General features: G+C 36.8%; 4 protein-coding genes and 1 long non-coding RNA gene across 5 annotated transcripts; 3 read left to right on the top strand and 2 right to left on the bottom strand.

Moving 5' to 3' along the window:
* Positions 1–8963: 8963 nt before the first annotated feature.
* Positions 8964–13688, bottom strand: LOC139197048 (uncharacterized). Its single transcript, XR_011582028.1, has 2 exons — positions 11331–13688; positions 8964–9626 (listed from the first exon to the last, which is right to left on the bottom strand). It is a non-coding gene; the product is annotated as an uncharacterized lncRNA (long non-coding RNA).
* A 6166-nt stretch (positions 13689–19854) lies between these two features.
* Positions 19855–20613, bottom strand: LOC103417680 (late embryogenesis abundant protein At1g64065-like). Its single transcript, XM_008355839.4, has one exon. It carries the CDS (start codon positions 20519–20521, stop codon positions 19970–19972), a length of 552 nt encoding a protein of 183 aa, XP_008354061.1. The 5' UTR covers positions 20522–20613; the 3' UTR covers positions 19855–19969.
* Positions 20614–32145: 11532 nt separating this feature from the next.
* On the top strand, positions 32146–32721 carry LOC114825534 (late embryogenesis abundant protein At1g64065-like). Its single transcript, XM_029104270.2, has one exon. The coding sequence runs from the start codon at positions 32146–32148 to the stop codon at positions 32719–32721; it is 576 nt and encodes a 191-aa protein (XP_028960103.2).
* A 2963-nt stretch (positions 32722–35684) lies between these two features.
* On the top strand, positions 35685–36320 carry LOC103417701 (late embryogenesis abundant protein At1g64065-like). The gene has a single exon (XM_008355860.1). The coding sequence runs from the start codon at positions 35685–35687 to the stop codon at positions 36318–36320; it is 636 nt and encodes a 211-aa protein (XP_008354082.1).
* Positions 36321–62055: 25735 nt separating this feature from the next.
* On the top strand, positions 62056–63323 carry LOC139196864 (uncharacterized). The gene is made up of 2 exons (XM_070823211.1): positions 62056–62582; positions 63167–63323. The coding sequence occupies exons 1-2, from the start codon at positions 62056–62058 to the stop codon at positions 63321–63323; spliced, it is 684 nt and encodes a 227-aa protein (XP_070679312.1).
* Positions 63324–72089: the final 8766 nt, after the last annotated feature.

Genomic DNA, 72089 nt, shown 5'->3' on the forward strand with positions numbered 1-72089 from the left:
CCACAAAATCTTATATTATACTTAATAAAAGTATGAATAAACAATTAAGTATTAGTGAATCTATTGTTTTGATGAGATACTCATTCTACGAAACTAGTTTCAATGATCCAACCGTCAAACATGTTTATATATACTTCGAGATTGCATACGCCAAAAAGTGAAAAAAACAAACATTCAGAGATCAAGTAACGGGACAAAAGTTTTCGACGGTTATAAACGAAAAATCACGATTTAACGGTCATTTTAACTCCGATTTTGATGATTTTTTACAACTACACTCCTTGACCCTATATGAATACAATGATTGAATTCGATCTTCAATTTAAAATATTTACACCAGTGGATACCACAAAATCTTATGTTATACTTAATAAAAGTATGAATAAACTCTTAAGTATTAGTGAATCTATTGTTTTGATGGGATACTCATTCTACGAAACTAGTTTCAATGATCCAACCGTCAAACATGTTTGTATATATTTCGAGATCGCATACGCCAAAAATTGCAAAAAACAAACATTTAGAGAGCAAGTAACGGGACAAAACTTTTCGACAGTTATAAACGAAAAATCACGATTTAACGGTTAATTTAACTCCGATTTTGATGATTTTTTACAACTACACTCCTTGACCTTATATGAATACAATGATTGAATTCGATCTTCAATTTAAAATATTTACACTAGTGGATACCACAAAATCTTATGTTTATACTTAATAAAAGTATGGTATAGTACTATTGTTTTATTTTTTTTCATAATTATTTTGGTAAACTTCTCATAATTTGAATGATTTTTAATGTTTGGTTTTTCTATGCTTAGTTTATGCAGAAGAGAGTTATGACGTGGAAAACCTTACTGAAAACATCATCAACATAACTCTTGAAGGCAATAGATCAAGCCAAAGTTCCAATGCAATTTCATGATGATCGATGTAAATCGAGGATTTTGTAAATTCAGGTTTAAACTTTTGAGAAAGATTTCACAACCTTGAAAACAAAAACTGTTTCATTTTGCATATCCTTGCACATTTAAAATTTGTAATAGATTAGTAGTGTATGTATTATTTTTTTATTAGGCTCTTATTTTCGAGTGTAGATGTAGTACTTAAACGACAAATGTATTTTAATGTTTTGAAGTAATATTTATGTGGCAATGTGTGGCATGTGCAAATTTAAGAAAAAAAATATATTTTTCTTAACGGGTCATAACGGGTCATAACGGGTCGGGTCACTTTACCCGTTGGGTAAAGTGACACGACCTGTTAAGGACCCGTTAAGATAACGGGTGTGACACGACACGACCCGTTAAGATAATAGGTGTTACACGAAAATGACACGAACACGACTGACACGACCCGTTTGCCAGGCCTAAGATTAACTGTTTCCAAATGTATTGCGAGTTAATTTGATTCAAAAGATGCCAACTCGTAACCTTTTTATAGTTAATTGAACCAAATATCCTTACAAGTTTATTGGTTTATTGCTATTATAATTTGGCTCGTGGTTTTTAATTTTCTTGACAACATTGCTCATGCACTGCTTTGAAATCGATGGTGATTTTCTCCTGTTGTGCGAGTAATGATGGCATAGAAAAGTTATACTAATATATATACCTGCATATATGCATTTTATTTCCTGACATTACACTAATTAAATTCATGTATTTGTTGACTAATTTAATTTCTCTGAAATATGCATGCAGAAGGATAAAGGTTTTGTTTCACAACTTTTGTTCTCGTAGTCTGAAGTGTGTAACGGTTTTAAGATTGGTAAGTAGGGAAAATCTGTCTTCTAAAAGGATGCATTTTTTAGACTGGGTATATTTACCTTGCATTTCGCATAAGATACTTATTATTGGCACTGAATGTTATGTTAAACGTTACGTGCTACTGTTGGTATAACTGCATTTACAGTCAAGGCCTTTTATTCATGTCTGTTGTTCGATCACTGAATGTTGTCATTTCCTCATGAACCGGTATAAAGATAGTGTGGCAATGCGGATGTGATCCTTCGGGTATGCTAAATACGATCCATGTATAATTGTACTTTTGATTGGTTTCGTTTCGACCGACCGAAGGTAAGGGATCAAAAGGCACGATTGAGATCCTTGGTATGTATTATGTAACATTATAATTTCTACTGTTCAGGTTCTCATTGCTTTACAAATCATTGTGATTTAAGAACACAACCTTTCTTGTTTTAAACAAATGAATAGACATGACTATCCAAAGGTCATTGTGATATATGATATGTCATTGCGAAGTGAGTTTTCCCCAACGCATGATTATTCATAAAGAAATCAATTTGATATTCTGTTGTGACAATAAAAGTGACGTTTTAAGTCAAAACATTTGGTCGTTGGAAAGGAAAATACTAGACACTAAAACGTGGGATATTTGAAAAAAATATGCATTAGACGTGATGATCGATGGTTATTAAGTAAGCATATGAAAGGTCATGCATGTTAGTCATAAAAAGGAAAGGATGAAAGCTAAGAAGTGTTTTTCCCATAATGGCTAGTGAGGCATGAAGGCCTAAGAAGATAGATATAAAAGGTCTATCTTAGTTGTTTCCTACTACTTAAAGTAAAAAACGTGATCGATTTAACGATGACGTTAAAAATTAACCACAATTATCGAAGAATTATGGGGGTAACTTATCTATTTTTGAGATATCAGATTTACTTAAGAAGGGACATATAATTTTTTGCTAATTGAATGAGACAATCAAAAGGTCATCTCTTTTATTGAGTAATTGTTTAAGGTATGGCAAGGTTGGAGACTTTCGTACAAATACCTTAACTGTGGGTGAGTTTACTCAAGTGTTAGCAAATTACTTATCAAGTCCAAACGCATGTTTGAAGGAATTACGTTGGAAAACAATTATTCTCAAATGAAATATAATTTCATAAATGGAATTGCGCACCATAAGAGATAGTCATCAACCTAGTGGATGCAATTATTAAAGGTTTGACTAGAGAGTAAGTTGTATCATCGAGGGGAAGGGTTAAAAGCTTACATCTTAAGAATCGTCATAATGGAAACCCAACCTAGCTAATTGGAGATCCCAAGATCTAGGTTCAAAGGGACAACCAATGTCACGCCCCAATCCCGACATACATCCAGGATCGACACGTGACGTCGCCAAATACCCTTATCTAAAACATATCCCCGCCTCCTGAATATGGCAAATCACAACTCGAGAATCGAATCGCATAGTAATTTTTCGTATACTTTATGACTGCATCTAACCTCCTTTTTAGACTGCTTACATAACTTAAATAGGGATCAAGCCATTCGTAGTTCGTCAGTTCAATAAACTCCTATTACTACTGCAAGACATTCCTACATACATTTAATCGGAATAACTATTAAAAATGGTATGCTTTCCTTGTACAGCTTGTCTAGGCATATGAGAAATGTGTGTGTGAGTGTGTGTGTGTATATATATATATATTTATATATATATATATAGTGAACCAACTTGATTTTTGTTTCAGTATAGGCATGCGCATAGATATTTATGTTTAATGGCACATCATTCTACCATTTAAGCAAACAAGGTGTAGTACTTAATCGAATAGTAATCTTACCAAATTGGGTTAGTCCACTATTGATATCTATACCAGACATTGCTAACCAATACACTTCAAATATAATTGTAATCAACTACTATAAGCATACCCCTTTCGAATTGTGTACCAAAATACAAAGCCAATAGTACATATAAAAGCAACAATATAACTATAATCTAATGATAACTAGCTGGACTAGTTATAGCAAATAGAATGGTTCGTTAGAACTAGCCCAATTGGAGTATATAATGAAATTGAGTGAGGAAGATACGTATGATTTGATACATAGGCAGATAAAACTAGCTGCATCCATTTTCTCTATATAAGTAGTTATGTATTTAGCATATAATTGTTTGAAAACGACCACCTCACATAGAATCCAGTACATTTATAAGTTCACTAAATTTGATAACATTTATTTGCACTAAATAATCAAATAAGCATGCCAAACAGACCACAAGGACCTGACCTGCCATGTTAAATTGGTCTTGAACTCAGAACTAGTTATACTCAATTAGAGAATAGGTATAATGTTTGATATCAAGGAAGTAGTTCTCAGACCATAGAATAACATGCAATCCCTAAACTATAACATTCGAATAATTATTCGTAACTAGTACACCAGCCAAACCATATCGATGATTCTTAATAATTAACATGGAAAACCAAACTGTTTATTCAAGTGCCTGAAAATAAAAATAAAATATAAATTCTTAGCAGTCTTAGGCTCTTCATCCGCTGAAAGAATGAAATAATGAACCACCATTAAATCAATGACCAAAACCAAGAGTGATATACTTCTCTAGTAATAGCATTATCCAATCAAGTATTTAGCATCAGCATCTGACAATGCCATGGAAAAATATAGAACCACTCACTAGTTTTAGAACTAAATAATCTACACAAATCTAGGCTACAACACATACAAATTCAGCAATGTTCTTCATGGGTAGGACAAATATGGAACACAAAATATTCAAATGTATCTAGCCTTGATTATGGAATAACATTAATACTTATAAAACAAACCCAACCCTTAAATTTCTAAAGAGAACCAAATTGAGGTTAGGATTTCAATGTTCTTCCCTATATATGCAACCAATCATGACTACCCGATTCCGATTCAACTCCTAAACAATACAACAAGCATCATCTCAAATATGCAAACAAAATATCGAATTAAAATTCGAAACCATGAATTGACCCCAAAACTAAAAGTTAAAACCTTTGGAAAATACTTACACTAGAGGGAGCCCACAAGTGAGGAATCGTTAATTTCACTTGGGTCGAGGCCAGATTCCAGCGGGATTGCTCGAAATCAAAGAAAAGTTGTCGGAACACGTTAATATGTTTGGACCTCATGTTCTTTATACAATGGTTTTCAAAGGGTGGGTAGGGTAAGATAGAAGACGGCTTCGCTATGAAACTATAGCTTATGACCTCATGTGATTTCATTATCGTATGAGGAAATTATAATGAAAATAGTTTGGAAGGGATCCCGTGAGTGAAGGAGGAAGAATAAGAAGAGGTTCCCTTTTTTTTCTTCCCCCTTCTCCACTTTTCCCCTTCTTTTCCTTTTTTTCCCCGATCTTTCTCCACCTCTCATCTTTTCTTCTTTCTTTCCTATCTTTCCATCCTAGCCCCACACGTGGCTTCACAGATCTTTGCTCCAGAAATCTGGAGCCTTCCAAGTTGAAGAAAATAACCAAAATATCCTTAACTTTAAACATTAATAATTCCTTCGTTATAGCTTTGTTTCACGAATGGTTTGCGCATACATGTTCGTGAGATCGAGTTCTATTCGAAAATATAATTTGTGACCTCGAAAGGTTTACAGATTTTAAATAACCAATTTTCAAACTTCACTCTTCGTAACTAGTTTAATTAAAATCTAAATTCAAATAAATCAATATAAATTTTAAAAAATAATATGAAATCTCAATAATACCAATACGTAGATTATAACAGTGAAATCTAGGAACGGGATTTCACAACCAAATTGTGGATGATTCAATGGAAGCACTATGGAGATAATCTCCTACCCATGTCCTATGATGAAGCAGTGCTATCTACAGTGAGTTTAGGATAAACTTTGGTTTTTTAATGATTCCTATAGCTTGGAAGACTTAGAAGTCTAAGTGGCGTATTGCAGGATACTCCTAATGGGAAGTCACCTATCTTCACAGTGAGGAATGGGGTCGTTCCTGTGAGAATTTTCTTAAGGGTTTAATTATCTAAAAGCATTCATGAGAAACTGTTGACCCCAAAAACTACCAAGCCTATGTGGCCCGTAGGATGAGTAATTAATAAGCTAACTACGTCATTCGATTATGTGCGGGGCGTGCCAACTCAATGACTGCAGCTCGAGAAGGAACACGTCTCGGCCTTCAGGTTCTAGAGCCTAAAGACAAGGATGCTAGTCTTGCAAAGTTCAGGGATCGTCGGCACCAGGTTCGGTCACGATGATTAAATTCATGAGAGTATAAGCACGCCGAACTGGCACCAAATTATACGGACACAAGTACTTAAAAAAAATGTATGTCTTGATAGTAAATGTCGTTCGGCCGTCAGAATGCCAAACTCTAAAATATGCCGAACTCTAAAACTTACTTATGAATATCCAATCATAAACAACTCGGCTTTCAATGTGCCGAGCCTAATAATCTGTAACACCTCACCTGACCGAGAAGGCTAATGAGATGACCTCTGCCAACAAGAACTTGAAAATCCTTCTTGGCCGAGACTTGGATAGGTAACTTGTCAACCTTAACGCCGTGCTATTTATCCAAACTAAAGGTGCTCTGCTGTCAGCTGATTCTACGGCAACAATGTTGTTTATCCAAACTGAAGGTGTTCGCCGGTTGCCTTCATAATGTTGTTTATCCAAACTTAAGATGTGTTGGCAAAAGAGAAATTAAAAATCTCAAGGTTGTTGAGAGGTTTTGCGTAGAGCGAGAGTTTGCGCAAGGCAGTTTATGTGTTGAGTTGGAGAGGTCCTTCAATGTTGCATGCAACTCTATATTTATAGTGGCTTGTCTTTTGCTTGACACGACCTAATAACCTTGTAGAGTCCAACTGCAACTCTAACTCGCGGAACTGAAATTGATTCGTAAATGCCAAGGCATATGCTTCATATTTCGTGACTTTCAAACAAAATAAAGCCTATCTAGGCTTTATAACATCACATCAGAAACCTAGCCCACCTAAGCTTCTTATCTAATAAAAAACTCCATCAGAAGCCTTTAAACTCATTTGATAACTTCCATCACCATGGAAAAAGAGCCTAGCCAGGACCATCAAATCTTAGACATATCACATCACCACCAAAAGCCAGGCCTATCTAGGCTTCTTCATAATCTATTCATGCATGCATTAATCCATTTGTAGTTGTATGACAATCATCCCATCCCGCATGCTTCATTATCTGATGTCGTGCATATCCTAATATTCCATTCGTTCAAATCAATTGGGATTTAGACAAATATTAGGTTTAAATAATTTAATATATCACTAAGAGATAATATCATGATTAAAAGCAAAACATTATTTCTCAGTAATAATTGAAAATCATTTCAACCACTTTGTCATTCAACGGTCTAAAATTCTGCTCATTCAACGACCTTGATTACTCTGGCCGATAGTGTAATTTTGGGTCCAAACAGAAACTGAGAATTGTTCAAGGCCAAAATGAACACAACCAAGCAACCAAGGGGTGTCTGGAAGAGGATTGTGTGAATTGTCTTGGTTTACACAAACGGCTGAGTAGTTCAAGACATCGCGTTCACTAGCCAAGTAAATCTGATAGTAATTCACTATGGAAGGTTCAAAACCAAAAGCTACCTATCCCAATGCGGTACTTTTCCTACTGAGTTCTCTCTTTAGTGTTTACATTGTCATTTGCATAATGTTGAGTCAATTTCCATTCATGTGGGGGATTTTTAGAAAAATTAATAATAATATTATTATATATTAAATTTATTAATTGAATAGAAATTAGAAGCGGAGCCTTTTGGTAGATAAATGTGTCTATTCAAATAAAGAGTTGCAACTTTTGACTATTCATGAATAGTGACATGTTTTCTAAAAAGTTATCTCAAATCCAATAAATAGGGAAGCACCCTATAAATATAAAATAATTTTTCATTGTTTTACATAATCATACATATAGTGTACTAAAATATTAGAGAATCTCATTGAGTCCATATGAGAGAGTCAACACAATCGTGGTTCATGGAGGCTTGTGATTGGAGTGCTACTATTATAATGACGTGGTTATTGTATCTTGGGAGACAAGCGATGATCAACCACGAGCACCGTTGTGGGGCATAACTTGTCTTAAGGACAAAGTGTCTAACACCTGCCTCGAATTTTCAGGTTTTTCTAATCCATTATGTCATGTTCATTTAACAGTGGTTACTCATGTGCATGCATTAATTTTGAAATATAATTGCATGAATTAATTCTTAATTTTTTATGTGATTTAATATAGCAATTAGACACTAATTTTTCCAACAAGTTGATTTTTCTATGATTGCATCAAACAAATGAATTGTATGCTTAAGAGAGAAAAAAACACTAGGCTTTACTGCACGAAACTCATTTTTAACTTACCATATTAAGGGGATTTACATTCTAACTGATCCCACATTTAAATATGATTCTCGAACACAAATGTGTTTCTTACATACATTTAGTTGTGGGAATATTGTCATGATACAATTACTACTTTTCTCAGAAATCATACTTTTAGTTCAATCGTATTATTTGACCACTCGTAGTCTAGAATCAAAACCACTGCTGCTTGTAGAATTCCACAAACTAACAATCGTATATGTCAGCGAGTAGAGACTATGTATATTATCATTTGAGGAATTTAAGGGTTACAATAGTTTCACATACTCTTTTGGGCTAATATAGGATGTCGGAGTAAATTAAAAAAACTCGTAAACCAAATATTTTAGCTATAGTAAATGAGCGAAGAAGGGTATGAGAGAAAAGCATATTGGCTCGTGATTGTGAGGTCCAAATTCTTGATTGGAAGGAACCCCAAAAGCCTCTGCCCTTTCATCCTTGGATAGATAGAAGGGAGAGCAGAGCTTTTGGTTTGTTATGTTGCCAAAGAGTTGAATAATGATTTTTTGTGTTGTAAAAAAGTTGAACAATGAAAATAGATGGTGAGTGCCTGATCGAATGATTAATAGTTTCAGGTAAGAAAAGATATATGCTCTTGAAATCTTGGCTGATGGTACGTAATATAATGCAAGGCTTGTGGCACAGGCCTTCTATCAGGAACAAGGTATTAACATAAAGATTCATATTTGCAGAAACTTAGAAGAAGAGAAAAATGAAGATGAGCTGAGAAAGAAGAAGCTTAGGAGAGAAGAAAACTTGTAAATGTGTAACTGAATTTCTTACAATCAGCCTACAATACAAGAGAGGGAAATTCCTTTTTATACAATCATATTCAAAACTAATTAGCTTATCTCTTAAGCTACTGATGATGTGGCACAAATATACAATTCATCTATATCCAATATTCCTCCCCCAATCGTAACTGGGATTTCCCAGTTTAAGGTTACCACAATGTCTAAGAAAACCAGGATCATGTAAACATTTAGTTAGAACATCTGCCACTTGGTCCTTAATTGGAACATACTGAACATGAAGATCACCTTTCTGTACTCTTTCTCGAATGAAGTGGAAATTAGTTTTCATGTGCTTGCGCCTGGAATGTTGCACTGGATCCAGAGTTGTTTATTTGAGAAAAAAAATAGGAAGAGGAATTTAGCTCCTAAAGCAAGGCAACGAGCTTTGTGGGATCACACAAGCAATCATGAATGGCAGCATTGACATTATCAACGCCGCAGCCACCACCATCTCCGCCGAAGCTAGCGCCCAACCCACCACCGTATGTGTAACTCTCTCTCTCTCTCTCTCTCTCTCTCTTTATTGCATTCATATCTTTATGCATGTGTGCTTTTTTCTCTTCTCATTTGCACCAGAAAAAGTAGAGTTGTTGCAATTGGAGGGGCTTGAGAAAGGCTTATCATCCTTCCACGCAGTGCATTAGGGGCATACATGTGAACAAACAAGTAAAAACATGAAAACTATCATATAAAAAGTCCACGTAACGAAAATTGAGAGAAGAGATATCAACTAATATCACTTTTGGGTCCTTGTTATACTCTGTTTGGTTGCCGAGAAACTTTGAGAATCTAAAGCACATATATATGTTATGGACAGTTGGATCTTGCGTTCTTACACGTATTTTCAATCCTAAAAGTGAAAAGTATCAACCATTGAGTGTTTTGGTACTATTTTACTTTTTTGGTTGTTATGGGAAAACTTAATTTAAGAGTACATTAGTACTTTCATATCATAAACTTAAAAGGATAGTCATAATTCTATATAGAGTCTAAAGAGAATTGTTATTAGCACTCCAAAAATCTCATTCTACACTCCTCACAAGTGTATTTTTCTTTCTAATTATAGAAAGTTTGGAGTACCAAATGAGATTTTTATAGTGTTAATAACAATTCCTAGCTTAAATTTTGATTATTTTTCCAAATTTCCTTAAAGAAAATACATATATTCTCATTTTAAAGGAAGACCGATTGATACATCCATCGGTTTTTTAATGGGACAAAAGTAGGGAGCAAGTTACCTACAATTATCTTGGGGAGCAAGTTGCATACATTTCAGGACATTAATTACAATATAACTCTCATATGTCAGCAATGTTTATTTCCAATCGGCTTTTTAGCTAAAATTGTTACGCCCCGATCCCGACATACGTCCAGAATCGACACATGACATCATCAGATAACCATATATCTAACATTCCCATCTCCGGGATAAGTACCAAGCACATCTCATGCCTCGAATTGCGTAGTAATTTGTCGTACACTTTATGAGTGCATCTAAACTTCTGTTAGACTGCCTACGTACCCTTAATAGAGATCAAGCCATTCGTAGTTCGTCTATTTAATTTAATTTTGTCTTTCCAAGAAGAACCCACAATTACCAATATCCACCAACCAAATCTATTCAATCACAGCCAAAATTCCATAACCTTTAATTAGCAACCTAAACGATTTGTACTAATATTATTGAAAACGGGACTTGAATTTCCAAATTCGATGTCCGAAACCCACATTCTCTGCCGCACATATTTTGATTTTAAACACTAGATTGGAGTGCAAAATACATTTTCAAAGTGCTAAACACACTACTTATAATCAAACTACTAATCTTTTCCCTTTCTTTTGGTGGTTTTCTTCGAGTTACCAAAAGTCATGCTGGCAAGTTGTAATAACAGCAATTCTAACTTTAATAAACTCGTGCTCGTCATGGAGGTATTATGTTCATTAATTAATTATTAATGAACCATGTGAAAACTAAATGCACTTCACCATATTTTTCTTAACATTACATTATTTTGTCACAAATATCAATCAATTATTGGGATTACACAGGATGATCAAATATGATATATATCTCCTTCATGTAAATGGTAAAAGACTCTCTAACTTACTGAGCATAATTGGAACGAACAACTGAAAAATCGAACAATTAATTTCCAGACCCTCACATCCAAGAAAGAAAACAACGAAAGGAAAAAAAAAAGAATGATCACCAACCCAGATAGATGAAATTATCAATATCAAGTGAATTATGCAACAAATGATCATCATACTAAAAATCTAAACGAATTAATTTGAGAGAAAAGTAAAGGGGAATGGAAGAATTGCCTACCTCCTGATTTTGGAGGGAAAGAAACGCAACAGGGAGAGAGAGACAGAGTAGCAGATTAGATTAAGGAACCCAGGACACTGATATGGAGATATTTGTGGGAAGTTCTCCACTCATTCCTCCCAGAAAAAGAGAGCGATCCCAGAGATTCTCACCCCCCCTTCTTTTCCTTCTCCCCTTTTTTTTCTTTTCCTTCTTTTCCCAATGGTTCTCCAACCCTCCTCTCTTTTTTTTCTTTTATTATTAATATATATTCTATCATTAGTATTTTATATCTAGTGATATTATCTTTTCCCTCTACTTTGAATAAAATAATTGATACTTGTTTTGTAAAAGCTTTCTAGTTCCAAGTTCCAATTTTCACTATGCATGTACCCAGTCATTTGTAATAATCGGATACGTAATGAATAGTGAAATTATGGGGATGGGATTTCATATCCTTCCCCCCCTTAAAAAAATTTCGTCCCCGAAATTTTCAAAACTCTCTACACTTCCAAACTGTTCTCATATTTAGTTAGCATCGGGTTCGACACTTTCCAACTTCAATTCACAAGAATAACATAACATCATCATTCTAGCCCAACACATCACTAATCTATATACGAGAGCAATGCCACTTCTAATAATAATTTAACCATACAAGTACTAATCAATTCACAATCATCTAATTAATTAGTCCCATGAATCACAGATGCACGATATTAATATATAACAACATTAATCAATCATCAAGATCACATACCACTTCTCGAAATTTAATACGGGAATTCAACATAATTCCCCAGCATGAATTCCAAATAATAATAAGGTAAATATCCAATTTATAAACACAATGTCTACTATGAGCAATTCCTACTCACTCGAATCTAGGGTTGAACTAATTTTATGAAAATGAGCAAGAGCGAGGAATCCGGACCGCTCAATGGAATCTACCCAGACCTATCACATGTATAATCAGTACCAACATCATGGGAATGGTGAACTGGCCAACCAAAACTCAGATAAACTGCGAAGCTCGGGTGAGTGATAATAATACAAAGTATGTGATAACAATAATAAAACCAAACATCAATCACAATTTATATACCTTGAATATAAAACATTCATAAGAAATCAATACCAATCCTTTGAAATCTCTGAAGGAGTCACCCAAACATCCTACGGCTTTTCTAATTCAACCACAAGATTCTCAAAAATCATCATTCATATGTACATTAAAAACTAAGGCTAGAGTGATGCAATTCGGCCAAAGCCTACATAAGCAACCAACATGAAGTGGCCCCCCAAAGCGGATTAACCAAGCAGAGCCACTCCTATAGCTGTTAGGAAGTGATCACCCAATGCGGATTAACCAAGCATGATCACTCCTAAGCATACATGGCCATAAGGATCGCCCAACGCAGATTAACCAAGCGCGACCCAAATATAATATGGTCCCCCAACACGGATTAACCAAGCAGGACCACTAGTGACCCCCAACGAGAATTAACCAAGCAGGGTCAAGATAACTAAGTACGTAGTGACTCCCCAATGTGCATTAACCAAGTAGAGTCACACCTACAAAGCTGTTAGGTAGTGATCACCCAATGCGGATTAATTAAGCATGATCACCACTAACTATAAATGGCCATAAGGATCGCCCAACGTGGATTAACCAAGCGCGATCCATAAATAGTATGGTCCCCCAATGCAGATTAACCAAGCAGGACCATCCATGTACCACTGCTACATGGTGCAGACTCAGTATCACCTAACTCTGTGACACTAGGGTAACGGTCCTCTACTAGTCCTCATGTTTATCAACAATCAAATATATATTTTAAAACACAATCCATCAACAGTTCAAATATCCAAGTCACATAATGCTTCATAAAGTAGATCGATGACAAACTTTATAAAAACAATTATTTAGCATAAAACATATTTTAGAAATCCATGTTGTATCCACAAAGTATACTAGTATGGGAGTTTTCAGGGTATTAACTACATCACATATATTAAAGTCACTCACCGAGACAAGTCCGCAAAGCTTCACTGAGTTTCTAGTAATACTAATTTTAGTTTTATAAATGATTCGAGACATGGTGACCAAAAGTCAACTCTCGATTGACAGTGGGGCCCACAACTCTATGTAATTTGATCCTACATAACAGCATATTTACCACGTCAATTCCATCACGGGCATCAACAACTCGTGATAGAAACTATTCAATTACCACGGTCAAGTGTCGCTTGTGGTAGATAACATTAATCCACCACGGTTAGATTCCGGCCCGTTGTTAAAAGTGAATAATCTACAACGGTTTTTAATTCCGTGATGGAATATCAAAACCACCACGCGATATGCTCGTAGTGGTTACTTCAAACGACCACACCGCCTTTTGAAAATTCACCACGCCATCGGCCCGTGATGGATGTTTTTATGTTTTTTTTTAAATATATTTTGAATCATTATATTATTGATTATTTATTACTATATTGATTATTGATTGCAACAAAAAATTTCTTTCATATTTATTATTTATTATTATATTTGAAATACTACATTAACTTTTAAATCCGATAATATCCAATAGTCCTAATTAAAAGTGATGCGGAGAATTTCAATCAATAAATGACATGGTTACAAATAATGATAAATAAAATCTACAAAACGTGGGAGGGAGGCAAGGAGATCTCCATTGCTTTTGTGACTACCCAGAACACCCAAATTTTGGTTTGTCTTCATTGCGATTTGACCAAAACAAATAAAAAGTGATAATTACAATTCAAGAACTATGTAAAATAAAAATAGAACTATATATTTAAAATTTAAGATATCAAAATTTTACCATAATTACAACATAAAAACTTCTATGTATACTTTTATTTAAATTTATTAGCCCATTAATGGGTGTTGCGCCGTATCAGAGTCCCAATATACTTTTAGTTTTATGGCTATAAGAGAGTCCCAATGATGATATAATTGTAAAACAACTAACATATAATAAAGGTTAATATAATTTTTATTGGAAAGAAAACTTAATTAAAAACCCACTAAGTGAGGAAACTGCCGTTCAAGTTCCCACCAGTTGCTTGCAGTTATATTTGGTTATCCCCTCAATCCTTCTCTTCATATCGTTCTTTTTTTCTAGGACGCAAAAGATTATTCACTGATCTCTCTATATAATTTGGTATGAATTGAGTGGTCTTGTAGTTGCATTTGGCTCTTTTGCGATACTCTCACGATCTCTCAAGCTCTCAGCCCTCTCACTATCTCTTTCTCTCAGTGAGTTTGATTTGGATTGTCTTTCTCTTTTAGGGTTTTTTTCGTTTTTTCTATGTTTTACTTCATCACTAATTGCTAATATTGTTGGAGGATTTTTTGTAATCGGAGCTATTCTAATTAGTACGCTGGCTTTTTTTTTTTGTCATTTGTTATCACTGATGATTTATAATGTAATTGTTGTTTTGGGATTTTGAGGAGGTGCGTTGATGATGTGCCATCAATGTCAGAGGAACAACAAGGATTGGGTAGTTCGCTGTAAAGAGTGTAAGAGGAAACGATTTTGTATTCCTGATCTGCTATATATTGCTTTAATATTTCTGATTATAACTTACTAAAGATCGATGTTGGGTTCGTAGAATCCAGTAAATGATATTTGATTTGGTTTCAAAAGGAGAAAGGGGTTACGATTTACATTCTTATCTGGTTGGTGATAGAATAATGTGCATTTGGTCTTGAAAACTTCTTGAATGGAGGATGCTGTATCTAGTACAATTGCCTGGCCATCAAAGTACGTCCAAGTTGGAGAGTAATTTTAGTTCGTACTTACACTAGAAAATGGTACTTTGACACTACATAGATAGTACTTTATGACTTCCGTTTATGTATTCATTAGGCACAACATGGATAGTACTTTATGACTTCCGTTTATGTATTCATTTGGAAACTCAAGTATTTTTAAATTATGTTATAATATTATCAAGTATTTTTTATGTGCTTATTATATTGTAGTAAATATGCAATTTTGTTGGTTATTCTATACTAAAATATATAAATACAGATATATATATATATATATATTTGTTAAATATTTTTTTTTTAATTTTGAAAAATAATTTATCACGGGCATTAGCTGTGGTTAATTAGTAATCGACAACGGTCATAGCACGTGGTGTTAGATCTCAATCTACCACGGGTATAATTCGTGGTTATATTGCAGTTGACAACGAGCATAGCTCGTGGTAGAAAATGAGACTTTTTATCACATCCAGAATACTAACGGGCACAGTGTCCGTGGTGGATTGCAATTTATCACGGGCATTCACCGTGATAGATGAACTTTTTTCTTCTAGTGCCGATAGATCCACACATCACATGGCGTGGTCCCCTGATGCGAATTAACCAAGCAGGACCACCCATGGGCCACACTGATACATGGTGCCTTCTTATCACCACATATCATAAATCAACCCCCATGATTTGCATAGTAAACACATATGTTTCTTCCCACGTATCAACTAGCTTTGCTAACACACACCCTCCAAAGTTTCTAAGAACTCCCGAGCCTAATCCAATTTATAAAAGCATGAACAAATGATAACTCACACCAATAATGGATATTACTAAGCAACAAAGCGACTAATTACAAATTATAAACATGCCTAGCATAGACATAATCTTAGTACAACTTATAATGCCAATAACAACACTGATGCAAGGCAATGGTAATTTAAAAGAAACTGGGTGATGAGTTGAGTAAGGTGAAAACAACACTCGTCTCTCCCCATAAGCTACATAAACAGCTGTTTTCATCAACCAAGTTAACGCTCACTTTTGGATGCTCAAAACTGAACCAAAGGGTACAAAATTAAGAGAGTTTTGAAGCTCGTTTTGTGTACTTTAAAACCATTGAAGATTTGTAGGAAACAGAGCTCTAGATTGAAACTTATGCCAGGTATAATATGGGGACCCAAAACTGGAAATGCAGAACTTGTTGCTATCTGGCTGCTCTGTGATTCAACTTTGGACATGATTTTTTGTCAATCAAAACTCAACAGAACTTATTGAAATTAGATGGGTTTAATCATGGACATGCCTAGTTTCCAAATACATAATATTGGACCAAAAAGGAATCACAAGGACCGGGAAATCAAGAGCTATAGTAAGCCACTTGTAATAGTTTTTTTGCAGTAAAATAAGTTTTCTGAAATTTTTGGAACCCATACTCGTTTTATTCAAATTACAACTTCAGAACACTTCCATACACTCCATAAATCATGGTTCAAACCTCTATCTATATTATACTCAACTATTAGCAAGAATTGACCTATGAACCCAAACCCAAGGACATGATATTTGATCAATACACCCAAAAAAAAATTGAAAGTAACGAGAATTTCAATTACTACCTTAGCCTTGTGATGTTCAAAACCTTGTACATGTATACATAACTAAAATCTAGGAAACAGCCAAAGTCTTACATATATTTTTCATCCAAGTAAATAGTACAAATTAAAGCATTTGAACACAGATATATGCACACATGTCAATTCGTCAAAAGCATATATGAATATTTATCCTTTCCAATATATATGAGAAGTTATAATATCAAATGGGTTTCAAACAACAACAGTAGTCAAGTATATCATTACAAGAAAGAATATTAATTGGCTAGCCACACATCATATTATAATTCCACGAAGACTCATTTATTTATAATGAAAACTAAATATTTGGCAACAGAAGAAAATTGAAAGCTTACCCATGAAAATCGACATGAGTGGACACTAATCCAGAAAAATTCACAAGACTGGGTGTTCATAAGAATCGATAATTGGGAGACCAATAGGACCAATGATTCAAACAAAATATAGGCGTAATCCCTATAGAGAGCCGATGAGCTTAACAAACGTGGATATATAATTATATATATAGACTAGCAGTTGGAATATTCTATGCTAGAGAACAAAAGTGGTTGATCATCACTCATCATGCATCATACATAGTAAGTAGTAACCACACATTATCAATACTTTCGTCTCCGTCAAATACTATGTATAATTCCTGAGTTCAATATAGCATTTGAATTGGTCTACAATCATTTCGATAATCTGTGTACGGTAGTTACTAGTCCATTCACCAACACATAAACTGATTCGGACAAGACATAATTAATTTGGGTAAGCTAGATCAAAATGAATAACAACTTCAATAATAGATAATTCAACAAAATAATGGGTTCAGTTAACAACCGCAACCAACAGATCACGTATATGCATTTATTTTCAGCTTCTTGTACATTATGATAATTACTTTACATTGTTACTCAGAAACACCTTGTTTGATGCTACTTCAAACATGCATAGCTTCATTTGCAAAATTCAAATAACTAAGCATTCATGCATCATGGTATTTCTCCCAATCATATTCCTTGGTCCAGGTTGTTAACCTAAGCTCTGATACCACTAAAAGTTGTCACGCCTCGATCCCAACATACGTTCAGGATCGACACGTGACATCATCAGATAACCATATATCTAACATACCCGCCTTTGGGATAAGTACCAAGCACATCCCATGCCTCGAATTGCTTAGTAATTTGTTGTACATTTTATGGCTGCATCTAACCTCCTGTTAGATTGCTTACGTACCCTTTATAGAGATCAAGTTATTCGTAGTTCGTCTATTTAATTTAATTTTGTCTTTCCAAGAACCCACAATTACCAATATCCACTAACCAAATCTATTCAATCACAGCCAAAATTCCATAACCTTTAATTAGCAACCTAAACGATTTGTACTCATATTATTGAAAACGGGACTTGAATTTCCAAATTCGATGTCCGAAACCCACATTCTCTGCCGCACATATTTTTATTTTGTACACTAGGTTGGAGTGCAAAATACATTTTCAAAGTGCTAAACACACTACTTATAATCAAACTACTAATCGTTTCCCTTTCTTTTGGTGGTTTTCTTCGAGTTACCGAAAGTCATGCTGCCAAGCTATAATAACAAAAATTCTAACTTTAATAAACTCGTGCTCGTCATGGAGGTATTATGTTCATTAATTAATTATTAATGAACCATGCAAAAACTAAATGCACTTCACCATATTTTTCTTGACATTACATTATTTTGTCAGAGAAATCGATCAATTATTGGGCTTACACAGGATGATATATATCTCCTTCATGTAAATGGTAAAAGACTCTCTAACTTACTGAGCATAATTGGAATGAACAACTGAAAAATCGAACAATTAATTTCTAGACCCTCACATCCAAGAAAGAAAACAACGAAAGGAAAAAAAATAGAATGATCACCAACCCAGATAGTTGAAATTATCAATATCAAGTGAATTATGCAACAAATGATCATCATACTAAAAATCTAAACAAATTAATTTGAGAGAAAAGTGAAGGGGAATGGAAGAATTGCCTACCTCTTGATTTTGGAGGGAAAGAAACGCAACAGGGAGAGAGGGACATAGTAGCAGATTAGATTAAGGAACCCAGGACACTGATATGGAGATATTTGTGGGAAGTTCTCCCCTCCTTCCTCCTAGAAAAAGCGAGCGATCCCCCCCCCCCCCCGGCTTCTTTTCCTTCTCCTTTTTTTCTCTTTTCCTTCTTTTCCCAATGGTTCTCCAACCCCCCTCTCATTTTCTTTCTTTTATTATTAATATATATATATTCTATCATTAATGTTTTAAATCTAGTGATATTATCTTTTCCCTCTACTTTGAATAAAATAATTGATACTTGTTTTGGAAAAGTTTTCTAGTTCCAAGTTCCAATTTTCACTATGCATGTACCCAGTTGTTTGTAATAACTGGATACGTAATGAATAGTGAAATTCCGGGGACGGGATTTCACAAAAAATGTCTCTAAGATTTGCATAACTTATCACTTTGGCCCTTGAGATCTGAAATCAATAAAAGTGGTCCTTGAGTTTGTCCACCATTAATCATTTTGATCATTCCATGAAAAATTATATTAAGAAAGGACCAAAATGACAAAAATATACTCAATTTAACAAACTATAGGCCAAATGATTTGACAAAAATTGAGGGTATTTTTATCATTTTAGGTTTATTTAATGTAGAATTTTCATGGAAATACCAAAATGATTAATGATGGACAAACTCAAAGACTACTTCTATTGATTTCAAATCTCAATAATCAAAATAAAAAGTTATGTAAATCTAGGAGACCATTTTGCCTAAAAAGCCATTTCTAATCCAACGTCTATTTACATTTGGGCTATATTTTTGTTTTTTTATTTTTCAGAAATAGTGTTCGATATTCATTAAGATAACGGATAGATATTACATAAAGAAAGCGTCTTAAAAAAGCATGATGGGACTCTCACCATTTTTCCTTTCTTTGGCTTACTCACTTAAGTATAAGCATACTAGAATTCATTTTTCTACTAGGAAAAAGTATCTTGAATTAATTTAAAAAGTACATTTTCTAATTGTGCTTGCTTTTGTTGCCTTTCATTCCCCACAAAAAAGCATAAATTACCCTCAACTCCAAATGAATATGAATATAAAAGAATTTATAATCAATATAACACAAGAATCCAAAAGGCATTACAAAAAACAAGGTGCAATACCACAAAGAAAATTAACCAAAACCACATAAAATTTTGATCACTCGCACTTCAAATCCTGGACAGCACGGTTGGCCAAATTAATTGACATGCTGCAGCTCATTTTGCCTGACTTGTTCTTCTTGATAATCTTCATCAATTCAACCTTTCCTTTCAAGGTAGCCTCACTAGTCAGAGGCACAAGACCTGAGTTAATGTCATTGCCAAGGTTTGTGGATCCTGAAAGCTTGTCTGTGTTAATGCTAATGACAACATCGGTTCTTCGTGTGGATCGAGCTCTGGCTCTTCCCTTAGGAATATCAGCGGACCCAATTGCCTGTCCTGCATAGTAGATTGTGACAGTGCTGTTTGGATATTTGAAGTGACCAAAGTTTGTGTTCTTCACTGCAAATTTGGTTACCAAATTCAAACTCAAAGATGGAGAGTTGGAGCTTATGGAGCTGAAATTTTCTGCTGCAACTGTGCCAAACCTGACTTTTGGACCCTTGATTTTCATCACAGTAAGTGAAAAGGCTGTGATGACTATGATCTGAAACACAATGAAAATAGCAACATATGCTAGGCACTTCGTGTTCTTCCCCTCTCCTTTCATTGTGTACGAAAAAAAGGATGAGTGATTTTTGTCTTTGGTCTTGGTTTGGTATGTATCAAAGAATTGCAAAAGGCTCTGAGTTGAATGAGTTGAATGATTTTGGACCAAGAAGCTGCTGTATTTATAAAATTCTTATGGTGTCAGATACGGTAAAAATGTTTAAGAAATTCAAGTGGAGACAGGATTTTTTTATTACATTAATTTCTTATTATCTTTGTTTTTTTTTTCTTTGTTAATATTTCAAAACGTATCTGGAAGACTTTTGACCAACAATTTGCAATGACATTAGACAACCTTTTTTTTCTTTTGGGAAAAACCACAAAAGTTAATCTAACTCTAGCATTAGTGAGAATCCAAGCATTTTATGATATCAAACTTTGTCGAACTATCCTTTGGTACTATTAACTATTTATCCTATCAATTGAAGGTAAATTCTCTTTTTAAAGGGTTGCATATTTGTATTTAAACAAAAATACTACTTTTATCACATTTTTCATATCATATTTGTACCATCATTCTATCCACCATTCTATTAGAGATGTAGTATAGATATGATATGAAAAATGTCGTCCATTAGCAAATTTCATAATTTTATAAAAAGCATGTGATTTCTCATTTTAAAAAAGTATTTGGCTTAATCTTGTTGAGTGAATATACAATTAATAACGTCGTTTAATTGTGCTAAGTAAATCTTTTATTAACAATGTCGAGCTAATTTCATTGCCTTCTCCAAGAGATGCTATAAACATTTGCCAACTATGTTGGCAAAAAACCTAACAAAACTTCACTCTGACAGAATCTTTAAATGAATCTTATAAAGTGACTATTCACTTGCTAAACATTAAAAAAGTTTTAAAAGTCTCAAACTATTCGATTCTTTCTCTCTTTTAATAAGTAATAAATATTAAAGGTTTGTTAAAATCATAGTCTAAAATATCGATATTTTCATCGAAATTTCCGTGTTTTTGGACTACGAATATGTCCGATATCATCAATATTTTAGACCTTGATAGGAACTCTATGTGGTACTAAGTCACTCATGTATCTTACCATGCAATATATAAAGTGTAAAATATTGTACTAATTCATTATATATAAATGATTATGGTGTGTTTGAACTTCTTTTATTAATTACTACATATTTTCTACATTCACAATGTTTGCCAGCTCACTATATAATCAACTTAAATCCGTTAAATCCATCATGCAATGCATTTCCTTCATTTTTTTGTGATAAACTAATAGATAATTGACTAAATAAACATCTTGCAAAGTTTCAATAAAAAATTTCCAAGTTTTTTTTACAATTTCTGTGGTTTTTATTCAATTTTTATCGATATCGATAATATCCCGATATTTCCATCGAAATTTCCGTGTTTTTGGACTATCGATATTTCCGATATCATCAATATTTTAGACCTTGGTTAAAATAGAGTGCTGTTGGATATGTTAAGTTAAACTGACTAGTTAAAATAGTTTTATGACACTATTTACTAACTAATTTAGCAGAAAAATTAGAATTTCTTCTGAGTTGTTGCCTAATCAAATCTCAAAGTTACCTAGCGCCTTGTAGCTCTAAGTTTCGAGTCTTTATTTGACCAAAAAAAAAAAAAGTTTCGAGTCTTTGAGAGATTAACTTCTTGTGGATTTGAAAATAAACTTTAGAATTTGCCAAGTGGGGGCATTTCTCACGTAAAGATTAGATGCCTATTCTTATCTTCTGGAAGAGAAAGACGCCTTCAGAATAATACAGCTAACGACATAAACGTGGGGCGCGCCCAATTACTATATTATCTTCTTCTATAAACAAAGGCAACAGCCGAAAAAGGATTCACCAACTCAAGGCCGTCTTGGTGGAAAGGTCCGCGACTATTATATATCTATATTATTAAAAGAAGAGGACTTGTCAACTTTTTATCTCATTTTCTTCCAATTTTGCTCTCACTTTTGAATACACCATGTTGACATTAGGAGGGCAAAATAGTAATTTTGTATCTTTTGAACTTTTTCCCCTTTTCTTCCAATTTTGCCCTCACTTTTGAATACATAGTGTTGACATGAGAAGGGCAAAATAGTAATTTTGTATCTTTTGAACTTTTCCCTTCTTTCCTATTTTGCCCTCACTTTTGATGCACAATATTTATATAAGGAGGGCAAAATAGTAAGTTTATATCGAAATATTTACATAAGCTAACAAATATGCACTTATTAAGAGAAATTGTCCCACCATCATTTTTTCACACACGTAAGTGAAATCATGATATTTTTTGGATAGTTTGAACGAACTGAAGTGGTTGCGCTTGATGAGAATGTAGGAGGTGGGTGGTTTTTCTCCTTTTTACCTATTTTGCCCTCATTTTTGATACACACTATTGACAAAAAGGAGGGGAAAATAGAAAAAAAGGGGGAAAAAGTTCACAAGGAGGCTTCTCTTAATAATAGTATAAAAAAAAATATGCACTTATTAAGAGAAATTGTTCACACACACACAAAGTGTGTGCTCGTTGCTAGTATATATGAAGCAGCCGTCTTTGTAGACTGTCAACACAGCGTTAATTTGGAGGTTATATAAGTACGGATTGTTGGGTCCACTTATTATTGAGTATGAGAAAACTGAAAGAGAGCAGGTAAATGGTATAAGTGTTGGTTTTTTGTTTAATTATGTAATTAGTTAATTTTGTTTGTTGTATGTTTGTAATTGAATTGGAAGAAAATAAAAACAATGGTATGTATTTGTCTCTTAATTTAATTTTTAGTAAATTTTAATTTACACGCACACATACATAAATGTATATGATGAAATTGTTGGTTACGTGAAATTTTGAGTTTGTAAATTATTGGAATATATGTAGATTAGGTGAATTTAATTTGTGCATTATTAGTCTTGGAAATCGTGTTGTGAATTTTTTTTTAAATTTCATAACCGTTTATACAATTTTTTATTTTTTTTATTTTTTTGTCGAAAGAAAGATTTTATTAAACTCGAATAAAAACGTTCACATCGGAAGCCAAACTATTTAACAGCCACTTTGGTTCAAACGAATCTCATGTATGATAGAATTGAAAAAACCTTATACTCGTTTAAGAGTTTGTTGGATGTGCATGTAGACGCAGTATGTGTCTTTGCTATCTAACTGATTCTCGAATTGTCCAATTCAGATAGTTAAAAAATGCACTAGTATGTGGTTAGGGTTTGCGGTGAACAAGGCTAAATTTCAATTTTGGTTGTATCCTCCTAATGTTCATCGAGTACATACTAGATATTTATTAATACAAGTCGTGCACTTGAGGAACCCTAAGGAGAGTTGTCGAATTTTTTACGATTGAAAATAGTTGCATGAATTGCAAACCGCAACATAGAATGTGCCCTTTCAAATGGGATAGTATCATTGTCGTTGGCATAAGGGGATGAACAGTCATATATCAACTTGTTATGATGACTAAATTTCTGAAAGCAGGCACAATGGACAAATAGGGAAAAAGTTGCACGATAGATGTCGTGACGAATATTTGTATGGGATCGAGACACTTACTGAATTTACAAGCAACCATGTCAGTGTTTAGCATCGGATCAGGTGTTCGTGCGTGAAATATAAAAACTGCGTTTGGATGACATTAGATAAAGTTTGTTATCATTTATATGGAAATGAGATGGTACACACTTACTCGAATTGAACTTATCACCGAGATCGCCCATTACAACATCAACATCTTCCAACAATGGCATAGTTAGTCACCAACCTCCCTTATCTAGTTGCATTAGTGATGATTGAGTGATGAACATAGTGAATGATGATTTCCTAACGCTACTCTCAATATGGACAATGAGTCAGACTCCGAGAAGTACAATAGATTGCTGAAATAAGCTCAGTGATAATTGCACCCCAGTTGTCAAGATTTCTCGGTGCTAACAACTATTGTGGAGTTGATGCACATGAAAGTAGATCGTAATATGACTAATTGAAATTACTATATAATGATGGGGAATGTTAAATGTTAGTTCGAGAAGCTAGACAATTGTCTCAACTGCAATGAACCTAGATATCAAAATAACAAGAAACTGAACGAGGTGCTACATTATTTTCCACTGAAGTCAAGATTACAAAAATTGTGCATGTCGACCCACATTGCTTGTGATAGGAGGTGGCATAAGGACAAACGGGTTGATGATGATGTAATGCTGCACCGGTAGATGACGAAGCGGGAAAAGAATTTGATAAATTGTATCCTCATTTTTCTGTAGAGCCAAGAAATATCAGATTAGGGCTTGTTACCAACGACTTCAATCCATTTGGAAAATTTCAAATGAGAGAAGCACCTAGTCAGTGGTCGTTGTTCCTTATAACTTGCCCCTGGAGGTGTATGAAGAAAGAATCAACGATCATGAGTCTTTTAATATCCGGGCCACGATCACCTAGTGATTCCATTGATGTTTATATTTGGCTATTGATTGATGAGTTGATCGATTTGTGGAAAAAATAGTGTATGGACGTATGACAATTCCACTAGGAAACTATTTACTCAGCAAGCAACAATTATGTGGACAATTAATAATTTTCCAACTTATGGTATGTTGTCAGACTGGAGTACCAAATGTTATATGACATTGCTCTACATGCAATGAAGACACCTTGTCCTTTTGGCACGTAAGGAATGTATGCTACTTGGGCCATCGAAGATGGCTCCCCTAGGACCACGAGTGGCATAGCGAGCCTCAAGCATTTGATAGGAAAACAAATTTTGGGCCTAGACCAAGGGAATGGTCCGGAGGTAAGCTAGAGATCACTAATTAGTTAAATGAGCCGATCAGTATTGTCCAAGTTGAATAATCTCCAATTCAGGAAAGACCGACCAATGGAATGACTAAATTGGATGGAAAATAGTATATTCTTTTAATTGAAATGCTAGTCAAAGTTGAAAATCAAACACATTGTGGATCCTACGCATATTGAGAAGAATGTTTGGGACAATGTGGTGGGAACGACTCTACCTATTGAGGGAAAATTGAAGGACACCATTAAGAATCGTATTGGCATGAAAGAAATGGGGATAAGGCGCAACTTGTTAGTGGAATGTGTCAGTGGTACATATTAAGAAGGGACACACCAATTGTACCTCTAAGCCAGATGGCAAGAAAAGATTCTTGAAGTGGTTGCAAAGTGTGAATTTTCCAGATGGGTACACTAGCAATATATCAAAATGGACTATGGCACATTGCCAAGTTTGAAAAACCATAACTGTTATGTGTTACTACAGAGGCTCTTTCCGGTTGGTGTTTGTTCCTACTTAGACAATGAGGTTGTTGAGACGATTGTATATTTGTCTCAGTTCTTCCAGCAACTATGTGCTAAAACGTTGCGAAACCCAAATATTTCTCTTTTAGCACCACCCTACAACAAAGAGAACTAAAAGAACAAAGCAACAAACTTTTAACAAGAGTAAGGCACTTGAAAACGAGTTTACAACTCAAATTTGAGTATTATATGTTAAACAACTTCTACTTCTTTTTTGCCTAAGAAATATAAGTATTTATGGCTTACAACTTAAAGTGAGAAATATAAAATGACAAATGAAATAAAATTTAGAATAAAACTCCTAAGGAACTAAAAGATTTCAGTTACTATTGGAAATCTCATAAGCCACAGGAGCACAAGATGGTATCCAATTAAATGTGTAACATTCAGTAGTGTAACAGCACGAATACATGTCTATGTTTGTATTTTACTAATCAAGTTGTCGAGTGTAAGGGCAAGACACCAACTGTAAAACTTCCTTGGAATCTAAGAAATTGGCGAAAGCCTTGCTCAGAATTGTCTCCACCACCATCTGATAAAGTTCATTTCTACCCCTTCCTTGATAAAGGATTGTTTTTGTTGCCTTATTCTTTTACAGATGGATCTGCGCGGAAATGTTTTTCTTATCACAAGACTTGTGTGTGATAAAAACATAATATCTGCACAACTTCTTTATAAAAATTAAATTCATGGTAGTACATTTAAAATGTCATCGTTTGTGTTTTTCTTTTTCTTGTTAAAAAATCATTGTCTTTTTTTGCACACACAATTCAATGTCTTTTTGTTATTATAGAAATTTTTTATTTTGAAATATATTGAAATAATGGGACATAAATTAACAATATTGTCACATTCCGGCCCGGCCTCCCACCACATCCCGGGATCGACTCCACCGTAGCACGATATTGTCCGCTTTGGGCCCCAACCACGCCCTCACAGTTTTGTTTTTGGGAACTCACACGAGAACTTTCCAGTGGGTCACCCATCATGGGATTGCTCTTGCGCGAACTCGCTTAACTTCAAAGTTCCTACGGAACCTGAAGCCAGTGAGCTCCCAAAATGCCTCGTGCTAGGTAGAGATAAGAATATACATATAAGGCTTACATGACCCACTCCCCTGGGCGATGTGGGATGTTACAAATATCTTCTTTTGCAGGATTTTAGGAATTTGTTACATATTGAATTTAATTAGTAAATTAATTATAATAACAATTTGTAAAATTTGAAATTAATTAGTAAATTAATTAAAATTGTAGAAAAGTAGTTTGATCAAATTTCTAAAAGCCTTAGATGTTTGGTCTAAGAAATTCAAAAACCAAGCATCTAGATCAAAATGCCCCTATTTTTAGTAGAAAACCCAGACCAAACACCCGCATTAACATATTGGGAGTCTTAATGAAAAGGGCTTCTCTAAACTTTTTTTAACCAAAAACATCCTCATAACTTTATTTAATAAAAAAGATACAAAAATTTAATGAAAATGACTTCTTCAAAATTTTTCTTAACCAAAAGCATTAGAATAACTTTACTTAATGAAAATGATACAAAGGTTTAATGAAACGAGCTTTTCCAAACTAATATACATATAAAAAATTAAGAGAATAATCATAAAAAAAAAAATGAAGTGGCAGTAATCATCTTTGTGTTGTTTTTTTTTTAAGAATATAATGTTGTATGGATGAGATGTTGCCATTTGTAATTAGGTTAGGTGGTTTGTTAGATTAGTTAGTTTGTTAGGAAGTCTATTACATACTCTTGTAATTACTTCAATATTAAGTCAACAATACAAAAATCCCTTTTACCTTCTTACTTCTCTCTTTGTTCTCTACTACTCTCTCTCTCTCTCTGTCTCATAACTCTGTTTTTTATTTCTTTAATATTAACATGGTATCATAGTCAGTTTGTCTCATGTGTGAAGCCAAACAGTCACACGCACTTCATGTCACCTCGTTGTGTTGTCCACGTGTTAAGCTTGAAAATTCGTCATATGTGAGAGGTCGTATTGAGAATGAATCCCTTATTGATGAGATGAGGGACCTTGCATGAGATTACGTGAGGTTGGGCTACTCTCCATATTGCCAATTGGTTTTATGGGGAGTAGTTGGTTTTATGGAGAGTAGCACAACCTCTCATAAGCCCATACAAGGTCACTCCTCTTATCAATGTAAGATTCATTCTCAACACAATTTTAGTTCGTGCTCTCAGTTTCATGCTGGTTTTAATGGTGGTTATGATGCTCAATACAATTTTAGTTCATGCCAATCAAGCTTAGGTAATAATGCTGATAGTTATAATGGTGTGTATAGAAATTTTGATTCAAGAATCGTGGTAAAGGGAGGTTCCATTACAATAATGGTGCAACTTACAAGTCTTTTCCTCAATTTTCACTTGGAATTCTTGTCTCCCCTCCATCTCCATATCCTAATTCTCTACCACCTAAAATTACTACAAGTCAAATTTCTTTACAAAAGTGTCATCTTGTTGCCCATTGTCCTGCTCAAGCTATCAACTGATCCATTACTCGAGATACAACTTGCATGATAAGCTTCGAGTTTCTGATTCGATGGATTCCATCGAGCAGGACTTTGTTATGGTCAATTCTTTCTCTCATTCCCTTGAATCTTCCCTGCCACTTAATATGAAAACTGAGGAGCAGGCAACTAGTTTAGTTGGTGTGGAAACTTCATAAAGTAGCGGATCAGCTAAATTACCAACATCTTGTCATTCAACTCAGTTACTAGAAGTGCAAGGACCATCTATATTGCATCCTTTAATTAGGCTCCATATGGTACATTAGTTTGCATAGGTTCTTGCAGACATGTCACAGCAAAAGTACAATACAATATTACTTCTAGAATTTTTGGTTCAACTTGTTGTTTTGACCATATAAGAGAAATATATTCAAACTGCTGCACATGAGTTCAGAGGATATGTTTTGCTTTGGTGGAGGTATATTTGATATTCAGTTAGGCTACTATATGGGCATTGTGATAAGGGTGGTGGCACCAGCAACCTCACTCTTCAATTGCAAGGAATACTGCACTAATGTTCTTTGACAATCTGATGAATACTACATTTATGATGATACTGCTTCAACCTCATGATCGGGTGCCCCAATCTTGAGTTTGAGAGGGGATGTTAGAATATAATGTTGTATGAATGAGATCTTGCCATTTGTAATTAGATTAGGTGGTTTGTTAGATTAGTTAGTTTGTTAGGAAGTCTGTTAAAGTGGCTAGTTCACTATAAATACATACTCTTGTAATTACTTCAATATTAAGTAAACAGTACAGAAATCTCTTTTACCCTCTTACTTCTCTCTCTATGTTCTCAGGTACTATCTCTTTCATAACTCTGCTTTCTATTTCTTTAATATTAACATTTTTGTTTCCTTAGCATGGCTGATCAACAAATGGCCCAAATCAAATTTGCGGAAGCCACCAAAGTATCAATTATGAGGAAGCACTAACATGGAAAAGAAACAAATGAGGAGAGGATTAAACTTCTTTCTTGGGTCGAGAACTAATTCTGTCAGGTTTGGTAAAAAATTGGCAAAAATCACCGAAAAAATATGACCTTTGGCAAGCTCGATCTCCCTGAACACTGAGTCTCAATGTGTGGGTCTTGTATTACAAGAAAGAAGGATGTCAAATAAACTCGTAGCTTCTAACCTTCCATTATTTCATTACCGTGTGAGAAACTTATAATGAATCTAAGATTTTTTATTTTTTATTTTTTTATTTATTTTCACAAATAAAGCCAGTAATCTGACATTATACGATTAATTTGAAAACGTACATGTTACCACTGAAATACAAAACAAGAAATTCCATGGTAGGCCATAACTTAAACAAGCCACAATAAAATGTAAAAGTACAAAATGGAACACCTTGAATTACTTTGCCTAGCTCACCATAAGCCAAAATTAGCCTAGTATGCAAAACCACTTAAAACTCAGTAGAGTTCTACTCGGTCTTTGTAGCTTGCTTTTCCTTTGCCTTCTGAATCTTCAACGCCTTTTTCACAATCTTTTGTTCCTCCACCAGAAAGGCCCTAATGATCATTTCCTTGATGGCACTTCCAGACAACACACCTCCTTAAGCACGGTTAACAGTCCTTCGATTCCTAGATAATCTGGACCTCTTATACTCGTAGGCCTCTAGTGAGGGATCCCTTGAATTCTATTTCCAGTAACAGGGCACTTGGGCCCACTTACCCTCTTCTTAGAGCAACTCCACCGTTACTAATAGCCTTAGAGATAGGAAACCTAATCCACTCTTACTTCTCCCCAAAACACTCCAGCCCACTTAGCAATTGGACCCAACGCGAGCAGTTATTGTTCATTGTAGGCCGTTATTGTTTGTTTAAAGGGATTGAGTTGCCTATTGCCCAGGGAGGCCTTCCTACACTGGAAGAGCTCTTAGTGGTCTAGTACACTAGCTTCCTTCTAGGGTTTTGACGATCTTGTGCTGGTTGGATTTGGTGGCTTAGTTGTGTCGGGCGATATATGTGAGACGCTACAGTAGTTTCAGCTATCACTCACTCTGAAGAATCTAAGATTGAAAAAAAAAAAAAAAGAGATTGTTTTTTCCTAACCATTAAATAAACTTATTAAAGTGTTTTTGGTTAAGAATCAAAGTTTTGAAGTCATTTTAATTAATTAGTTTCCCTTAATTTATTTGATCTGTTTAGGTGCAATGAACGTTTTTTTGACCACTTCTTGCTTTATATATACAAGTTTATGCAAGGTCTACAAGGCAATTAAATTGATGTATAATTACGTCCTAACAAATTAAGGGACATTTGAGCCTACTTTTGCGGAAAACACTTTTGCTCATAAGTATTTTTGTTAGAAGTACTTTCCTTAAAGGCAATTTTTGTTAAACTTAAAGTGGTTCTTGCTTCTTGAAGAAGCTTGTAGCGTGTTTTTATTCAAAAAGGCATTCTATGTTCTAAAATAAAATTTAACTTTTCTTGCCAAACATAATCAAAAGAGTTAAATTTAACTTTTCTTGCCAAACATAGTCATAGTCAAAAGAGTCAAATAAACCTTACTTAGTAGTAATACGCTTTGTTCATTGCTCATCTTCACGGCCCAAACAGAAGAAGCTTGCAGAAAACACTTTTAAGGTTAGGGTAACAACATTTTACACCCTTTAGGTCTAGGGTGATTTTCAAATTGGGTAATTAGGTTCTAACTTTTTCACATTACACATTGAGGTTTTAAAACTATATCAATTTCTGCCTTTTGTTTAATGAATTATATGAATCTTTATTAAATTGATGACATGGTGGGTGTGGAACTTGTAATTGGGTTGACATGTAAGCCACATTTGCACCAAATAGACTAAAAACTCATTAAATTAATGGAGAATTAGACGTTCAAATAGGAAAAAAAAAATGTAAATCGATACAATTACAAAACATTAAGGTGCAATATGAGAAATTAAAACCTCATAACCCATTTTGAAAATTATTTAAAGCCTTGAAAGTGTAAAAAATATATAGTTAGTCCTTTAAAATTACTTTTCCTCCCACTCGTCTCTTTAATTTTTTTTAATATTTATGTGCTCTTCTTAATGACACCTCTAACAAAGAAATCAAACTACAACTAAATATTAAAAAATTAAAACGAGAAGTAAAATAATAGAGTTAAAAATACTAAACAAACACACAATACGTGCATTAATTGGAAAGTCAAGCCCAACAAATAGCACTTTTTCTTGGGTCGGATCAGATGCACGAGTCACCGTTCAAACAGAATCGTCACAGATCACCTCAAATTTTTGGGTACGCCTTGTTATTCAAGCCAAGGCTAATTAGTAATTATCAACATTTTTTTGTTGGGTATTAGGTTTTGTTTGTATCTTCTATTCAATTTGGTTTACTTTTTAATTAGTTATTTTCACATTTAAGAACTTTCCATTAACACTTTAAAATTTTAATTATGTACATCAAGTTTTCTTTATTAAATTTTTTTTTTTATAAATTAGTGTACAATTAAATTTTTAGAGTGGGAATAATAATTCTCTAAATTATTTTCCCTTTATTATTATTTTTTAATACTAGAGCGGCATCGTCCTAGCCCCTCTATTCACAAGAATTATCATGTATTTTTCAACACGTTCACTTACTAGAAAAGTAGTACGTCACATATTTTCCTTCATTCTTCCCATTAAATATTCAAAAATTACATGCTTCTTGGGTCGTCATCTAATTGTGTATATATTGGTAGCAACCAACCCCAAATATCACCAAACAAAATATTGCAGAGAACCCCACTTACCTAGACACATCAAATTTTGGTACTCAAAAAACAAACCTGCAGCCATGTTGGAGTCTGAAAGGTTCAAGAAAATTCAGCAGAACAGGAAGTGTTTTGCCTACATCGCTATCTTTGTTGTGTTCCAAATCATAGTCCTGGCCATATTCGGAGCAACGGTGATGAAAATTAAAACTCCGAATGTGAGGCTGAGATCGGTGACGGTCCAAAGCCTAGACTATAGTTCTTCAGGTAGCAATTCACCATTCTTCAACATGACTTTGATTGCTGAAGTTTCTGTGAGGAACAAGAATTTCGGGCAGTTCAAATTTGATCCGACAAAAGCTAATGTCACATTTGGGGGCGTCATAGTGGGGCAAGGTGATCTAATCAAAGCAAGAGCCAAGGCTAGGAAGACGAGGAGAATGAACGTGACGATTGAAGTGAGCTCTGATGGCATATCGGACGGTGCTAAGCTTGGGACTGAGGTGAGCTCAGGGAATGTGACATTAAGCACTCTTGCTAGGGTTAGAGGTAAGGTAACATTGATGAAATTGATGAAGAAGCGCAAAACAGCACAGATGAACTGCACAATGATTGTCAATTTACCGAACCAGCTTGTTTATGATTTGGCTTGTAAATGATGAGCTTGATTTTATCTTTGTTCTTGCTCAGTTTCATTAGCTTGTTTTTTTTTTTTTTTTTTTTTTTTTTGCCTCTCCTTTTTAAATGGTCGTTTCTTTCCTTCTGAGGCGGCGTTTATTGTAGCCTTTTTTTTAATTTTATTCCATGGTCACTATAAAGTTAATAAGAGATGTGTGATTAGGGACATTACAATTTGTTATTGACTTTTTGCAATATAATTTTTTAATCTATTCTACAAAGTTAATTGTTTAAGGAGAAATTAGGTTCTCATCTCTCTTTTTACTAATCCATTGATTAAAACCTTATTCCTATTCAATTTTTTATCAAGGTCCTTAGATATTAATAAAGGACATTAATTATTTCAGTAATAAATATTTTTTATTTTTAAATATATTCATTTAGTGTTACAAATGTTACATTTGGTATATTATATTTAGCCATGCTAAATTTTTATCATATATTTAATTTTTAGTTTGTACCTATTTTCTTTTCAGTTTTAATTTGTACCCATATATTAATTTCTTTTTGTGCCCATATATTTTAAAGTTTTATTTGTATTTGTACCCATATTTTTAAATTTATTTGTACCCATTTTTAATTTTGCTAAATGTACCCATGCTAATTATATGTATTTATTTTATGTTTTAAAATATATCATTAGTTATTCTTTTTTAAATATGTTAATATTATGTGGGTTGGGTACATTATTTTCTTGCTATAAGTTGTGAAGAACAGTGTTACTCTAATATTTATTTTCAAGTATTTATTATATTTTAAAAATATTATTTGAATTTGTTTAAATTTCATAATTTGTGGGACGTTATATGTATAAATGCATGAGTTAAATCTCTTAAATAATGTAAGACCTCGATCAAAATATTTAAACAAACAAGGTTTTAGTCCAACAATTAGGTTGATTAGGGACCGAAACCAAAATGATCCATTATTTAATTCAGATCGTTTAGTTTAAATCATACGATCATCATTAGCTCATCTATGGACCCCACCTCACACACAATCTCTCTCTTCCCTGCCCAAATATCTACATGTCTCTCTCGAACAGTCTGAATTACTCAGTTGGTGAGCTCCATATGTGAGATTTGAAGAGGTTCGTACAAAATAGCTTGAAATTAAGTTCTTAGGGGTGGTTTGGGAGTGAGGTGCTTAAAAAAAAACACCCATGAAAAAAAGCTGTGAGGGTTTTAGGTGTTTGGTAAACTGAAAAAAAAAAGGCTTATTTTGGAAGCTACTTTGAGAATAAGCTGAAATCAAAGGAAAAAGTTGAAGCTGCTATTTGTAGCTTTGGAAAACTGTCTTTTTTTCAAAGCACACGGAGCTACAGTGCTCCTTTAATGAAAAGACCCACTATCAGACTGCTTTTTTTTTTTTTTTCCAAAAGCACTTTTACAAAAAAGTTTACCAAACACTCTGCTGATTTATTTCACAGCCGTTTATTCTCACAGCACAGCCGCTTATTCTCACGACAATTTTTTTTCAAAGCATAGCAATACCAAACTAGCCCTTAATCCCTTGGATTTGCATGATTGGTTTGAGGCCTCTGTTTCTTTCAATTTGTAATTATATAATTAGAAAGGTTAACTACAATATAAACCTTTTAGGTTTGGGGCGATTTTTAAAATAGGTCGCAACGTTTTAGTTTTTTCATATTGCATCCTAAGATATTAAAATCGTATTAATTTATACTTACAGTTTCATTGATTGTATGATAATCATTAAATTGTTAAAGTGGTAATCTTGAGACTTTTATGTATGGGCTAACATGTAAACCTCATTTGTACCAAACTGACAAAAAAACTCATTAATTAATAGAGTATTAGACATTCAAAGAGACAAAATTTGCAAGAATGATGTTAGAGATACTATCTATTTGGACCATATTTTGTAGACTAGATAAGGCTAAAGAGACCAAATTTTTAAACAAAATTTTGGAAACCAAATTATGTGGTTGTTGATGATTGGATTATTACTCAAGCTTTGATTAATGTGCTTATTTTCTCGTGGTGACACATTATTTGGTTTTAAAATGTGGTCTTCCTAGCATTACTCTATGTAGACCATATGATGTGATGATTGATGGTTGGGTTTCTTCTTTAAATCATCAATAAAAGAATCCAACCATCAACCACCATATCATGTGACCTACAAAATATTGTCTAAAACTAAGATCTCTCTAGCATTTTTCAATGTTTAAATTGCTACAATTTTAAAAACCTCATACCGCAATGTGACGAGAGAATTGAAATCTCATGGTCCATTTTGAAAACTTCAAACTTTATAAAATTTAGTTAGCCATAAATAGAACATCCAATCCACTTTATAGCAATAGAAGAAGATAAATGATTTTCACTATCATGTGCACTTCTTTCGCCCTTTTTTCTTATATATGATTAGGATTAGTATCGTATCAATTAAAGAAGAATCAGTAAATAAACATAAAGCAGAGAGAAAATTGAGAGTGTTAAAATCATTACCCTAAAGAAATCATGAAATTGCCTATTTTACGGGACTTGAAAGAATAAATCAAGTTCAGAATAGTTTGCCAAAGTGTTAGGTGATGAGTAAAGTGTACTGTAATAGATCCTTCATCACGTTCTCACTTGTCATAAGGAGATTTAATATCTCATCTCCTGACGGGTCAAAGAAAAAATAAAAAAAGTCCTTCACTTTACCAATGTCATCGATCTTCTAGAAGTCAATAATTTCCACCACGGTTTTGGACGCGTTTGCCGTCTGCAATAAAATACTTTCCTTGAGATCCTCTTTTCCAGGAAGTTCATACCACTAAATAACGCATTGGAAGTGGCCAAACTCCAAACAGTATATATAACAACACACCTCTTCCATCATTTCCACAAAACTCCCTCCACTTGAAAGTTTCAACCTTCAGTACAAAAGCAAATCAATTTCGAATCACTTCTCTATCAGAAAAGAAATAAGAGACATGGCTGAGAAGACACAACAGGCTTATCCTTCAGCCCCAGAAAACCATGGTTACCAAAGAAGTGATGCAGAGTCATTCCTATCCGCCGATGAACTGAAACGCAAGAAGAGAATCAAATTGGCCATTTATGTTGCTATCTTCGTTGTGTTTCAGATCATTGTCATAACTGTGATTAGCCTCACAGTCATGAAAGTTAAGACCCCGAAGGTCAGGCTAGGCAACATCAACGTCCAAGAACTCAACTCCGTCGTGGCAACACCTTCATTCGACACAAAATTCACAACCCAAATCAAGGTAAAAAACCCAAACTGGGGTCCTTACAAATTTGATGCTAGCACTGTCACGTTTATGTACCAAGGCGCGGCTGTTGGGCAAGTAGTTATTCCAAAGAGCAAGGCTGGCATGCTTTCCACCAAAAAAATGAACGTCGAGGTGAGCTTGAGTTCGAGTGCATTAAACGGTTCCAATCTTGGCGGTGAATTGAGCAGCGGGGTGTTGACTCTCAACAGTGCGGCTAAGGTGACTGGAAAGGTTGAACTGATGCTGATAATGAAGAAGAAGAAGTCTTCCACCATGAACTGCACCATTGCATTTGATCTGTCATCCAAGACGCTCAAAACTTTGCAATGCAAATGATAAGACTTTCGAGATGAAGATTATTACTGTTATTTGTTTATTCTTGTTTCTCAGTGTACTCCTTGGATTTGTTGACGCTCTACTTTCTTTTTTCTTTTATATGGTTGAATATATATAGAAACATATGCTTACAAATCATTCCATTCAAAAAATTCTAATAATGTAAGGTGAATATAGTTTTAAACACTTCAAGTATGAGTTGAGCAGCGCGGTGTTGACGCTGAGCAGTAAAGCTAAATTGTCTAAGCAGCACAATAGACTGCACCATTGCATTTGACTTGTCCACAAAGACTGTCCAAACTTACAAGACCATACTTCTTCATTACCTGGCTTGTATGTTTAAATGCCAACTTGAGCATCAGAATCTGAAAGTGTCCATGTAGGTAACAAGTCTTGTAAGGATATTAGCATGTTGGATATTAATTAAGTGCAGTCATGTAGTCTCTATAAGCATGCAACAACTTGGCAAAAACAAGAGCCATTACCGTAAATTAACCAGTAAACAAGATTCTTTCTTACTTAGCGTCGGCAACATTAGAGGGGCTACATTTAACAAGCCAGTTTATGCAACATGCTACATTAACTATTATGACAGGTTAGTAAAAAGTAAACACATCACCTACTACCTTTGACAAAAAAAAAAAAAAAAAAAATCACCTAGTACATAGATGAGTCCCGTAAATGTGGTCTTGGATCTCTAGATAAAGATCATTACAATTATTTATACTCTTCTTGTGTATTTAGTAAGAGCTAACAGAATTTAAGAATCCAATCCAAAATCTATTAATAGTAACAGTGAAGTTTTTAAGCACAAAATGTGACGCGCAATTTCTGCCTGACACTATTTGTCAAACATACACATCTATGTATGAGTTACACACATTTTAACATACATTTTGATAGGCCATCTTGTAATGTATTTAAACAATTCAACCATCTATCTTTTAAGTCTTTTCTCAAATATCAAGTGTACCAAATATCATCAAAATTCAAAATCATATGACTATTTATAGTAATTTTAGTGTTTCTGTTTATCTTCTTCACTACAAATGAATGTCTAGCTTTGGATTTGTCTAATTTTTGGCAAGGATGATGTATGAATGATGAATTGAAATATAGATAGTTTGAATTCTTGAAAAAATTATGGAGTGGACTTTACAAAATGTGTGTCAAAAAGTAGTTGTCCTCCGATCCTAGCCCTATATATATATATATATATATATATATATATATATATATATATATATATATATATTTAACAGTTCGTTTCGTGGCATTTTTAATCCTGGTTATCCTCCACATCAAGTTATATATAATTCAACTAACAATTCATTCAACTGTTCATTTAGCCCTAATCATCATTGCCCTTGGTATAATTGTTCTTATCATCATTATTATTATTAGTTTCGCCCCATTTGGTATCAGATCCAAGTGAGCGGTAATTGAGTTATTTTCTATTTAATCGTTTTATTTGTTCATCTTTCAGCAATCAAAATCATTTTATCTTGTTTGTTCACCTTCTAAGTTGTCTTGTTTAACTCTTAACCCAAACAGTAAGGCGTGTTTCAAACAATAAGTCTATAGGATTGACATGAGCGGAACGCATGAGCGGAGAGGTAGTTTAGCAAGTACTCGAGGAAGGTAAGCCAATAGGATTTCTGTTTTGTAAGCCTGTATTTTGAGCAATATGAGTAGATTATTTAGATCTAATTCAATGGCTAGCACTAGCTCTAGATCCAGTCTAGGAAGAATTCCAGATGTAGTAAATGAAGAACAAAAATTAGAATTTCGAACAGATGATAGTGTCAACTTTGGAGATTGGAATATCCTCAAGGTTTCAAGTAAAAATATTTATAAAAAGAAATGGTCAGTAGCCTCTTTTAGAAGTGAACACCATGTCAAAACAGTTGAAAAGGCATATGCTCTTAGCAAATAACATGAAACTTGTCAATTATTCACACCTGAACAAATTAGAACTCACAGAAAAGATGGTTACAATTACATTCATATAGGTTTAGTCCAAATAGCAGTCAAACCATTAACAAGAAGAGACCTTAATACCTCTATTTTATTATGTCTCCGAGATGCAAGATTCACTAACTTCAGTGATAGTATTTTTGGAATGATCGAATCAAGCATTTACAATGGACCAATTCATTTTGATTGTTTCCCAGATTTCACTATAAGTCTTTTAGACCCCCACATGCTGAAAGCACTCACGTTAAACATAAAAGTTTCAGGGTACCAAGTCCTTGAAGGAGTCAAACCATTAGCTCTAATTTTTAGAGTCTATTACAATGTTACAGGAACAAACATGAATTTCCAAGCCTTAGTCAAAAGTCCTAGAGACCATGCACTCTTAATCCAAACAAACCAAGAAAATGCTAACATCAAAATACCTAGAACCATTAGGTGGTCAGATATCAGTCTACCTTCAGATTGGTGTTTGATTAACGAAAGCAAACCAGTTAGTATTCAAAATAGTCTAGTCAACCTAGACAACATAGAGCAATATTTTGATGGAACAGTTAAAATGAACTTTGACCGACCAGCCAAAAAATCAAATGCTCACCTGCAGGAATTTCCCTAGCCGCACAAATCCCTATCACCTAGTAGGAATTCTTTTTCTGGATCTACATTTGCCAGTATGGTAGGTCAAGATCAAGATTTAATCAATTCATTAATCAACAAAAAATAAAGGCAGTAGAAACAAGTTCGACTGTCCCCAACAAGAATTAATCAATGACTTGATTAATATCAAACTAAAATCAATAGAAACAACCTCTCAAGTCACTCATCCCATTTATCAACCCAATACCCAAAATCAAGGAGAACCAACTTCTCCAACAGCTTCAGACTTTGAAGCAAGTCAAGTCAACCATCAATTACTAGTCTTAAATAAACCATTCAAGATTCGATGAAAGAAACTCAATGCTAACATCGAAGCTATAGAAAACATTCCCCATGGGGACATTTTCCGTAATAAGTATTCAAAAGAACAAAAATTGGACATTTACAATAAGTGGACTAATTTCATTGAAAAGCACAGATTTGAAATATTTTTCTTCGACTTTGTTGAAAAGTATTATGAATCTGAAAACAAATTAGAAGTCATCACCAAAGAAAATTGGGTTAAAGAGGATAAAAACTTAGTTTTCACTACAAACACCCAAATACCAGCTACTCCTTTCAAACTCCCAAAAGAAGATGCAGGAGTCAAACCTGTCATTGAACAGAAGAATTTCACAAACCAGAGTTTACACACCATAGGAAAATAGTTAGACAAAATCGAAACAAAAATAGACAAACTTTCCCAACCAAAAATAGACAAACTTTCCCAACCAAAACCAACACATAAGGAAAAACCCTTAGTCAATTTCCTAGAATCTTCTTCTAGCACAATCGCTTTGAAAACAATTTCCACAAATCAAAAAATAAACCAAATGTTACAAGAATTAAAATAAGAAAAAACATTCAATGTTTTACAACATCCAGATGAGTCTGATGTAGAAACAATTTCTACAATATGGGATTCAGAAAACAAAAACCGAAACAAACTCCATTAGGAAAGTAGAACAAGCTTTTCAAAATCTTGAACTCAAAAGAATCACAAATAAACGAGTCAACCTAACAACTCTTACCAAAAATTGGTATCCGAGACCAACACCTCCAGATATTCAGTTTGAAGAACGAAACATCCAAAATCAATTCTCAGTTTCGACTGATAAACTCTATGAATGGAATACAGATGGGTTATCAGAACAAGAACTTTTAAACACATTACAACACATCTCTATGGTTGCTAATAGTTATATTACCAATCATAATCTCAGTCAAACCCAAGTTGTCGACCTTTTAGTCACTTGATTCACATGGATGCTTCATTCCTAGTGGGAAAAACATCTCACTAAACAATCACGAAATGAAATAAAACACGCAGTTAAAAAGGATGAAGATGGAACGCCCATCTTGGATGAGCATATAGGACAAGGAGTCCCAGATGCAGTCAACACCTTACTCTTTACCATCATATAACATTTCATAGGTACATCTAGTAATGTCACTTCCAGAATTCATGACCAACTTAGCAATCTAAGATGTCCAACCTTAAGTGATTTCAGGTGGTACAAAGACGTTTTCATGTCCATAGTCATGCTTCGAGAAGATAGTAATCAACCATTTTGGAAAGAAAAATTCATCAATGAATTACCAAACCTTTTTGCCCACAAAATTAGAAATGTTTTAGCCAACGATGAAGGTATCATACCATATCATACTCTTACTTATGGAAAAATTATTAATATTATCCAGAAGGAAGGATTGAAAATTTCAAAACAAGTAAATAAAGACAAATCAATAGCTAAATATGAATTAGGAACATTTTGTGAACAATACAGATTATAGACAAATCAATAGCTAAATATGAATTAGGAACATTTTGTGAACAATACAGATTATCTCCTATTACTCCATCCAACAAAAAGAAAAAATTAGAAGCCTACAATAGGTATCCAAACAAACACTCAAATAGGTATTCTAGTAGGAAACATCCTAAATATAATAAATTCAAAAACAAGAATTTTGAAACAAATAAATTTTACGACAAACCCAAGTCCACCAATTGGAAGAGGAAATCCTCAGGAAAATTCCACTCCAAAAACCAAGAACAAAAAGAAATTGCTACAAGTGTGGCAAATTTGGTCATTATGCAAATAAATGTCGAGTCAAGAAAACAATCAGCCAGCTGAAAATCTCTGAAGAAGAGAAACTGCAGCCAATTCAAGTCTTAGAATTAAGGGACATATCATAGTCAATCCGAAGATGATTTAAGTTCTAATTTGTCTTCTTCCAACAATTGCTCAAGTAGTCTTTCATCCCCCGACATTAAAATATGATGTTTTTATATTTGTTGTAAAAAGATTTCAGTCCTCAATAAACAAGAAGAATAAGAAAATCTTCTTATGAAATTAATCAGTAAAGTAGATGATCTTGAATTGAAATCATTCTACTTAAAGAAGCTTAAGAAATTAGTCTCCCAAGAAGAAACCAATACTAGTCAACCCCAAGTTTCCCAAAAAATAAGTCTTAGCACAACCTTGGAAAGATTCAATAAATCTAAGAAAGAAATTACAGTTAAAGATTTACGAAGAGAAGTCAATAAAATCAAAGATGAAATTAGGTTTCTAAAATCAGAAAACCTAGAAATTCGTACACATCTTAGTAGGATTCAAACACAGACACTTGTCAATAATAATGATGAAGGACACGATAGTTCTTCCTCAAGCCACAATTCATACTCTCAGTTTGAAGAAAAATCAACAAAGGGTTTAATATTAGGATTATTAGATAAGATAAGAATCCAGAAATGGTATTCTAAAATTAAAATAATAATTGAAGATTTTCACTTAGAAACAATTGCTTTGATTGACTCAGGAGCAAACTTGAATTGTATTCAAGCAAGACTAATTCCTACTAAGTATTTTCATAAATCAACATAAATGCTTAGTGTTGCCAACCAACCGCCAATGCAATTAAAATATGAAATTTCAAAAGCTCATGTCTGTCAAAACAATGATTGTTTCAAAACCCCATTTATTTTAATCAAAAACATTTCAGACCCAGTTATTTTAGGACTTCCTTTCATAGCTCTCCTATATCCTTTTAAGGTACACCATAATCGGATAACCACTAGGATGTTAGGACAAAAAATCAAATTTGAGTTCTGCATGGAAACAAACCTCAAAAAATTAAGACAATTACAAAAAGATAGCATTTCAAAAACTATCAATTTACTTACCAATAAATCACAACAAATTAATTTATTCTTTCAAGAAATTAACAAGTAAATCTTTGTTACAAAGCATTGACAATTTTCAAAAGAAACTTGTAAATAAAATTTATTCTAATATTCCTAACGCCTTTTGACACAGAAAACAACACATTGTCAAACTTCCTTACAATAAGGATTTTGATGAAAAGAAAATACCTACCAAAGCTAGGCCAATTCAAATGAGTCAAGAAGTTATGAAATTCTGTAAAACAGAGATTCAAGACCTTCTTAATAAAGGAATAATTAGAAAAAGCAAATCACCATGGTCATGTCCTGCTTTCTATGTCCAAAAGAATGCAGAATTAGAAATAGGAACCCCTAGGTTGGTCATCAATTATAAACCTCTTAATGAAGTCTTGGAATGGATACGATATCCAATTCCTAACAAAAAAATTTGATTAAGAGACTAAGTCAAGCAGTAATTTTTTTCAAAATTTGACATGAAGTGTGGATTTTGGCAAATCCAAATAATTGAGGAGGATAAATACAAAACAACATTTGTTACTCTTTTGGTCATTATGAATGGAATGTAATGTCATTCGGTCTTAAGAATGCAACCAGTGAGTTTCAAAATATCATGAATGAAATATTTAATCAATATAGTCATTTCTCAATTATTTACATTGATGATGTTCTCATTTATTCTAAATTGATAGATGAGCATTGGAAACACTTACACATGTTCGCTAGGATAATTAAGGCAAATGGATTAGTTGTCTCAGCAACTAAAATTAAGTTATTCTGAACCTAAATTAGGTTTTTAGGGTACAATATCCACCAGTCTACTATTTAACCAATAGATAGGGTCATCCAATTTGCAAACAAGTTTCCAGATGAAATCACTGACAAAACCCAATTACAGAGATTTCTAGGATCCTTAAATTATGTTGCAGAATTTTATCCTCTCAGACAACAATGCAAACCTTTATTTGATTGTCACAAAGAAAATCCTTCACCTTGGTCTCATACTCATACTTCCATTGTCAAACAAATCAAATCCCATGTTAAGACTTTGCCCTGACTTGGCATTCCAACTCTCAATTCATTCAAAATTGTTGAAACTGATGCCTTTGAAATTGGTTATGGAGGTATTCTCAAACAGTCAGTCTCATCCGGATCTCCTGAACAAATTGTTCGTTTTCATTCAGGACTATGAAATCCAGTACAAAGTAATTATAGTACTATTAAAAAAAAGGATATTATCTATTGTATTATGCATTAGCAAATTTCAAAATAATTTATTAAATCAAATTTTTTTAGTCAGAATCGATTACAAATCTACAAAACATGTTTTACAAAAAGATGTTCAAAACATTGCATCAAAACAGATTTTTGCATGATGGCAAGCCATATTAAGTATTTTTGATTTTGAAATTGAATATATTAAAGGCAGCCAAAATTGCATCCTTGATTTCTTAACCAGAGAATTTTTGTAGGGAAAGAATGACAGAAAAAAGAACTGATCAAAGAAGGTTTCCAGCCACCTTACCACCACCACCAGTAAAACAAGAATCAAACCCAAATTCTTCATCGGCCTTAGTCATTACCAACTGTTTCACCCCCTAAGTTCCATAATAGGAAACCTTAGGCCAAACTACCAAACACCCCGTCCAAATTACCAAACGGCAATAGTCAGTCATTATAATCCATATTCAACTTTATCATACCAAATATCACCATCTCAATCAGCCAGTTACACCAAAACATCATCATATGTCAAGAAAAACCCTAGTGAATGCCTTTTCAGTATTCCTTTCAACATCCACCAAGAATAAGCACCAGAAAAAATAGCTAAAACAGTTTTCCACCCAATTTTCATTATCAGCCTACTGAATCTTATAAAACCCTCAAATGCTACCAAGCCATTCTCAATGAGACTAAATCCATTTCAATAAAACCACTATATAGCAAAACTCATGAAAACAAAATCCTTTACCATTCTCTTTACATTGGAAAGTTTTTAACTTAATTAGAATAGGGACTCCCCCTCTACCAAACCAAACCCCCTCATACACAACATGTTCTCATTCCTAATAACCATTACAATTATTTTGATTATATTTAAACATGGACTAACATTTTCCTTCATCAAACAGAAGACTTTAGTCATTCATGGTTTATCAATTTTGACAAGAGTTTCATATTAAATTTCCCAGCATAGTTTCCAAAATGGTGGTCAATTCATGGCCCAACAGCCAGCTTCTTACCAAAAGAACTCATGCAAGTCCTATCAGCTGGTTTCCAGAAGAAATTTGACAGAAGCCGATTTAACTACATTATTACACTTCTTCCATTATTCATGGCCAAGTACAAAGTCTTGTGGATTTTGAAGTGGAATTATGAAGTTGAAACCGGTGAAGTCTACAGATCAAGATTAGTCAAGTGGTGGGATAAATTTAATCATCAAAAGATCATCAATTTGGTCCTCTCAGTGTTTCTCGTCACTCCAGTTCCAACTATTCCAGCATAACCAATAATGGCGTTGCCAACCATTCCAGAACAATCTTTATCAGACATTAGTTCGTCTTCATCCCTCAAAGGAACAACCAAGTCATCCAAATCAACAAGTTCAAAGAAGAAAGAAAAATCATCCTAGCTTAAAGATTTAGCCTAATAGTTAATGGAAAAAACAGCTTTGCTCCATGACGAAGACTCAGACTCTGACGCTTTGGACGCATCCTCACAGCATCCAACCATTTAAGCAAGTTAAAAATCTCAAGCAACATATTATCAGGATTCCCAGGACCCATTCGATCTTTGAATAATTCAAACATGTGAAGATATAGTAACCAGACATGTGACCCTAATAGGGAACATGTTATTTCCAGCATCGAAAGCAGTAGCCATCATTCCAAATTCCAAAAAATTCACTGTTCATGAATAGTAAAATTACTTTTTTCACTATTCATCATCAGTAAAAGCAAGCCATCATTCTGCTTCCCAATAGGATCGTATAATTCAACAATCACCAACTTTAATCATCATCTCTCAGAAGACAACGAGATTCTTGGCCTCAATCATTCCATTATTTCTAGTTTATTAAAGGAAACCTTAGGTTTCATTCCAACAGGCTGAAACTTCTGCACATTCTCATCCTAGAACAGAAGCAATATTCAGCTTGTAATTTCCCAATTCAAAAATTGTAAACACTTTTAATTTTCAAATGTCAAGGATGCCTGCGTACACTAATATCCTTTTCATCAGTTATTTTTCCATTTGCTAACCCAATTGTCAGTAAATCAATTGTAAGTTCCAGTGTAAGTTTTGCAATAAAACTTATTTCCAAATTATATCTACATCACTATTTTAAATTCATTATTTTCATTAAGAATAATATTTTCATAACAACTAATTTTGAATGGCATAAAATTCTTACTCATAGTCAATTTATCGAGTATCTCAAGTTTAATGTAAACACCGATCAATTCTTTCTATTTGTTTATAACAGTTGGTTTCATGGCATTTTTAATCCTGGTTATCCTCCACATCAAGTTTCATATAATTCAACTAACAATTCATTCAACCCTAATCATCATTGCCCTTGGTATAATTGTCCTCATTGTCATTATTATCATTAGTTTCACCCCATTTGTCAATATATATATATAGGCCCTTTATGCAAAGGGATCCCCATTTTTTTTAAAAAAAAATGGGGATTAGGTGTGGGGCTCACTCTACATTGAACTTCAACAATTGGAACCATCTATTTTGTAAGTCTCGATTCATAGATCATCATTGGAAAAATTCGATTCAATCCGAAACCATTTGCCTATCTAATTATCAAGATAAATTTTCATTGCTTTTTATATAACAAAGTATTCGTTAATTTCTTTAAATCCAATTAGATGTCTTAAACATTTTCGATTTGGCTAATATTTTGCAAGGATGATCTATGAGGTGCAACTTCAAAAATAAACTGTTCAGATTGTTAAAGTTCGATGCAATATGGACCCTACAACTAATCCCCCTTTCTATAAAAAAATGGAGGTCCTTTCCCTTAAAGATTTCCTAAATATATATACAGTGGTAGAGCCACATGGAGACCAGGTTAGGGCCAGGCCTATCCTGAAATTTTGCCTATATATGGATATATGATTTTCTTTTTATCATATAGCATGTGGTTTATTGGTGATTAGAGTTTCACAATACTAAATGGTGATGTGTTCGAAACCTGCTAAATGGTTTATGTGTAAAGTGACGAATATACCCTCATTGGCTTAGTGATGTGGATGTACATAAGCAGTTTTAAATTATTATTTCTGTCATCGTAAATAAATAGTATTCGATGTCACGAATGCGTTGATGCGAGTTAGGCCCGAATCGGAGTCGTAACGAAAAAGTTACGATTATTTGAATAATAAATGGGTAAATAGCATTGTATTTTTGCTTGGATGTTGACCCTTATGTGCATCCCTTACCCAATTATTTTAGTTCCCATGTTCTTGAGCCTAATCAGATATGTGTCCCTATTGCTTTTGGACCAATTATAAAATTGGCCTTCTCTTTCTCTTCTGCCCAATCATGTATGCACACACACATACACTCTCATTCTCTCTCATTCTCGACTTTTCTCTCTTCTTCTTCCTTTGCACCGTGACACCCACACCCAAATCCATCAAAACCTTATAGATCGAGCGTGAGCTTTACATCATCGTGTTCCCCATGGCCTCACGATCCTAGTGATACCATTTGATCACCGAACGGATGTCGGGAACTTGAAAACCAGAAGCTCTGGCGAGGAGCCAAGTTTACTCCAATGCAATCTCGACGAGGTTAAGGAGTTTTAGGACTTGGAAAGGTATCCACTCAACTTCCCTAACACTTTGGAGTAGTTTGAAGTGGAGTAGACGTCAGAATAGGCAAGTTCATTGGCCGGATTTTCCAAGGAATTTTTCGATTGTTTTTCGTTTGGTTTTGGACTTTGAATAGGTATGAATGTGTTCTACTCTTCAAGACCTTCAAATCCATATAAATTTTATGGAATTTGGTTAAGAATTGAAGTAGATATAAGCTTTTGAAAATTTTCCACAAACCAGCGAGTGTAGACAATGGCTAGCGGCAGAGGCTGGCGAGTGACAGGAGAAGAAGAAGCTATATTTTGTTAACTTTAATGAAATATTATAATGACGTTAGGTAACGCTGTTACCATTTAACGGAATATTTTGCCTATTTTGACGGAATATTCCAAACGCCGTTAGGGTTTCTGTCAGTGTGCCATGCATGTGCCTGCTCGAGGCCGGTGCTTGTGGCCTTGCCTTAGCTGGCGCGTGAGGGCGCGTTTAGTGTCCAAAAATCTTTCTGAAAATTTATGTGGGTTCATATATTCAAACCTTTCATTTGAGTAAGCTATAAGAAGCTCATCCTAGATTTTGTATATGTGCTAATTAATTAACGTAAAAATAGTTGTATCACAGATAGGTGAGACAAACCTCGAGGACAAGCGTGGACAAGCCAGATTAGGGGGCTACGATCCTGCTACTTATTAATGAGTGGGCATTTGTTTTCTATATATATATGTGCGTGTGTGTATGTATATGCTTTACAGTTTCCATAAAACGTTTTAAAATGAATTATGCCTTGAATGCCATGTCGAGTGAGTATACATTATATTTATACACATTGCATTGTTATTAATTCAATTACATTGAATGATGCTGCGGAGGCCTAGGTAAGCTCCAAGTGAGTTAGTATATCGTTGAGTTAATTGCCTTACATTGGTATGCATAAATGCCTTTAGAGCTCATCATTACTGCACCCCAATGTTAGTACTCCCACCTCGGGCTAGGGCACAGTCCTTCAAGTCATTGTTCACCTCTTGCACCGCACGTTTACCTTGGATCCAAGTCTGGTGCCAGCCTGTCGTACAGACCATAATAGGTGGTTCTGAGTCGTAGGTGACCCGCGATTTATCGTACAACCTTCACATGATCATAGCACCTGAGCGTACATATTTACACCCAGCCTTGTCGTACAGGTCACATTAAGTGACTCCGACTTGTGTGCTAGCCTAGGTTGATGAGCTATAAGTCCAGTCGTACAGGTCACGTTAGGTGACTTTGACTGGCATGTTATTTTATATTGATTCTACACCTAGCTTACATGTTTTAGTGCTGAAACGTTATGACATGTTATATTTTGGTTTTCACTGCTCTTGTGCATTGTTTTTACATATATATGTTGTTTGTATATCATACTTAAGGCCTCTGTATTTAGACCTTATATAAATATTCGGGGGACTCAAATGTAATTATGTAATAAATAAATGGGCAAATATGTAATAAGTGAGGAGCCCTTATTCTATAAAAGGACTCCTCACTCTCCTCATTTGGGGAGGCCAAAATCTTAGGCTATGGGAAGAGAGCACACAGAAAATAGGCTAGAGAGCACACTGCCTCTAGCCTTATTGCATATTCATCATTCAGAGTGAAACAATATCAACATCAGTGTGGACGTAGCCCAAACATTGGGGTGAACCATGATACATCTTGTGTTCTTTACTTTCTTACAGATTCACGGTCGGATTTACGTTGTTCCAAGACCCCTCCGGTTTTGTGCATCAACATTTGGCGCCGTCTGTGGGAATCGACACGAAAAGCTATGTCAGTTCTCTTTCATTTTTTCACCTCCATTATGAATCTTAAAAAAACCTAAAATACATTGAAAAGTGTCCCACCATTTTTCTTTGAGAAGCAAAATCAATACCTCTGGTTTGTTTCCTTCTCCTCCAAGAACCACCAGCTAAACTGTCGTACACGCTTTAAACCTCCAACTTCACCCCCAATTCTTTTCTCTGTTCTTTCTCTCTCTACCTTACTCTCTGTAACTCTACTTTCTCTTTCTACCACACTCTCTGTCTCAGAGTGTCCTTAAACCGCTTGGAAACTCGCTCGCTGGCAGCTCGCTCATTTATATCGTCTCCTTAGGTTTCGTTGGTTCATTCTTTTGGTGCGTTTGGCTATGGCGTACGAGATTGTGGTGAGGTCCGCTGATTTTCCTGTGAAGAGGCCCAGGGAGGAAGAAGAAAACGACCCAAAAGCTGCTGCTTTAGTCGTGTCCAGGGAGACTGACGGTGGCAAGAAGCCTGATTTTGTCTCCGCTATTATTCCCGGATGATTCTCTGAGATTAGCCCAATGTGGCCAAACTCCAGACATTGTTCAGAAGAACCAAAGGAATAAGAACAAGCTAACTGGGTTTTCTCCAAACCCTCCAAAGAACCCTGTGTCAGGGGAAAAAAGAGGATTCTCTGACGCCATTGATGGGTGTTCTGAGAAATGGGCTTTTACCATGACTAATGGATATGAGGTTGATGTGGGTAAAGCAGCAGGCTTGAGTTCTCCATTAGCCAAGAATGAGGTTTCTTCTGTTCCTCTGTCGCCAAAGCTAGCAGCTCAGTTGGAGAAGAAGAACACTCAGGCCTTTAAGCAAGCTGCTGCTTCTCATTCTTGCAAGTCTATTGTTCTTACTCTCCTCCACTTCACCATCGACTATCTCTCTCTACAGTGTCGGCAGCAGCAGCGCTACCACCTCCAAATTCTCCATCTTTCAACCGAGGTCGGCCAAGCTCTCTTGTCTTCGTTTGAACTCACTCCACCCAACCCTCTCAAAGTTCGTGGTGATGAATGGTAAAAGAAGGGGATCGGGTGTGATGTGTTACACTTACGCTGTACTTCTCTCTGTCAACACCCTCTAGTTTATCTCCACCATTTCTACTGCGATTCTGTTACTTGCAAAAGGGATGCTGTTCAGAAATCGTTTCTTGTTCCCTTATTTCTTCTACAAGTGCCGGCTACCGTCATCTCATAGATTAAGGGTGAATATGGTATCTGAGCTGCATTTCTAGCCCTTCTTGTCCATCTATTCTTCTTTATTCCCAATTTTATTCAATTTGCCAGTGGGGATCAACCCATTTCTCTTAATCTACCCTTATTTCTCATAATCTACCCACCGCTGAGGACAAAAGGGGTTGGGATCAAGTGCATACAAGCACAGGTGGGTTGATGACCTCCAAAGAAGTGGTTGCGGAGCTCATGAGTGATAACTTCCAAATATGCTTTTTACAAATGGATATCAGCATAGAGACAGAGACAGAGACAGAGGCGCAATGGAAAGTGAAAAGAAAAAGCAAAAGGATGTATGGAAATGGAGTGGGAAACAAAAGCAGAAAGCAGAAAGAAAAGCAGAAAGCAAAAGAAGATAAAAACAAGCAGACATAATTGCGGTGGTAATGGCATGCAGAAAAGGGAATTATGAGAGTGACCCATTGAGCAGAGGGTCGGATTTATTTTCGAATGATGTGATTTATTTTTCATATCTTTTGAAGACATCTGTATAACCCCATCAGAGGGTAATCATAAAAAAAAAAAAAAAACGGCAAGCCCAAAATAATGGGTTGGAATGTTATGTGAAGGGTGAATGACCGTATGCCCAAAAGAGCCAGGCCCTATGACTTCAAAATTATTCGGCACCCTACCGCTATTATCACTAACTAGGTGATCAAAAGTACGTCCAGTACTCCAAATTTATTCGGCACCTTGGCGCTATTATCACCAACCAGGTGATCAAAAGTACGCCTAGTACTCCAAATTTATTCGGCACCCTACCGCTATTATCACCAACCAGGTGATCAAAAGTACGTTCAGTACTCCAAAATTATTCGGCAGCCTACCGCTATTATCACCAACCAGGTGATCAAAAGTACGTCCAGTTCTCTAAAATTATTCGGCAATCTGCCGCTATTATCACCAACCAGGTGATAAAAAGTACATCCAGTACTCCAAAAATTATTCGGCAGCCTGCCGTTATTATCACCAACTAGGTGATCAAAAGTACGTCCAGCACTCCAAAATTATACATGAGCATCACTCATGTCAATCATACATAAACATTCATGACCATCCTTCATGTCAACATTCATAAGCATCACTCATGTCAACATTCATGAGCATCACTCATGTCAACATCCATGAGCATCACTCATGTCAATCAACATAAAACATTCATGAGCATCACTCATGTCAATCAACTTCGAAAGCTTTATTTACAGAGCTTCAGCTTCAAAAGCTTCACTTACAAAAGCTCCAGCTTCAAAGCTTCACTTGCAAAGCTTCACCTGCAAAGCTTCAGTGCAGGGTGTACAAATATCGCCTTCGAACAACCACCACTTCGGCCCATACATGGATTCAATTTGAAGTCTCTAGCCAACAGATTCTATTGACTGAAGACTTGGGGGATTACACTATGTACCATATATTGGGCTTCCGCAACTAGGCCTCATGAAAAATACTCGGGGGACTTAACCCATTATTCATGTATTGAGGAGCGAGCCCTTATTCTATTAAAATGACTCCTTCACCATCATTAAAGAGCATCGCTGCCTGCTGAGCAACTGCCTCGCCGCGAGTATCACTCCTAACCCATCATTTATGTATTGAGGAACGAGCCCTTATTTTATAAAAGGGACTTCGTCACCATCATTAGAAAGCATCAACTCTAGCCCATCATTCATGTATTGAGGAGCGAGCCCTTATTCTATAAAAGAGACTCCCTCACCTTCAACACCACATGTCGAGCCAACCAAGGCAACATAAGCCACAAACCAAGAAGCCTCGCAACATGTGCAACTTCTAGTTGAGCATCATTTCAGATTGAGCACCGCCTCATATCGAGTATCTATTCTAGACGACATCTAGTTACTTCGGCCCACACATGGACATAATTTCAAGTCTCCAGCCAAAAGACTCTCTTAACTGAAGACTTGGGGGACTAATGTTTGTACCATACTTAGGGCCTCCGTATTTAGACCTCATATAAATACTCGGGGGACTCAAATGTAATTATGTAATAAATGAAGGGTAAATATGTAATAAGTGAGGAGCCCTTATTCTATAAAATCTTAGGCCATGGGAAGAGAGCACACAGAAAATAGGCTAGAGAGCAGACTGCCTCTAGCCTTCTTGTATATTCATCATTAAGAGTGAAACAATATCAACATTAATGTGGACGTAGCCTAAACATTTGGGTGAACCACGATACATCTTGTGTTCTTTACTTTCTTGCAGATTCACGGTTGGATTTTTGTTGTTCTAAGACCCCTCCGATTTTGTGCATCAATATATGTATTATTATTTTCTGGGAGCTATACAGGTTTTACAGTGAGGGTTATTATGTTCAGAAAGATAACTATGTTTTCAAAAGCTTTGTTTTTGCCCACACACGCTTTTGTTTTGCACCCTTCCAGGTCTTACATAGATGTTTGTATCTATGGCTCACGAAGACTATATGGCGGTTCTGACTTTTCCATAAATAAATGTAGGGATCTTCTCCCCGTTTGTATAATTAGTACTTGTTCAGTTTGACTACACTGTTGGATTGCCTATGCTCTGAATACTTGTATTCGGTTTTTGGTCACTTCCACACACTTATATATATTATCTCTAGTTTAAATAAGTTTAGGTTTGGTTTTTATTTATTTATTCACATATTCTTGTTACTATAACTTCTGTTGTGCACTAGGCTATGTCACCCTCACGTGAAGGCCAGCATGCCTCGACTCAGGTCAGGGTATGTCAGTTTGGTATCAGAGCCACGCTGCTGTTCGGTGCAGATGTGTTGGCGAGGACCTTGGGTTTTCCTTCAGACGGATGGATTGTAAGATCCTGTATCGACCAACAGAAAGGGGGTGATGTGCCTTATATGTACATGCTCCATTCCCTATAGCATGAGGCTTTTTGGGAACTCATTGGTTTCGAATTCCATTGGAACTCCGAAGTTAAGCGAGTTTGGGTGAGAGTAATCCTAGGATGGGTGACCCACTGGGAAGTTCTCGTCTGAGTTCCTAGAAACAAATCCGTGAGGAATGGTAAACCCAAAGTGGACAATATCGTGCTACGGTGGAGTCGAGATTGGGATGTGAGAGTTATGCTCTTATGATATCATCTTCTTAATACCGAACTTTTCATACAAATTTTAAAGCTCCATCACATTTGTTTGATTAAAATATTTCATACCAATAATACTTTTTTTATAATTTTTCTCCAAATAATTATATTGCTATATTTTGTCTAATTTCTTTAATATGGTTTAAAGGCCTCTCCTAGGATGGATTTCTAGCTCCGCCACTGTGTGTGTATGTATGTATATATATATGTATGTATGTATGTGTGTGTATGTGTATGTATATATATTTAATATTCCACAAAATAATTTTCTTTCCCTGTAATGAGGAACTTAGGTCGACAAGAAGTACTTACCAATTTTTGGCATGGATTTTCTTCCTCGCCTCTTCTTTACTGGGACAAAAAGTTGAAGTTCGTTACAGGGGGAAAAATATCGACAAGTACACTGCAAAATGTGAGCCACCATGCGTCTCGGTCATGGTTAATGTGCAAATTCTTTTGTTGGTGAAAGTTGGTGTGCAAATTTTAACAGACAGGAAATTTGATAAAGGATATAAATACTTGTGACCATCACCTAATGGAAACCTACTTGTGATATAAAGTACTTTCACTATACAAGCATCATAAGCGGATCTTTATTCATTCTCTTTATTATCATATAAATGTTAACTTTAAAATAATCATTCAATTTAGAGATCATTAAGTCACCCATCAGTGTCAAACAAATTAATGATTTGTAACAAGTATCATCATCATGGCATGAACAACCCATTTGTTTGATGCATGTGGATGGCTAAACATTTTCCAAATTTTTTTTTTTAAGAGATGATCTTTACATGATTATAAAAAAAAAATAATAATAAAGGAATAGTTATGATTATAATGTTGAATAAGTAAGTTGCCCCATAGGGTGAATACAAGTATTTTCTCAGGTTTTTTTTATATACTTATTTGTGATTAATTAATAAAAGTTAGGATCCCTTGCTTCTCCTCCACAATTAGGTGAAATTAATAAAACCTTCACATGTTGAGTATACAGCATGTATGAATAAAACTCAATATCACGTTCTTCGCCCCCCTGAAGGGACAAAGTATAGATAATTTATTATATGGTCCCAATTGGATGTCACCGAAGCTTCAATAGATAAATAAGTGTACATTTTTCATCTTGCATTACAAATCATGTCCATGGAACCATTTAGAAGGCAAGAATCTCATCTAAGCGTGTTTGCATATCCCAATTAAAAAAATGCAAAATGGTCAATTTGATTCCAGAACTCACTTGTACTTATTCCTTTCCAATTCAAGTAAATACATTAATTAGTCAAGCTGTCTAAAAAATATAAATACACAATATTGCTACCATTACCAAACGTAGAACTCTTATACTTCTCAATCAATCATTGAGAAGTACAAAACCATACAACAACAACAACAACAACAACAACAAAGCCTTTTCCCACTAAGTGGGGTCGGCTATATGAATCCTAGAATGCCATTGCGCTCGGTTTTGTGTCATGTCCTCCGTTAAATCCAAGTACTCTAAGTCTTTTCTTAGGATCTCTTCCAAAGTTTTCCTAGGTCTTCCTCTACCCCTTCGGCCCTGAACCTCTGTCCCGTGGTCACATCTTCGAACCGGAGCGTCAATAGGCCTTCTTTGCACATGTCCAAACCACCGTAACCGATTTTCTCTCCTCTTTCCTTCAATTTCGGCTACTCCTACTTTACCTCGGATATCCTCATTCCTAATCTTATCCTTTCTCGTGTGCCCACACATCCAATGAAGCATCCTCATCTCCACTACACCTACGTGTTGATGCTTCACCGCCCAACATTCTATGTCATACAGCATTGCCGGCCTTATTGCCGTCCTATAAAATTTTTCCTTGAGCTTCAGTGGCCTACGACGGTCACACAACACGCCAGATGCACTCTTCCACTTCATCCATCCAGCTTGTATTCTATGGGTGAGATCTCCATCAAATTCTCCGTTCTTTTGCAAGATAGATCCTAGGTAGCGAAAACGGTCGCTCTTTGGTATTTCCTGATCTCCGATCCTCACCCCTAACTCATTTTGGCCTCCGTTTGCACTGAACTTGCACTCCATATATTCTGTCTTTGATCGGCTTAGGCGAAGACCTTTAGATTCCAACACTTCTCTCCAAAGGTTAAGCTTCGCGTTTACCCCTTCCTGCGTTTCATCTATCAACACTATATCGTTTGCGAAAAGCATACACCAAAAATATCATCTTAAATATTAAGTTTGTGATCTTCGCTAGATTGCTCCGATCATTAGTGTGGATAAGTATGTAAATGGATAGAGACAGGAAGCAAACACAAGATGTACGTGGTTCACCCAGATTGGCTACATCCACGGAGTAAAGGAGTTCTCATTAATTGTGAAGGGTTTACACAGTATATAGGTTCAAGCTCTCCTTTAGTGAGTACAAGTGAATGATTTAGTACAAATGACATTAGGAAATATTGTGGAAGAATGATCTCGTAATCACGAAACTTTTAAGTACCGAAATGTGGTATCGTCTTCACTTGCCTTATCTGTCTCATAGGTAGATGTGGCATCTTCTTTGGAAGTACTCTTCCTCCCTTCAGGGGTGGTATCTTTAACTGGTGGAGATGCACAAGGTAATGTATCAATTTCACTTGACGCTTACTTGTAGTTTCAGGCTTGGTCAAGCGCGATACAAACCATGTAGTAAGAGTCCCCCAAGTCGCTGAGCTAGGGGATCTGCTGAAAGAGGTGACAGACAAGGTAAGCAATCAGAGCTCCAAGCAATCAGTCCCAGATCAGAAGTTTGATTTCGAGTTCCGGCTGATTGTTATCCTTCTCCTTATCTTGCAGGTAGTATGAATGATAAAGAGAAGAAAAGGAGAAAAGGTGATATGAGATACTTTTGCTTTTGAAGAAGTAACTTTCCACAGGCTTATTCTTGAACTGGGCTGAAGGGTTTTCTTGTTTCCGCCAGAGTATAAGGCCGACTGAAGAATTTGAGGGTCAAAACAAGTCCATCAAATCTAGAGTACGTTCGACCCTGCTGATATGGGATACTTTTGCTGTTGACAAAGTAGTGGATGTATCGGCACGTGTTCTGTTGCGCTTGTCTCCACATGCTTCCTTGCATCCTTCTCACTTGCCCTATTTGTTCCTCAGGCAGATGTGGTATCTTCTCAGGAAGCATAAGATGTTGAAGATGAGTACTCGAGAGCAATGGGGTTCCAGGCAGTCAGTTCCGGACTGGAAGCTTGATTCCAAGTGCTGACTGATTGCTCTCTTTCTCCTTATCTTGTAGGTAAGAACAAGGCCAAAGGAAAAGACAGGGAAAAAGAAAGCTGATGATATGAGATATTCTTGCTCTGGTGTAGCTTGTTTGCAGAGGTATTCTCGGGGGGAAAGAAAGCTGAGTATTTCGAGAGGCTTCGTCAGGAGTGCCCTCTCAGATATGAGGAAGGGTTGAGCATTTTTGCAGGTCTGCTTGTTCGTTGAGGATGAAGGTCGACATATATAGGAGTTTCCCTAACAAGAATGAGTAATACTATTCTTTTACCCTGCTTGGTCATAGCATGGTAGTGGGAGCTGCCAGCTTCACGTGTTTTAACTCTGTTAGAGCACTTTGAAAAAGTGGTCTGTGGTATCTGGAAAGATGATGTTACGTGTGAAGATTACAGACAAGCTTTATCCAAGGAGATCTGGCTCTCGAAGTTGAGAAAGCGGTGCCTCTTCGGTTTTCGAACAAGCAATCCTGTCAGGGATCTGTCTCTCGAGATTCAGAAAACGGTGCCTCTTCGATTTTTGAGAAAGCAATCCTGCTAGGAGTCTGGCTCTCGAGATTCGGAGAGCGGTGTCTCGTCGCTTTTTGAGAAAGTAATCATGTTGGGAGTCTAGCTCTCGAGATTCGGAGGACGGTGCCTCTTCGATCTTGAAGCAAGCAATCTTGTTGGGAGTGTTTTCTAGAATATGAGTAAAGGTTAGGCCTGTTTGCTAGTCTACCTTGCCACGGAGCACAGAGGTTGACCCACAGGGACTTTCCAATTATCCAGCAGTGGTCCTGTTCCTTTACCCTTGTGGGTAATAATATGGTAGCTAGACCTTCAAAATTTATGTGTCTAAACTTTGTTAGTGCTGTTTCTTTGCTATTCTTTTACCCTTCTTGGTCATAGCGATGTAATGGGAGCTACAAGCTTCACGTGTCTAAACTTTGTTAGAGATTTTTGGCAAAGTTATCTGTGGTACCCGTAAGCTGATGTTGCGTGTGGAAAGTGAATGATTGAACAGTAACATTCACGTGCTTTCTACTTCACTAGAAATCTTCGACAGAATGCCCGTAATTTCCACAAAGTTGAGTGTGCATGTGACAGGTGCTGACAAGGCTGAAAACGCAGATGCCTCTTCGATTTCTGAGATCGGCCCTCGTGGTCTCTGAGCAGCCCAGCTTTTAAGAAAGCAAGCGCCTCTTCGATTTCTGCGATCGACCTTCATGGTTTTTTAGCAGCCCAGCTTTTGAGAAAGGAAACGCCTCTTCGATTCCTGAGATCGACCCTCGTGGTTTCTGAGCAGTCCAGCTTTTGAGAAAGCAAACGCCTTTTCGATTTCTGAGCAGGCACCTCTTTGATTTCTGAAGCTCCATCGAGTGCAAATTTTTATAGAGGCTGGTATTAAGTTCCAAAGCACACTTGAATCTCCACCAGTAGAAGCTCCCTTCTTGCATTTCTAAGATCTTGATTTGTCCGACCTTTTTTCTCTTCAACACCCTTGAAAATGTTTGGCCCCTCCGACCGTCGTTTTGATTTGAACCTTGTTGAAGAGGCAGCCACGCCTTCTCCAGACAACATATGGCGCCCATCCTTCTTATCCCTTACTGGTCATCTTATTGTTGGGGATTCCGTGATGAAGAATGATATGATCGCTGCGGTGGTGGCCATGAACCTTCTCACTCCCAAAGATAACAGACTACTTTCCAAACGGTCTGATGAGTTGGCTGTTAAGGATTCTCTGGCTCTCAGTGTTCAGTGTGCAGGTTCTGTGTCTAATATAGCCCAACGCCTATTTGCTCGAACTCGCCAAGTTGAATCATTGGCGGCTGAAGTGATGAGTCTCAAACAGGAGATTAGAGGGCTCAAGCATGAGAATAAACAGTTGCACCGGCTCGCACATGACTATGCTACAAACATGAAGAGGAAGCTTGACCAGATGAAGGAATCTGATGGTCAGATTTTACATGATCATCAGAGGTTTGTGGGTTTGTTCCAAAGGCATTTATTGCCTTCGTCTTCTGGGGCTGTACCGCGTAATGAAGCTCCAAATGATCAACCTCCGATGCCTCCTCCTTCTAGGGTGCTGTCCAGTACTGAGGCTCCGAATGATCCCCCTCTGGTGCCTTCTCTTTCTGGGGCTATGCCGACTACTGAGACTTCTCCTAAGCAACCTTTGTGAAGGCTCTCTCTTGTTTGTTTATTTTGACTCGTGTATATGTACATATTTGTAACTTCTTAGAGATATCAATAAATAAGCTTTGTTTCATTTCAACGTATTGTGTTAAATACACCAAAGCCTTCTTCACTAAGTTCTTTGAATTTTTCTTTTGTTGAAGCTTGTATGTTGAAGCTTTGTGAGTGGAGCATGTAGGTTGAGGTAGTGTTCCCTTAATTTCCCGAGTGAGGAAAACTTCTCAATTGGAGACTTGAAAAATCCAAGTCACAGAGTCGGGTCGGCTATATGAATCTTAGAATGCCATTGTGCTCGATCCTGTGTCATGTCCTCCGTTAGATCCAAGTACTCTAAGTCTTTTCTTAGAGTCTTTTCCAAAGTTTTCCTAGGTTTTCCTCTACCCCTTCGGCCCTGAACCTCTGTTTAGCAGTCGCATCTTCTAACCGGAGCGTCAGTAGGCCTTCTTTGCACATGTCCAAACCACCGTAATCGATTTTCTCTCAGTTTTCCTTCAATTTCGGCTACTCCTACTTTACCTCGGATATCCTCATTCCTAATCTTATCCTTTCTCATGTGCCCACACATTTAACGAAGCATCATCATCTCCGCTACACCCATTTTGTGTACGTGTTGATGCTTCACCGCCCAACATTCTGTGCCATACAGCATCGCCGGCCTTATTGCCGTCCTATAAAATTTTCCCTTAAGCTTCAGTGGCATACGATGATAACACAACACGCCGGATGCACTCTTCCACTTCATCCATCCAGCTTGTATTCTATGATTGAGATCTCCATCTAATTCTCCGTTCTTTTGCAAGATAGATCCTAGGTAGCGAAAACGGTCGCTCTTTGGTATTTCCTGATCTCCGATCCTCACCCCTAACTCATTTTGGCCTCCATTTGCACTGAACTTGCACTCCATATATTCTGTCTTTGATCGGCTTAGGCGTAGACCTTTAGATTCCAACACTTCTCTCCAAAGGTTAAGCTTCGCATTTACCCCTTCCTGAGTTTCATCTATCAACACTATATCGTCTGCGAAAAGCATACACCAAGGAATATCATCTTGAATATGTCCTGTTAACTCATCCATTACCAACGCAAAAAGGTAAGGACTTAAGGATGAGCCTTGATGTAATCCTACAGTTATGGGGAAGCTTTCGGTTTGTCCTTCATGAGTTCTTACGGCAGTCTTTGCTCCTTCATACATATCCTTTATAGCTTGGATATATGCTACTCGTACTCCTTTCTTCTCTAAAATCCTCCAAAGAATGTCTCTTGGGACCCTATCATACGTTTTTTCCAAATCTATAAAGACCATGTGTAAATCCTTTTTCCATCTCTATATCTTTCCATCAATCTTCGTAAGAGATAGATTGCCTCCATGGTTGAGCGCCCTGGCATGAACCCGAATTGGTTGTCCGAAACCCGTGTCTCTTGCCTCAATCTATGCTCAATGACTCTCTCCCAGAGCTTCATTGTATGACTCATTAGCTTAATACCCCTATAGTTCATGCAATTTTGTACGTCGCCCTTATTCTTGTAAATAGGCACCAAGGTGCTCTTTCGCCACTCGTTTGACATCTTCTTCGTTTTCAAAATCCTATTGAAAAGGTCAGTGAGCCATGCTATACCTGTCTCTCCCAAGGCTTTCCACACTTTAATCAGTATATCGTCTGGGCCCACTGTTTTTCTATGCTTCATCTTCTTCAAAACTACAACCACATCTTCCTTCCTGATTCCACGATAAAAGAAGTAGTTTCTACACTCTTCTGAGTTACTCAACTCCCCTAAAGGAGTACTCTTTTCATGTCATTCATTTAAAAGATTATGAAAATAACTTCTCCATCTGTCTTTGACCACGTTCTCTGTAGCAAGAACCTTTCCATCCTCATCCTTAATGCACCTCACTTGGTTTAAGTCCCTTGTCTTCTTTTCCCTTGCTCTAGCTAGTTTATAGATATCCAACTCTCATTCTTTGGTATCTAGTCGCTTATACATATCGTCATAAGCCGCTAACTTAGCTTCTCTCACAGCTTTCTTCGCCTCTTGCTTCGCTCTTCTATACCCTTCACCATTTTCATCGGTCCTATCCTTGTATAAGGCTTTACAACATTCCTTCTTAGCCTTCACCTTTGTTTGTACCTCCTCATTCCACCACCAAGATTCCTTTTGGTGTGGAGCAAAGCCCTTGGACTCTCCTAATACCTCTTTTGCTACTTTTCGGATACAGCTAGCCATGGAATCCCACCTTTGGCTAGCTTCCCCCTCTCTATCCCACACACACTGGGTGATTACTTGCTCTTTGAAAATGACTTGTTTTTCTCCTTTTAGATTCCACCATCTAGTCTTTGGGCACTTCCAAGTCTTGTTCTTTTTTCTCACTCTTTTGATATGTACATCCATCACCAACAAGCGATGTTGATTAGCCAAGCTCTCCCCTGGTATAACTTTGCAATCCTTACAAGTTATACGATCCCCTTTCCTCATTAGAAGAAAATCTATTTGTGTTTTTGACGACCCACTCTTGTAGGTGATCACCATGTTCTTCTCTCTTCTTAAAGAAGGTGTTGGCTAAGAAGAGATCATATGCCATTGCAAAATCCAAGATAGCTTCCCCATCCTCATTTCTCTCCCTAAAACCATGGCCACCATGAAAACCTCCATAGTTTCTTGTCTCCCTGCCCACGTGTCCATTTAAATCTCCTCCTATAAATAACTTCTCCATCTGAGCAATTCCTTGCACCAAGTCTCCAAGGTCTTCCCAAAATTTCTCCTTCGAACTCGTATCCAAACCTACTTGAGGTGCGTACGCACTAATCACATTGATGAGTTCTTGTCCTATTACAATCTTGATTGCCATGATTCTATCTCCTACCCTCTTGACATCTACAACATCTTGTGTCAAGGTCTTGTCCACAATGATGCCAACACCGTTTCTCGTTCTATTTGTGCCCGAATACCAAGGCTTAAACCCTGAGTTTTCTAGATCCTTTGCCTTAAGACCAACCTACTTAGTTTCTTGTAGGCACATAATATTTATCCTTCTCCTCACCATAACTTCCACTACTTCCATAGATTTTCCCGTTAAGGTTCCTATATTCCACGTTCCTAAACGCATTCTACTCTCTTGAACTCTACCCTTCTGTCCTAGCTTCTTCACCATCCCCCGTCTAATAGGATCAAATTACTTCTTTTGTGTGTCCTATGTAAAGTTGATAGGAGCATATGCTCCCAAACAACTTTGAGTGGAGTCGTTCGAAAAGAAGTTTCTATGGCTCCTTTGCTCATTTAACACTGCATCCGGGTGCCGATGGAGATACAGCGACCCTTGCTCACTTATCATTGTGCTCGGGCCACACAGCGCGCCACTTACGGGTGACGTCTTAGCTTTAGCGCGATTTCATTCTGGATTCATTGTCATAAGGATTCGACGTAACTGTGGAGTGCTGGCTGTCGACTACTTGACGCCCTCCCCCTCCTCCTTTATCCGGGCTTGGGACCGGCAATGTAAGATAAACTTACACAGGCGGAGTTAGAAGTACAAAACCATAAAAATGAAAAATGGCTGAGAAGAACAATCACATGGGACCGGTTCCTGTGCTCCCCAGAAGAGATAAAGAATCCGCGGCGTATTTGCAATCTGAGGAGCTCAGACGTCAGAAGAGAAGGATGATGTACAAGTACATTTGTATTTTCCTTGTAGTTCATATCATAGTAATCATAATAATTGCACTCACTGTGATGAAGGTTAAGTACCCGAAGGTCAGGTTAGGCAACATCAACGTCCGAAGCCTCAACTCTGACCCAACAACACCTTCGTTTGACGCAATCACAACCCAGGTAAGGGTCAAGAACACAAACTGGGGTTCTTACAAGTTTGATGCTGCCACTGTCATGTTTTTGCACCAAGGCGTGACTATGGGGCAAGTTTCAATTCTGAAGGACCAAGCTGGAATGCGTTCCACCAAGAAGGTCAGTGTCATGGTGAGTTTGAACTCACAGGGCAGTTCCAATCTTGGCAGTGAATTGAAAAGTGGGGTGTTGACGCTGAGCAGCCAAGCCAAATTGAGTGGAAAAGTTAAATTGTTGTTTGTTTGTACCATACTTGAATAACCCCGAAACTACTAAGCACCGGTCAACATTATACCGCCAAGGACCCACAAGAGTCTCCCTCCAACCAAGAGGCCAATCACAATGCGACACATGTCAACATCAGAGGCCAATCATAACGCGACACGTGGCGACATCAGAGGCCAATCACAGTACGACACGTGTTAATGTCAGAATGACATATGTCAATGTTAAAATGAAACTAGAAACTTTCTTCTATAAATCAAGATCATTCTCTCACAATATTTCCTAATGTCATTTGTACTAAATCATTCACTAGTACTCACTAAAGGGGAGCTTGAACCTATGTACTTGTGTAAACCCTTCACAATTAATGAGAACTCCTCTACTCCGTGGACATAGCCAATTTGGGTGAACCACGTACATCTTGTGTTTGTTTCCCTATCTCTATCTATTTGCATACTTATCCACACTAGTGACCTGAGCAATCTAGCGAAGGTCACAAACTTAACACTTTTTGTTGTACCAAAGTCCTCACTGATTTTGTGCATCAACATTTGGCACCGTCTGTGGGAACGACACTTATTCCCATTCTTTTTAGATTTGTCAAGCTGGTCTCCACCATTCGTACACTCTCTTTTGACCAAGCATCCCTCTCCAACATGGGGAGTGAAGGAAGCCACAACACACAGAACGACACCCCCTTCGCACCTGGTGTGAAGCAACGAAAGAATGAACAAAAGAAGTTTGCTCTTTAGGCTAAAGTCGATGAGCTGGAGGCTCAAAACAACAAGATAGCGATGAAGAATGAGATCCTCCAAGAACAGTATGAGAAGGTCTTCGAGATGCTCCACGAGGCTAGATATACTAAAACACACGAGCTCATCACCCCTGTGGAAGTCAACCATCAACTGGGTGCCTCCAAACACGGAGGGTCATTTTCCCTCAACATAGGTATCCCTGTTAAGGAGCGAGCTACTCATCGAAATGGCAACTAACATGAGACTTATCTCAACCCAGCTGCTTCAACCAGAAGCAAGAGGAGTGGAGGAAGGTACCTCCTTACAAAAGGAGTGGAAGGATCGAAAGCCGTCTTTCGCGACTGTCGAGACTTCCTAAAGCAACGTCGAGACAATCTCATCCATGTAAGCTCGAAGATCAATGACCCAATGGTCTCTAAAAGACTCGTTCCTCTCTTATGTCTCAGGCTGGCTACCAATTTGGGGAAGGGGAAACAAGTGCTAGAGGAACACGAAGGTATAGAGGACTCAGAGATGTTCCGACAGACATACCTTGGAAGTCAGTAGGGCGAGTCCAGGGAAAAATCACAAGCTCTTGATCAAACCTTCCTACTTCCAAGAGGAGATAGAGATTTATGAAAGAAAGCTCCAGTGGTACATGACTCCACTCAGGACCCTCTTGTCCTACATCTTCTTAAGGAAGTAAACAAGTTGAAGGGCGAACGACAAGCTGAGATACCTGATTGGAACCAACCTAGGCCTGACCCTTTTACAAGGAGGATCCTCGACACCCCCTCTAAGCAAAGACAAAGAAGAAGCTTGGCTTGCAACTCTATACTGGAAAGGAGGACCCGATTGAACACCTTAACCTCTTTGAGTCCACCATGGCATACCGGATGCACACCGATGAAGAGCGATGTCTTCTTTCCCCTCCACCCTTTCTAGCAGAGCTCTAAAATGGTATTGCCGTCTTCCATCTAAGACGATAGACTCATTTGAGGAATTAAGGAAACAATTTGTTTCTCAACATATTTTCCAGACCGATCGCTTGCACTTTGCAGATGACTTGTACAATATTCGCCAGAAGCCAGACGAGTCATTAGGTATGTATTATGGCCGCTTCCGCTATGAGTATTCCCGTTGCGCCGAGGCAGATGACAAGATTGCCCTCAAAGCCTTCACAGCAGGCCTACGTGATTGTTTCTTCAAGTACATGATCAAAGCCAACACTTAGAAGACTTACTCTGAAGTGATGACACATGCTTACAACCATGCCTCCGTTGAGGCAAGGACATATCAAGGGAAACCCCTCGCGGATACCCCTTATCAGCAAGTAGGGAGTGAAAGCCAGATCTAACCAAATGAGAAAACCTCAACCTTCCAAACGGCAGTAGTGCCTCCTCCTGCCTTACTTAACACTTCGCCAAGTCAACAAACATATCAATCTCAGGGAAAAAGACTCTGCAGCAGGGTGTGAACTTTTTAGCTTCATGGATGATTACTCAGGATACAACCAATTCCTCATGAACCCTCCAGACCAAGAACACATAACCTTCACTACTAACAGAGGACTATATTGCTATAAAGTCATGTCCTTCGGCCTAAAGAATTCAAGGGCAACTTATCATAGACTAGTCAATTCGATGTTCGTCGAACAAATTGGGAAGATCATGGAAGTTTACGTTGATGATATGCTAGTCAAGAGCAAACATGCTGACCAACACATTACCAACCTATCTAAAACTTTCACCATTCTAAAGAGGTATCGAATGAGGTTGAACCTCAACAAATGTGCCTTTGGCGTAGGCTCTGGAAAATTCTTAGGCTTCATGATAAGCTAACGAGGCATTGAGGCTAATCCCGAGAAGATCAAAGCAATCATCAACATGAAGAAACCGGTAACTTCAAAAAACATCTAAAGCCTTGCTGGCAAGGTGGTAGCCTTAACTAGGTTCATCTCTAATGCCACAGACATATGTGCTATTTTCTTCAAATCACTTAAGGAAAGTAAGAAGTACATTACATAGACTAATGAATGTGCCGAGGCATTTAAGAACCTCAAAGACTACATGAGTAAAACCCCTCTGCTCTCCAAACCTAAGGTTGGTGACACTCTCATTATCTATCTGTCAGTATCGGCTTCAGCAGTAAGTTCCGTTCTCATTCGAAATGATGGTAATGTCGAACGGCCTGTCTACTACGCTAGCAAGGCCTTACAAGATACGGAGACACGATACTCCAACATTGAGAAATTGGCTCTAGCATTGGTCATGTCTGCTCGAAAACTTCACCCTTACTTCTAAGCACACTCCATCATCGTGCTTACCAATCATCATCTTCAATAGATACTCCAAAGTCCTAACACTTCAGGGCGAATGATCAAACGGGTGATAGCATTAGGTGAGTTTGACATCTCCTACCAACCCAAGCCAGCTAAGAAGGGCTAAGCAGTGACAGATTTCATTGCCCCAAAACCAGAGGGGCATTGGAACAACATAAATCCGACTGTGAATCTGCAAGAAAGTAAAGAACACAAGATGTATCGTGGTTCACCCCAATGTTTGGACTACGTCCACACTGATGTTGATTGTATTTCTCTATATGAATGTATGGATTACAAGTGTGAGGGGGAGTCTCCCAGAGAAAGAGAGTTTGAGAAAGTTTCTTTGTTTATGAGAGGGTTGCTCTGAATATGAGAGCCTCTGTTTGGGGATTTGAGGCCTAAGGATTATGAGGGTGATGAGTCTCTTTTATAGACTAAGGGCTCCTCCCTTTTTACATAAATCATGGGCTTAATGTCTGGAAGCCCAAGTAACAAGGTCCAATATAATATGGTACCAACAGTAGTCCCCCAAGTCTTCAGTCAAGAGAGTATTTTGGCTGGAGACTTGAAATTCAGTCCATGTGTGGGCCGAAGTAACTAGATGTCGTCTAGAAATGATACTCGATATGAGGCGGTGCTCAATGTGAAATGATGCTCAACTAGAAGTAGCACATGTTGCGAGACTGCTCGGCTTGTGGCTTATGTTGCCTTGGTTGGCTCGGTTTGTGGCGTTGAAGGTGAGGGAGTCTCTTTTATAGAATAAGGGCTCGTTCCTTAATACATAAATGATGGGCTAGAGTTGATGCTCACGGCGAGGCAGTTGCTCAGCAGGCAGCGATGCTCTCTAATGATGATGAGGGAGTCCCTTTTATAGAATAATGGCTCGCTCCTCAATACATAAGTGATGGGTTAGGAGTGATGCTCGCGGCGATGCGGTTGTTCAACTGGCGGCGATGCTCTCCAATGAAGGTAAAGGAGTCCCTTTTATAGAATAAGGGTTCGCTCCTCAATACATAAGTGATAGACTAAGAGTCTCTCTTTAATGAAGGTGAGGGAGTCCCTTTTATAAAATAAGGGTTCGCTCCTCAATACATGAATAATGGGTGTTCTCTAATGAAAGTGAGGGAGTCCCTTTTGTAGATAAGGATTCGCTCCTCAGTACATAAATAATGGGCTAAGTGCCCCAAGTATTTTTCATGAGGCCTAGTTGCGAAAGCCAAATATATGGTACATAGTGTAGTCCCCCAAGTCTTCAGTCAATAGAGGTTGTTGGCTGGAGACTTCAAATTTAATCCATGTATGGGCCGAAGTGGCTGTTGTTCGGAGGCAGTCTTTGTATACCATGCACTGAAGCTTTGTAGGTGAAGCTTTGAAAGTGAAGTTTTATAGGTGAGGCTTTGAAAGTGAAGCTTTGAAGCTGGAGCTTTTGTCAATGAAGCTTTGAAGTTAGAGTTTTGTAAATGAAGCTTTCGAAGCTGAAGCTTTGTAAATGAAGCTTTCGAAGCTAGAGCTCTGTAAATGAAGCTTTCGAAGCTGGGGCTCTATAAATGAAGCTTTCGAAGGTAAAGCTATGTAAATGAAGTTTTCGAAGCTAGAGCTCTGTAAATGAAGCTTTCGAAGTTGGAGCTTTGTAAATGAAGCTTTCGAAGCTGATTGACATAAGTGATGCTCATGAATGTTTATGTTGATTGACATAAGTGATGCTCATTGATGTTGACATGAGTGATGCTCATGAATGTTGATATGAGTGATGCTCATGAATGTTGGCATGAGTGATGCTCATGAATGTTTATGTATGATTGACATGAGTGATGCTCATGTATAATTTTGGAGTAGTGGACATACGTTTGATCACCTAGTTAATGATAATAGCGGCAGGCTGCCAAATAATTTTGAAGTACTGGACGTACTTTTGATCACCTAGTTGGTGATAATAGCGGCAGGCTGCCGAATAATTTTGGAGTACTGGACGTATTTTTGATCACCTGGTTGGTGATAATAGATGGTGAACCTTAAGTGAAAGGATTGAGGTTAGAGTTTGAAGCCATAGGGCCTAGCTCTTTTGGGCATATGGGCCTTCGCCCTCCACATACCATTCCAGCCCACTATTTTGGGCTTGCCGACATTTTGCCCTTTTTTTTTTTTGCATACTGCCTTTTTTCTTTATTTATGATTACCCTCTGGTGGGGTTATACAGATGTCTCCAAAAGATAAGAAAAGTAAATCACATCATTAAAAAAAAAACTGCTGGGACTTGACAACAGCGAGATTTCTCCCTTCACATCAACCTCAGCGATCCAGCTGTTGGAGGAAACCTTCACATAGAGGCAGGTTTGGACTAATGGATCCCTTTCTTCTATTTTTCTTTTTCTTTTGGCAGATGGCAGACAAAAGGAATAATAATAGGATTGTTAATAGAAACTTATCTTTTGCTTTTCTCGTGGCTTTCTTAGAAAATGGGAACATGCATGATGAAAGTGTGGGCATCTTCTTTGGTACACTTTGATGCTTTTCATTTTCAAATACTTGTGAGCATTTTGAATTATTTGAACACCTATCTTTTGATCGAAGTTGGCAGTCACCAACTTTTCCAGCTCTTTTGAGGCATAAAAAAGGGTAGCACCACCACCAGGTATAATTCCTTCCTCTTTATTTTCTTTCTTTTGGTAGATAGCAGACAAGGGAATAATGAATTATTATGAGAACGTGAATCTTATCTCCACTTTTCCAGTGGTTTCTTCAGAAAAGGCAGTTTCTCCATGAGCTATGGCTATCAGCTCAGATGTTGATGTGCCGCTATCCATGTAGATCTATCCAAGAGCAAGAGCAGAGCCTTGCCTCGCAAAGACAAATATGAAAGTGGCAACGAATTCAGCTAAAGTGGCTCTGATGGAGTGGGTGGCCTCGTCGGCCCTCCCGAAGGCATATTTACGAGGTGGCATGCTGGGGATGATGAAGAAACGCAAGCACTTTCTGTCTTAGTTAGAAATTTATGGAATGGAGCAAGCAAGCTCAACTTCCGGTCGGAATATATGCTCTTTAATTACTTGGCTACACCGAGCAAGTGGGTGTCCATAGTAGTTTACCACATGCATATTATTCCTTCTGCCGTTTTACGAAATGGGCTTGCTGGTTTTAAAATAGGATGTACAGATGAAAGCAGACCAACTTTACTAATTTGATCTCTGAAAAACCGCAGCTTTCTTGACATTTCTGCATATCGCTTTACCTGATTAACAAATGTTTGTTGGAAAGGACTTTTATAAGCATTTAAGTCTCGGATATGGAGGAGGCCGAGTTCGCCGAGGTAAGAAATGGCGTGGTGGGTGGACTTGACGGGGATGATGAGCTGGACGAAGGTCATCTTCTCAGAGATCATCAGATCCATGGCTGGTAAGTTGTCAATGAGTGGATGAACTTTTCCATTTTCTTGGCAACCAAACAGAAAAGTCCTCTATTTTTGTTTCCTTTTGCCTCTGGATCTGAAACTCTTCGTTTGAATCTGAAATTCCCTTTCCCCCTCTCTCTCTCTCTCTCTCTCTCTTCTGGTTGTGATCTGAGAGAGTGCGTTTTGGAGTGCACTATTCGGACGCTTTCATTTACGGGTTTTTGCAGATTCACGGTGGATATTGTGGTGAGGTTTCACGGTGGTGAGATGAAAAAATGAAAGAGAACTGACATAGCTTTTCATGTCGATTCCCACAGACGGCGTCAAATGTTGATGCATAAAACCGGAGGGGTCTTGGAACAACATAAATCTGACCGTAAATCTGCAAGAAAGTAAAGAACACAAGATGTATCGTGGTTCACCCCAATGTTTAGGCTACGTCCACACTGATGTTGATTGTATTTCTCTGTATGAATGTATGGATTACAAGTGTGAGGGGGACTCCGCCAGAGAAAGAGAGAGTTTGAGAAAGTTTCTCTCTAATGAAGGTGAGGAGTCCCTTTTATAGACTAAGGGCTCATCCTCTTTTACATAAATCATGGGCTCAATGTCTGGAAGCCCAAGTAATGAGGCCCAATATAATATGGTACCAACAATGTTGACATTGTCTCTATGCCTAAAGAAGTGGTTTCATTACCCTTGGAAGCTCATAAAATATAACCAACAGCCCCGACATTAAGTCTATATGTTGATGGCTCGTCTAACCAACAGGGTTGTGGAGCAGGATTAGTCCTTACGACCCCTGACAAAGTGGCGATGGAGTATGCTCTTCGTTTCAAATTCAAGGCATCGAATAATGAGAACGAATATGAAGCCTTCCTAGCAGGCTTACGTTTGGCAAAACACCTTAGGGTTAGACGAATTGATATCTTCAATGACTCCCAATTGGTGGTTAACCAAGTCACCAACAACTTTAACGCTAAGGATAGCTTCATGGCAGCATATTTGGCACAAACACAATTGTTGCTCAAGCACTTCCACTACCAGATCACCCAAATTCCTCGAGCGGTAAACAGTCATGTAGACGCTTTGGCTTGCCTCGCCTCAGCAGTGGAAGACAAAATTGGGAAAAAAAATTCAGGTTGAATTGTTGGCAGCACCAAGCACCATGGCCACGGAAGTGTACAACTTACAACAGGGGGATAGTTGGATTACCCTGATTTACAAATTTCTAGCGCATGGCACCCTCCCAGATGATAAAGTCCAAGCTAAGCTGATTTACTTGATCATTAATGACCAACTCTACAAGCGGGGTTTTAACCTACCATACCTAAAATGCCTTACGCCTGCGGAGGCGAAAATTGTCCTTTTGGAAATACATGAAGGAGTCTGCGGAGATTATGCTCGATCTCGATCCCTAGCACACAAGGATTTTTGCCAAGGATATTACTAGCTAACACTCCACCAAGATGCCATCAGACTATCCCGCTCATGTGATAAGTGTCAACACTACGCAACTATTCCCCACTCCCCTCCTGAGCAGCTCACTCCTATGATCAGCCTAATGCCTGCAGGGAAGGGCAAAGTCCGCTATGCAATCATTGCAGTTGAATACTTCACAAAGTGGGCCAAAGTATAACCCTTGGCAACCATTACTGAGGCAAAAATAGAAGATTTCGTATAGAATAACATCCTTTGCAAATTCGGCATTCCCAACCTAATGGTCACTGACCACGGGCAACAGTTCGACAACAATAAGTTCAGGATGTTCTGCTCTAAGTTGAACATTAACTTATGTTTTGCCTCCCCAGCTCATCCCCAGTCTAATGGACAAGTTGAAGCCATCAACAAAATAATCAAGCGAACTTTGAAAACCAGCTTGGACAAGGCTAAAGGTTGTTGGCCAGAATTTGTACCCCAAGGTCTTTGGTCATACCGCACTTCATATCGGACGTCAATAGGAGAAACCCCATTCTCACTTGCCTTTGGTACAGAGGCAATTGTCCCAGTTGAGCTTGAGCCAGCAACGTTCCAAGTCCAGAACTACATGCAAAGCGAAAATGACAAACAACTTACCCTCAACTTAGATCTCGTCGAGGAACACAGAAACCAAGCTCACTTGAGGAATGTCGTCTACAAGGAGCGCATCTCCAACTACTATGACTCAAGGGTCAAACCTTGTTCTTTCAAAGTGGGGGATTGGGTATTGAAAAAAGATTACTTTGAGATAGAGTCCCGAGTGCAGGAACACTTAGTCCAAACTTGGATAGACCGTTTGAAGTTATTGGCATTAGTCGCCCTGGCTCCTACAAGCTTAGAAGCTTTGATGGCAAGACCCTTAGCTATCCATGGAACGCTGATCACTTGAAGTACTATTACAAGTAAACTCACATTGTACAAGTGTTAAGCTTCAGCCGTTCGGCACCCTATGTAACGAAGACCATTTGACATGAATTCAATAAAGAGGTGATTTAGACAACTCAGTCCTAATCCTCTTACATACCTAGCAATGAAACACTCGAGTTCAAAGCTTCAACATGAATGCTTCCAGCGGGAAATAAAGTCTAAGTCTATGTCAACAAGACTATGCACATAAACGAACAACTCCACAGTATATTCGTTCAATCTTACCTAAGTTATGCCTTATATCCAAATAAAGGATTTTCTCAAACATAGCCAAGCATTCATAAATAATAATGCAAATACTTGGTAATTAAAATCAAACTATACGGCGCAAAGTTGTAAGTATCCATAAATAAAAAGCTCTCAGCCTTACAACATGGCATATGCCACATAAACAACAAACTAGTACATTCAAAGTACATGACACGTGCCACACAAACAACAAACTAGTACATCCAGAGTACATGACACGTGCCACATAAACAACAAACTAGTACATCCAGAGTACATGGCACATGCCACACAAACAATAAACTCGTACATCCAGAGTACATGCAGAAAAAAAGGACATTACGAGTCATCCTCATCTGAGGCCGAACCCCTGACAATATCACTCTGCGTTTCAACCCCATCGTTATCACCACGTTCCTCAGCATCTCCAGGACCATTA

This window comes from Malus domestica, chromosome 06, assembly GCF_042453785.1.
Source record: "Malus domestica chromosome 06, GDT2T_hap1".
Taxonomy (NCBI): domain Eukaryota; kingdom Viridiplantae; phylum Streptophyta; class Magnoliopsida; order Rosales; family Rosaceae; genus Malus; species Malus domestica.

Bases quoted from the DNA above. Each gene is read 5' to 3' on its own strand.
- LOC103417680 (XM_008355839.4), bottom strand. From the start codon at position 20,521: ATGAAAGGAGAGGGGAAGAACACGAAGTGCCTAGCATATGTTGCTATT.
- LOC114825534 (XM_029104270.2), top strand. From the start codon at position 32,146: ATGTTGGAGTCTGAAAGGTTCAAGAAAATTCAGCAGAACAGGAAGTGT.
- LOC103417701 (XM_008355860.1), top strand. From the start codon at position 35,685: ATGGCTGAGAAGACACAACAGGCTTATCCTTCAGCCCCAGAAAACCAT.
- LOC139196864 (XM_070823211.1), top strand. From the start codon at position 62,056: ATGGCTGAGAAGAACAATCACATGGGACCGGTTCCTGTGCTCCCCAGA. The intron at 62,583-63,166 runs GTTTGTTTGTAC...CATTCTTTTTAG, and splicing joins AGTGGAAAAGTTAAATTGTT to ATTTGTCAAGCTGGTCTCCA.